Source organism: Eptesicus fuscus, chromosome 23, assembly GCF_027574615.1.
Source record: "Eptesicus fuscus isolate TK198812 chromosome 23, DD_ASM_mEF_20220401, whole genome shotgun sequence".
NCBI lineage: Eukaryota > Metazoa > Chordata > Mammalia > Chiroptera > Vespertilionidae > Eptesicus > Eptesicus fuscus.
In genome coordinates, this window is record NC_072495.1 from 10,543,247 (window position 1) to 10,613,775 (window position 70,529).

Below are 70,529 nucleotides of genomic sequence, written 5' to 3' on the forward strand. Positions count from 1 at the left end.
GAAGGGTCAAATCCTAGCTTTGTTGGATGGCAAGTTTGTTCCTGGGAGTCTTAGGCTGCTGGGCCTAAGTCCTGGTCGGACCTCCCAGGGCACAGAGCAGGACAGAGAGAGGATCCAGACATAGGGTCATGCAGGAAATATTCAACATAGAAATAAACTCCACCCGCCTCCCCACTACCCAGCAAATCTGATTCCCCACTATCTACAGACAGGAGTGTTGTCAGGAAGTGTGTGGGGGGTGAAGGTGGAAGGGGAGGCGGAGACCTTCGTTCACCCAGTGTCCATACACATCTGGGGCTGAATAAAGGATTGCAGAAAATGAATCAGTCTCTGAGTGGCTCGTGAGGCCATGGAAAGATCTAGGCCCTTTACTAAGGCACAATGGAAGCACTTGATCTCCTGACATTTGAAGGGCTACCCCTTCCCCCCAAAAGAAATAAGTCAAAAAAGTGAAAGGAACAGGGGGAATGGCAGAATTCTAGAAAAACAACAACAAAAAACCCGCCCTTCCTTTGAACACCATCATTGGTGCCAGCATGTGCGGGAGGCCAGCGGGGGGCGGGATCAGTTGCAAGGCAGGCCTATAGGACTTGATTTCCCTTGCTCATTCTCCAGCCACATCTGGGCAGCAGCCAGGGTCCGCCCCCATTCTGTCATCATTGGAGGAGCTCAAACTTAAAGGCTCCAGTTTAAATTCAGGGCATTTCAGTTTCTCTTACTGGTGGGTCTGCTGTGGTCCTTCTGGAGCCAGCCCCAAGACAAGAGTGAGCCTCTCACCATGCCAGCCTGCTGCGATGATATATTCCTGTATGAGACCAACAAAGTCATCCAGATCCAGAGCACGCGCTGTATCTTCATTAAGTGGTTCCTCTACATGATTGTCTTTTCTTATATTTGGTAAGTGGGTGTGGAGATGACCCCAGATCTCTGCAGTGGTTGCCGGCACAGGAAACCCCAAGGTGCAGCTTCTGGTGCACATCCTAAATTCCACGTGGTTTTAAGACCTGAGATGTGTGTCTCACAGCAAGCTGGCGGAGAAGTGTGCTTGTGTTGGTGGGGAGTTGGGAAGGGGGGCCGGAGGGTGGCCAGCAAGCAGCAGACAGGAGGAAGCTGTGCCAGTTTGCTACAGAAAGAAGCTTGGGAGGCAAGTGTGACACTCTGGGTTCTATCTCAGGCCTGCCAGGGTGAAATGGATAGGGCATGCCTGGGAAAGGTGGGAAGATACAGGGCAACACCCTTGATTTCCAGGGAGAAGGCCATGAATCGGCATGCAAGTATTGAAGCTGCTGGTAGCTGTCTGATTGATCATTGCTTAGGAGCAGGAATAGGACTGTTACAGAAGACCAGAGAAAAACCTAGCCACGCTTAGAGAAAGGGAGTTACATTTTAATTAGGCGCAGGCCCAGAGAAAAATGTGCCTTTTAAATTCTGGGCCCCCCAATTTGGGGGAAACCTTTTCTATTTATACTTTTTCTAGCTCTTTTGTCTCCCAAATTTGAAATGAGACTTCCGGGCCTTCTGAGAAAGAAGGCTTCATGCTGGGAAGGGGCCATGAGACCATATCTCAAGGCCTGGCCCCATAATCTATGCCCAGACAGACTGACAACTCTGTCTGGGGCATAGATTATGGCCTCTCGGAATGGGTGTAGTCTTATTTTCCTTATTATTTAAGCAAGCAAGTGTTTACAGAAGCCAAAAGAGCAAGGTTAAAATTTCAAACAGCAGTTTTTATTTTTTATTTTTTTAATTTAATAAATCTTTATTGTTCAGATTATTACAATTGTTCCTCTTTTTTCCCCCCATAGCTCCCCTCCACCCGGTTCCCACCCCACCTCTGCCCTTACCTCCCCCGCACTGTCCTCATCCATAGGTATATGATTTTTGTCCAGTCTCTTCCTGCACCCCCCATATCCCTTTTCCCCAGAGAATTGTCAGTCCACTCCCTTTCTATGCCCCTGATTCTATTATATTCACCAGATTATTCTGTTCATCAGATTTTTTATTCACTTGATTTTTAGATTCACTTTTTGATAGACATGTATTTGTTGTTCATAATTTTTATATTTAACTTTTTCTTCTTCCTCTTCTTAAAGAATACCTTTCAGCATTTCATATAATACTGGTTTGGTGGTGATGAACTCCTTTAGCTTTTTCTTATCTGTGAAGCTCTTTATCTGCCCTTCAATTCTGAATGATAGCTTTGCTGGGTAAAGTAATCTTGGTTGTAGGTTCTTGCTATTCATCACTTTGAATATTTCTTGCCATCCCATCTGGCCTGCATAATTTCTGTTGAGAAATCAGCTGACAATCGTATGGGTGCTCCCTTGTAGGTAATTAACTGTTTTTCTCTTGCTGCTTTTAATATTCTCTTTGTCTTTTGCTCTTGGCATTTTAATTATGATGTGTCTTGGTGTGGTCCTCTTTGGATTCCTTTTGTTTGGGGTTCTGTGCGCTTCCTGGACTTGTAAGTCTATTTCTTTCACCAGGTGGGGGAAGTTTTCGGTCATTATTTCTTCTAATAGGTTTTCAGTATCTTGCTCTCTCTCTTCTTCTGGCACCCCCATAATTCTGATGTTGGTTCGCTTGAAGTTGTCCCAGAGGCTCCTTACACTATCTTCAAATTTTTGGATTCTTTTTTCTTTTCCAGTTGAGTGTTTTTTGCTTCTTTGTATTTCAAATCTTTGACTTGATTCTTGTGGTCCTCTAGGCTGCTGTTAGGTCTCTGTATAATATTTTTTATTTCAGTCAGTGTATGTTTAATTTCTAGTTGGTCCTTTTTCATATCCTTGAGGGTCTCGCTAAATTTATCGGCCTTTTAAGGAAATTCTTGAAAAACCTTATTACCATGGTTTTGAACTCTATATCCAGTTGTTTGCTTTCCTCCATTTCTTTCATTTGTGATCTGTTTCTTTGTCTCTGCATTTTGGCTGCTTCCCTGAGTTGGTAGGGCAGCTTTGTGTGGTAGGTGTCTTCTAGGGCACAGTGGCTCGGCCTCCCCCAGTTACCTGAGATGGACACTCTTGGTGCACCCCTTTGTGGACTGTGTGCTCAGCCTTGTTGTAGTTAAGTCTTGATTGTTGTTGGTATCACTGGGAGGAATTGACCTCCAGGCCAATTGGCTGTGAGGATCAGCTGTGTCTACACTGGGAGAACTTCTGTGCTGGAGACACCCTTATGAGAGAAGACTTGCAAAAGCCTCTGTGTTCAGCTTGGATGGGGCGGAGTCTCAGGGCAGAGCAGAGAGCCTTGGCTTCCCGTCAGCCCTGCCCTATGAGGCCCCTGGGTCTCAGTGTCCCTTGGTAATCGCTGCAAGCACCTCTGAGAGAAAGCCACCCTCGAGTTTCGCCCACTGCCAAATAGTCCAGTTTCTCCCCGAATGAGTCTGGTTCCCCAGAAACTCACCCAGAACTGGAGTTCAGCGCAGTCGGAAGCTTCCGTGTCCCTCCCGCTTTAGAAAGCCAGCAGCGCACTCAGCCGCCCTTGCACTCAGCATTCAATCCTCTCTGCACGCCACCTCCGGACTTCTGCCTTCCGCAGCTCCCCAGAATCTCAGTGTGCTTTTTCTTTTCCTGACAGTCCAGATTCCCCCTCCCCGAATGAGTCTGGTTTCCCAGGGTCTCGCCTGGGACTGGAGTTCAGCGCCGTCGGGAGCTCCTGTCTCCCTCCCACTTTAGAAAGCCAGCCACGCACTCAACCACCCATGGAATCAGCCGCCCAACCTATTCGCGCGCGCGTGTTCTGTACCTCAGCCTTTTGCAGCACCTCTGAGTCTCAGTGTGCTTTTCTCTTTCCTTCTAGTTGTAGCATTTCCTCTCAGCCAGCTTTCCTGTGGTTCTGGATGGTGTCTGTTTGTCTTTTAGTTGTAGTTTTGATATTGTGCGAGGCAGCAGTTTAGGTGTTTACCTATGCCTCTATCTTGGTTTCTCCTTCTCTCACACACATTGAAAACAGCAGTTTTTATATAAGATGGATGCTTCAGGACCAGACTTGTAAATATCACTTTAGATCTTCTCCATGGTTAGGAAGGCTCCCCATGCTCTTTTTTCTTTTACAGCTTATTGAGATATAAGTTGTACACTATACAATTCCCCCATTTAAAGTGTACAATTTTGTAGTTTTTATCATAGTCACAGAGTTGTGAAATCATCACCACGATTTTAGGATATTTACATCACCTCAAGAGGAAATCCCATCTCCCTTCATTATGTTCCCATTCCCCCGAGCTTCAGGCACCCACTGATCTGTTCTCTGTCCCTATGGATTTGCCTATTCTGAACATTTCATATAAATGGAATCACACAGTAGGTGGTCTTTTGTGTCTGGCTTCTCTCACTCAGCATCATGTTTTCAAGGTTCGTCCACATTGGAGCACGTATCAGTACTTCCTTCTTTCCTATGGCTGCATAATATTCCACTGTAAGGATGGACCACTTTGTGGTGGACATTTGGGTTGTTTCCCAATTTGGGGCTATTACGGATCATGCTGTTGTCCAGCTGGTGTGGCTCAGTGGTTGAGTGTCAACCCATGAACCAAGAGGTCACTGGATGGATTCCCAGTCAGGGCACATGCCTGGGTTGTGGGCTTGATCCCCACTAGGGGGCGGGCAGGAGGCAGCCAATTAATGATGTTTCTCATCGATGTTTCTCTCTATCCCTCTTCCTTCCTCTCTCTCTAAAATCAATAAAAACATATTTTTTAAAAATCATGCTGTTATAAACATTTGTGTACAGGTTTTTGCAAGAACATCCTATTTAATAATAGACAAATATGCAAATTGACCATACCTCCGACACACCCACAAGCCACGCCCACCACCCAATCAGAGCGAGTATGCAAATTAACCCAAACCAAGATGGCTATAGCCACAGAGAGCAAGGTTTCCTAGGTAACAGAGGAAGCCAAGCTTTCCACCTGCCCTTGCCAGGCCTAAGCCTCCACTCAAGGTACAAAGTTTCAATTATAGAAGGTAAACAAATTCAAACAAATGGTGGCAGAATGGAGCTTGAGAGAGCAGTTCAGGGTTGCCGCCGGCAACAGGGGAAGCAAAGCTTTCCGCACACCCTGGCCTGGCCGGGCTCACCTGCTTAAGGCAACAAAGTTTCAATTATAACCCCAACAGAAATGGCTGCCGGCTTGGCTCCGCTCCAGGCTACAAAGTTCCAATTGTAGAAGGAAAATAAATTCCAGATACCAGGGCCTCTGCTTGGGTTGCCAGGGGGCGTGGCCGGCCTGCAAACCACCACAGGCCCCTTGCTCAGGCCACCCCACACCCCAAGGGAACCTGATCGGGGACGCCCTTCAGGGCAAACCAGCTGGCCCCCACCCCTGTACCAGGCCTCTATCCTATCTAATAAAAGAGTAATATGCAGATTGATCATCACTGCAACACACAATATAGCTGCCCCCATGTGGTCAAAGATCCTTCCCCCATGTGGACACAAGATGGCCACCACAGATGGCCAGCAGGAGAGGGCAGTTGGGAGGCACCCGGCCTACAAGGGAGGGCAGTTGAGAAGGATCAGGCCTGCAAGGGAGGGCAGTTGAGAGGTGATCAACCCTGAAGGAGAGGCAGTTAGGAGTGACCAGGCCGGCAGAGGAGGGAAGTTGGGGGCAAACAGGCTGCCAGCGGAATGGTTAGGGGGTGATCAGGCTGGCAGGCAGAAGCGGTTAGGGGCAATCAGGAAGGCAGGCAGGCAAGCAGTTGGGAGCCAGCAGTCCTGGATTGTGAGAGGGATGTCCGACTGCCCGTTTAGGCCCGATCCCACTGGGGTCGAGGGGTCCCAGATTGAAGAGGGTACAGGCTGGGCTGAGTGACAACCCCCTTCCGTGCACAAATTTCGTTCACCGGGCCTCTAGTATATATATATTTTTAATAATAAATCTTTATTGTTCAGATTATTACAGGTGTTCCTCTTTTTTTTCCCCCCATAGCTCCCCTCCACCCAATTCCCCACCCCACCCCATACCCTTACCCCCGCCACTGTCTTCATCCATAGGTGTAAGATTTTTGTCCAATCTCTTCCTTCACCCCTCAAACCCCTTCCCCCTGAGAATTGTCCGTACCCTCCCTTTCTATGTCCCTGATTCTATTATATTCACCAGTCCATTCTGTTCTTCAGATTTTTTATTCACTTGATTTTTTTTAATTTTTTTTAATTAACGTATTATATGTGTACATATCTTACCATTGCCCCCCCACCCCACTCCCATATATGTCCTCACCCCCCAGAGTTTTGCATCCATTGGTTATGTTTATATGCATGCATACAAGTCCTTCAGTTGATCTCTTATCTTCCCCACCTCTCCCTAACCTTCCTGCTGTAATTTGATAGACTGTTTGATGCTTTACTGCCTCTGTATCTCTCTTTTTGTTCAACAGTTTATAACGTTCTTTATTATCCATAAATGAGTGAGATCATGTGGTATTTTTCTTTCATTGACTGGCTTATTTCACTCAGCATAATGTTCTCCAATTCCATCCAGGTTGCTGCAAATGGTAAGAATTCCTTCTTTTTTATGGCAGCATAGTATTCCATTGTGTAGATGTACCATAGTTTTTTGATCCAGTCATCTGCTGATGGGCAACTAGGCTGTTTCCAGATCTTAGCTATTGTAATTTGTGCTGCTATGAACATAGGGGTGCATATATCCTTTCTTATTGGTGTTCCCAGTTTCTTAGGATATATTCCTAGGAGTGGGATTACTGGGTCAAATGGGAGTTCCATTTTCAGTTTTTTGAGGAAACTCCATACTGCTCTCCACAGTGGCTGCACCAGTCTGCATTCCCACCAGCAGTGCACGAGGGTTCCTTTTTCTCCGCATCCTCGCCAACACTTGTCATTTGTTGATTTGTTGATGATAGCCATTCTGACAGGTGTGAGATGGTACCGCATTGTTGTTTTGATTTGCATCTCTCAGATAATTAGTGATTTTGAGCATGTTTTCATGTGTCTCTTGGCCTTCCTTCTGTCTTCTTTCAAAAGATTCTATTTAGGTCTGTTGCCCATTTTTTTAATTGGATCATTATCTTCCTTTTATTAAGTTGTATAAGCTGCCTGTAGATGTTAGAGATTAAACCTTTATCAGTGATACCATTTGCAAATATGTTCTCCCATACAGTGGGCTTTCTTGTTGTTTTGTTGATAGTTTCTTTAGCTGTGAAAAAGCTTATTATTTTGATGTAGTCCCATCTGTTTATTTTCTCTTTAGCTTCCATTGCCCTAGGGGCAGTATCGATGAAGAAGTTCTTTTGGCATATGTCTGAGATTTTGCTGCCTGTGGATTCCTCTAGTATTTTTATGGTTTCCGGTCTTATGTTTAAGTCCTGTATTCATTTTGAGTTTAATTTTGTGTATGGTGTAAGTTGGTGATCTAGCTTCATTTTTTTGCATGTATCTGTCCAATTTTCCCAACAGCATTTATTGAAGAGACTGTCTTGATTCCATTGTATGTTTATGCCTCCTTTGTCAAATATTAATTGAGCATAGTGGTCTGGGTCAATATCTGGATTCTCTATTCTATTCCATTGATCTATATGTCTGTTCTTGTGCCAGTACCAGGCTGTTTTGAGAATAGTGGCTTTGTAATACAGCTTGAAATCTGGTATTGAGATCCCTCCTACTTTATTCTTCTTTCTCAGGATTGCTGTGGCTATTCGGGGTCTTTTTTTTATCCCAGATGAATTTTTGGAGAGTTCTTTCAAGGTCTGTGAAATATGCCATTGGTATTTTAATGGGGAGTGCATTGAATCTATAGATTGCCTTGGGTAGTATGGACATTTTAATGATGTTGATTCTACCAATCCATGAACATGGTATGTTCTTCCATCTGTTTATGTCTTCCTCTATCTCTTTTTTCAGTGTCCTGTAGTTTTCCGTGTATAGGTCTTTTACCTCCTTAGTTAAGTTTATTCCTAGGTATCTTAATTTTTTTGGTGCGATGGTAAATGGGATTGCCTTTTTAGTCTCTCTGTCTGTAAGTTCACTATTGGTGTATAGAAAGGCCATAGATTTCTTGGCCTTAATTTTGTATCCTGCTACATTGCCGAATTCATTTATTAAGTCTATTAGTTTTTTGACGGAGTCTTTCGGATTTTTTATGTACAATATCATGTCGTCTGCAAATAAAGACAGCTTTACTTGTTCTTTTCCAATTTGGATGCCTTTTATTTCTTCTTCTTGTCTAATTGCAATGGCTAATACTTCCAGTACTATGTCAAACAGGAGTGGTGAGAGTGGGCATCCCTGTCTTGTTCCTGTTCTTAGGGAAAATGTTTTTAGTTTTTGTCCATTGAGTATGATGTTTGCTGTGGGTTTATCATATATCGCTTTTATTATGTTGAGGTATGAGCCTTCTATTCCCACCTTGTTGAGAGTTTTTATCAAAAAAGGGTGTTGGATTTTGTCAAATGCTTTTTCTGCATCAATTGATATGACTATGTGATTTTTATCTCTCAATTTGTTTATGTGATGTATCACGTTTATTGATTTGTGGATATTGTACCATCCTTGCATTCCTGGGACAAATCCTACTTGGTCATGGTATATGATCTTTCTGATGTACTGCTGGAGCCGATTTGCTAGAATTTTGTTGAGGATTTTGGCATCTATGTTCATGAGGGATATTGGTCTGTAATTCTCTTTCATTGTGTTGTCTTTATCTGGTTTTGGTATTAGGGTGATGCTGGCTTCATAGAAGGAGCTTGGAAGTGTTTCACTTGATTTTTAGATTCACTTGTTGGTAGGTATGTATTTGATGTCTTTTTGTTGTTCATAATTTTTACCTTTACCTTTTTTTCTTCTTCCTCTTCTTAAAGAATACTCTTCAGCATTTCATGTAATCCTGGTTTGGTGGTGATGAACTCCTTTAGCTTTTTCTTGTCTGTGAAGCTCTTCGTCTGACCTCCAATTCTGAATGATAGCTTTGCTGGGTACAGTAATCTTGGTTGTAGGTTCTTGCTGTTCATCACTTTGAATATTTCTTGCCACTCCCGTCTGGCCTGCATAGTTTTTGTTGAGTAATAAGCTGACAGACGTAACTAACTGTTTTTCTCTTGCTGCTTTCAAGATTCTCTCTTTGTCTTTTGCCCTTGGCATTTTAATTATGATGTGTCTTGGTGTGGTCCTCTTTGGATTCCTCTTGCTTGGGGTTCTGTGCACTTCCTGAACTTGTAAGTCTATTTCTTTCACCAGGTGGGGGAAGTTTTCTGTCATTATTTCTTCAAGTAGGTTTTCAGTATCTTGCTCTCTCTCTTCTTCTGGCACCCTAAAAATTCGGATGTTGGTACACTTAAATTCATCCCAGAGGCTCCTTATGCTATCCTCACACTTTTGGATTCTTCTTTCCTTCTGCCTCTCTGGTTGGGTGTGTTTTGCTTCCTCATATTCCAGATCTTTGGTTTGACTCTTGGGATACGGTGATCTATAGTTGGGTTTCTGTATATTCTTTATTTCAGACAGTGTATGCTTAATTTCTGACTGGTCCTTTTCCATTTTTTTGGTATTCTCATTGAGGTTCTTGAAGGTCTCTTCAAGTTTCTCAGTGGTTTTTAGAAGATTCTTGAGTAACTTTAGAAATGTGGTTCTGAACACTGTGTCATCCAGTAGTTTACTTTCCTCCACCTCTCCTATTCGTGACATGCTTCGGTGTCTCCGCATTTTGGCTGCCTCCCTGTGTTGATGGAGTGGCTTTGTGTGGTCAGTGACCTATAGGGGCCGGTAGTTCAGCTTCCCCGATCACCCTAGGTGGTCGCTCTTGGTACACCCCTTTGTGGGCTGAGTGCAAAGTCTTGTTGTAGTTAAGCCTTGATTGCTGTTGGTACACTGGGAGGAATTGACCTCCAGGCCAACTGGCTATGAGGACCCGCTGTGTCTATAATGGAAGCACTGCTGTGCTGGAGACACGCTTATGGTACAGGGCTTGTTTCAGTGGGGCTTTGGTGCTCAATGAGTCCGCCTCCCAAATCTGTCACTTATGGATGTGAGGAGTTGAAATCTGGTGTCTCACACTGACCACTAGGTATACTGGCTTCTGGATCTCCAATGGGGTGCAGTTCAGCTGCTGTCTGAGGCCAACCTGCAGGAGCTACAGCGAGAACTGCCATCCTCTCCTCCCTGCTTGGAGCTTGGAGGCTTTGGAGCTGTCTGTACTGGGTTGCAAGTTTACTAGTTTAAACTGCACTAGAGAAGGCCATTCATATGCAAAAGCCACTGCTAGGAGCTTGGGTGTGTTTGTAGATTGTGCAGGGCAGAGTCTCAGGGCGTTACTATGCTAGGGCGTGGAAAACAGTGATGGCTGGCAGTGAGCCGCCTCCAACCACGTCCTCGCGTCTCGCGCCCGGCGCCGCCAACAATTCTACCTCCACGCAGCTCTGCTAGCAAGCCACCCTCACTCTCCTACCCAATGGCAGACAGCCCAGTCTCTCCCCAGAAACTGGATTTCAGAGAGATTGGGGGCTTGTCTCTCTTCGGAATGAAGAAAGCAACGCCCGCCTCCAGCTGGGCTCCGCCGCCAGCCCATTTGGCGCGCACCCTCCCCTGTACCTCAGTTTTTCAGCGTTTGTGCCCTGATTGCTCCCGTCTCTTTCGGTCTAGTTGTAGAAGTTCCACTCAGCCAGCTTTCCCGTGGTTCTGGGTGATAGACATTCTGTCTTTTAGTTGTAGTTTTGGAAATAGTTGTGGATGGCAGCAGCCCAGATGTTTATCTACACCGCCATCTTGGATCTCTCTTGCAAGAACATATTTTTGCATAAGCAGTTTTCTTGGGTATGTAACTATGAATGAAATTGGTGGATCACTTGGTAACTCTTTCAACCTTTTGCAGAACCACCCAACTGTTTTTCACAGCAGCTGCACCATTTCACATGCCCACCATCAATATTTGTCCCAATTTCTCCACATCCTCACCTGACACTTGTTATTATCTGTCTTTTTGGATTGCGGGCATCCTAATGCGATGTTAAGTGGTTATCTCTTTGTGGTTTTGGTTCACATTTTCCTAATAGGTAATGTCCCCTTGCTCTTTGTGATGATGAAGAAGATGATGATGATGATGACAACTCTCGTCTGTACAGGGAGACAGTGTTGTTTACCACCTAAGGGTTAGAGTCACTCAACCTCTCTGAGCCTCAGATTCTGCCTCTGTTCACAGAGTGGTTGTGATAATTAAATAGAAAAGGCATGCAAGCCCTTCTCAACGCCTGGCATAGGGTATGAGCTCCCCAAATGTCAGCTCTTTTTCAAAAGAATCTCTTTTAATCTAATGGGTACCTTCAGAATGCAGTACACCCTCTCCTCTGACTGTCAAAGTAACCATGCCCACACTTGGGGTTTGAGATCTGAAAAGGTGGATTCAAAAATCCTTTACCTCTTTGCGTTTCCTTTTCTGTAAAATGGGGATGATGGTTGTTGTGAGAATTAAATGAGTTAATAAATGCAGAGCTGCTAGAAAAATACCTGGCATATGGCAAGACCTTACTAAGTGTGATTCTTCTTATTAATAGTAACTATTAGGATCATCATTATTTAATTCATGTTTTTAATATGCAATAAACATTGAATGATAAACACATAAGCTAGAATTCTAAAATAAGACATTACTTAGATAAGATATCATAGGGCTGATGGTAAAAAAACATAGTAAACTCCTACAAATATCATATTTCACCATTCCATGTAACAGATAATGTAACTTTCTGGTATGCTTGGGCCCAGCACGCAGTTTCTTAAAAACAGATCATTGTACATATGAGAAAGATTATTATGAGAACACCTTACAATGATAACTATTTTTCTTCCACATGGTGGATTCTTATTTTACATGCATTTAATTCCCTTAATTTCAGTTACACACGTTCCACCAGAGCATGGAGGGAGGGCACAATTTAAACAGTGCAATGATTCGGTGACTGGCGCCCAGAGTAAGGGGGAGATGGATACTTGAGTTGGGGTTCCCTCAGTCAGTCTCTGCTTCCACGTGCTTCTCACAGAGGGAGCATCTTGCCGTCCTACCTGTGGATCTAAATACACCTTTTCCACTCAACATGCCCCCTGAAATAAGCCAACTCCTTCACATTCGCCTTCCTTTCACTTCCCGCAAAACTGGAAAAACAGCAACTTGTTCCAGGGCAGCAGGAGGACAGCCTGTGGCTATGCATTGTGCACCATGCATGGGCCTAGCAAAGGCACTTTAATGAGACACAATTATTACCTTAAGTACCAACTTTGGAAGATAATCCCACGTGAAATGCTTCCCCATTGTTTATATTTTAAAATATAAAATTGAAGAAAAATGCTGCCAGCTTTGCTTTTCCCCTCTGTATTAATGGAAGACTTGCATCTCTCTGAATGGTGTCCCATAGAACACAGCGTGGGCAATGCTGCCTTCAATTGTATTCTGAGGCTGCCAGTTGATGTAACTGCAAGTTGGCCATCTGTGAAATGGGTAGACTCATGGTGCCCTGGGGTTGAGGGATGTTGTACGCATCGAATAGGACTGGTGTGGACCACTGATGGAAGTCCAGACAAGCTCAGGTAAAATTTGGGATATGCAGCAGCAGGTGGTGGGTTCTGGCCATAGGGTTCTGGGTTCAGTGGTTGTACATACTAGGGCAGAAAAGGCAAAGGGCCAGGATAACAAAGTAAGACAGTGCATCAGTTATTGAAACTGGGGTACAAGACAGGGGCTACAATACTGGAAATAAGACTAGAGGCTGAGTCTGGTTGGCATAGCTCAGTGGTTGAGCATCAACCTATGAACTAGGAGGTCACAGTTAGTTTCCTGGGTCAGGGCACATGCCTGGGTTGCAGGCTCCATCCCCAATGGGAGGCAGCCGATCAATGATTCTCTCTCATCATAGATGTTTCTATCTCTCCCTCTCCCTTCCTCTCTGAAATCAATTAAAAAAAATAAAGACAAGAGGCTGAGCAGCTTCTCATAGTCCCTCACAACCAAGTTCAGGTCTAGAGTCAAAGGCAGGGCATGCAGCTGCAGGCAGGGTCACGTGGCTCCAGCTCCCAGGGTTGCAGCAGTATGTGGACAGGATGCTGAGTAGGTCTGTGCTAGTCTTATAGTTTGGATGTCTGACAGCAACCTTCCTCAAGTTAGCCAGCAAGTCACACAGGGGGATTTACTGTCATATAACTGGGCAGCGGAAGAGATGGAACTGTCCTCTGACATGGATGGTCATAAAAGTTCAAACTGTGTTATCAGGGTTGGTTCTCTATCCACATCTTGGATCTACTAGGTATTTCATTTTCTTCTTGAATAGGCTATCTATGTAGGAAGGTGGCACATCTCACATCCCCCGTTATAGCAACAAGAGGAACAAACAAGGGTTTCTTGTTTTTTTTCCCCAAAAACAAATTTATTTGCTGGACCATGAGTAAGACATATTTAGGTAAAAGCAGAAACATTTTAATAGGAAAATATGCTAGAATCAAATCTATACATATAAAAGCCTAAGCGACCAGTCGACCGGTCGCAATGATGATGCACTGACCACCAGGGGGGTGGGAACTGGGTGGAGGGGAAAAAAGAGGAACAACTGCAATAATCTGAACAATAAAGATTTATTAGAAAAAAAAAGAATTATGAATTTATTAGGTCACCTGGAAACCAGATGGCTGAGCCTCAAAATGGTGCCAGCACCCAGGCATGGGTAGTAAAAGATTTTAAAGGACTCTAGGCTTTTCAGCAGTGAATTCTTTGGTTGGGTCCGGATCCTGGGCAAGTCCAGAGGGGAAAGTTACTGGTCTCAGCAAATGGAATGTGGTCTAAGCAAAAAGGAATGTTGATTGTGAAATGATCTAAAGGTCAGTTTCCCAGGGGAGGAATATCCATTCCATTAATTGATTAGACCTAACACCTACGAGGTATGTATAACCATTCTTCCCATCTTATACATGAGGAAAATAGTCGCAGACAAGGCAAGTTGTTGGCCCAAAGTTCCCTAGCAAAGCTAGGATTGGAATGGAGGCAGCCTCCATCCAAAACCACGGCATTGGGCCTCCCTGACAAAACCACTGATGCTTTTCTGTGTCCCCCACTCAGCATTGCTCTGCTTTATGACAAGGGGTACCAGTGGAAAGAGCCTCTGACCAGCTCTGTGCACACCAAGGTGAAAGGTGTAGCGGAGATGAGAGAGGAGATTCTGGAGAACGGAAAGAAGGTGAAAAGAGTCTTGGACACAGCAGATTACACCTTCCCCCTGCAGGTGAGCACTGGTCAGCATCCTCCCAGAACGAATCCCTGCTCACTGTCACCAGGGCCTCGTGCCCTTCCCCCGGCCCCCAGCCCTGGGACCTAGAGCCTTACTCCAGAAAAAGACTGGCCCTATTTAAAAAGCTCTGTGAAAATACAACTGGAGAAAACCTAAAAATTGCAAAACTGGGTCAGATCTAACAGCTCAAAGGAGATGATTCTTAGCTTTATCAAGTCCTCCAGGGCTTCTCAAAATAGCTGTGTGTCCTGGTGCATTTAAACCACCACTGGATTCACTCACACTTTGAGTTGCACACCGCTCTTTAGGAGCAGGGCCATGGAGTCAGCAAGGTCTGCCTAGATTCAGAAGGACAAAGAACTCCCTGCCTGGAGAGGACCAGCCCTTCTGTATTGTTTGTGTGGCACTTTGTCAACAACATGTCTCCAGGAAAACACTCTTGGGGGTTCAAGGAAGGATACAAAGGACAAAGAAAGAAAGAAAGAAAGGGTGTGGACCATACAGAAGGGGCATTCGGCTGCCTAAATTTGCAAGAAAAGAAAATGAAATTAGAATTGTCAAAATGGAGAAGTCGAAGGTGACTCGAACAGATGGGGGGCTGGAGAGACTAAAGGGCCTCTGGGAGCTGGACAGCTTTGCAAAACCATAAAACCTAAGCTGCTATCTGTTTGTTGCTAACAGTGGGTCATTAAATTCTCCCGTTATTTCCCAGGTGGTGGCGTGCCCTATTGCCCTTTTATTGAAAGTCCTAGATAATCTGCACAGCATTCTGATGAAGCCAACAAACACCCCCAATTCTGCCTCCCCAGACCTCCTGAGTTTCAATTTAATGGGCTTTTCCTGGGAAGCTGGGATGGAAAAGGAATCCTCAATCAGTTTCCATGTGCCTCTGGTCTCTCTCGGCTCAGCAGGGCGGCTCATCCAGCTTTGATATTAAGCCCTCCATGTAGTCCCAAATTTGCTCTCGGCCCCTGATTTCCAGACTGAAGGTTAGCAGAGTGGAAGGTTTCTTCGCCCCCAGGCACTTAGCAAGCTGGATAATTAAGATTAAACAGTTCTGTTCTCAAAGGCTTTGCATTGAACTTCTCTTCTTTTCTCTGCAGGATAACTCCTTCTTTGTGATGACAAACTTTCTCGAGACAAAGGGCCAGGTGCAGGGCTTGTGTCCAGAGGTAAGGAAGGGACACAGAGCAGTAAGAGTTCTGGAGGAGACACAGGCAGGAGAAAGGGTGGGAGAATGTGGGAATTGAGATCTGATGTGTCTTCCAGCTCGCAAACATTCCTGAGCCTCCTTTGTTGAGTGTGGGTCTGGGCAGTGTCAGAAGACACTGCAGTTCTCTCTCTGGAGCCGCCCCATCTTGGCCTGTCCCCTGTCTCCAGCTCAGGTACTAGGCGCCTGTGCAGGCGAGAGGCCAGCTTCCTCTGTCGCTCCCTCCCCATGGCTCCTGACAACATTGACCTTTGGCATTTGTGCGGCATTTCACATTTCAGTGGAGCCTCACAAATTCAGGAGGGTAATGGCATTCCCAGCCCCATTTTACAGGTCAGACGCAAATCAGAGAGGTTAGTTGATCTCCTCTAGGTCACCCAGCTTCCTGGAGGCAGAGTCCTGCTTAGAATTCAGGCGTTCTCCTGCCATTGCCCACTCAGGTAATGCCTGTGCTTTACCAGGGACCATCCCAGCACCTAGGGGCACAGCACTGGGATGCTATCGAGCAGGTCTCCTGCCTGTGGGAGGACCAGCCTTGCCTGTGGATCTTGCTCATCAGCCCACGCAGGTGACAAGGTCTGAGTGTCTGAGAGCTCGGGGTAGATGTGCTCTCTCCTATGACGGTCTTCGCTGTCGTGTCCACCTAAACCTGGAACCAGGCTAACATTTCCGTGGATCTGTATCAATAATGCTCATCTCATCTTCACAGCAACCACTTCAGGCAGACCTGTTCACCCCCCTTTTACAGAGGAGGAAACTGAGGCTGAGAGAGGTGCAGTGACTGGACCAGTGTCATGCAGCTAGACAATGGCGCAGAGGTGCTGTTGAGTCTCTATGAAAGCCACGCACTGCACAGGAGATAATGAGCAGCGGCTATTTTCTTAGCGGCTGTGTCACCTCCTGGTCTCCCTAAGACTGGCCAGTGAACCTGCTCCCGAGGAAATGGGAAGTTGAATACAGAAGCCCAGTCATCACATTTCTCTTTTCCTTCTTCTGTCCTCCGCTATCAGTCCTGAGACCTCATTTTCTCAGGCCAGGAGACAGGGCCGGCTGGCGCCCCTTATTTCCACATTTGCTGCTGAGCCTTCATGCCATTTGCTTCATTCAGTTCTGCAGCCACAGAGCTGCTTGGACCAGGCCTCTGGCTCTGCACACTGAGGGCTGTCCCTGCCAGTGACCCCAGGCTGCCCTGACTTCCGCGTTTTAGATTTTTATTTTAGTTTTTATTGAGATATAATTCATATACCACAAAACCCACCATTTTATTTAATTTTAAACTAGAGGCCCGGTGCACGAAATTCGTGCATGGAGGGGGGTTGTCCCTCAGCCCAGCCTGTACCCTCTCCAATATAGGACCCCTCAAGGGATGTCCGACTGCCCATTTAGGCCCGATCCCAGAAACAGGCAGTCGGACATCCCTCTCACAATCCAGGACTGCTGGCTCCCAACTGCTTGCCTGCCTGCCTTCCTGATTGCCCCTATCCGCTACTGCCTGCCAGCCTGATCACCTCCTAACCACTCTGCTGGCAGCCTGTATGCCCCCAACTTCCCTCCTCTGCCGCCTGGTCACCCCTAACTGCCCTCTCCTGCAGGGTTGATCACCTCCAACTGCCCTCCCTTGCAGGCCTGGTCCTTCTCAACTGCCCTCCCTTGCAGGCCGGGTGCCTCCCAACTGCCCTCTCCTGCTGGCCATCTTGTGGTGGCCATCCTGTGTCCACATGGGGGCAGGATCTTTGACCACATGGGGGCAGCTATATTGTGTGTTGCAGTTATGATCAATCTGCATATTACTCTTTTATTAGATAGGATAGAGGCCTGGTGCACGGGTGGGGGCCAGCTGGTTTGCCCTGAAGGGTGTCCCGGATCAGGTGGGGGTTCCCTTGGGGCGTGGAGTGGCCTGAGCAAGGGGCCTGTGGTGGTTTTCAGGCCGGCCACGCCCCCTGGCAACCCAAGCGGAGGCCCTGGTATCTGGAATTTATTTTCCTTCTACAATTGGAACTTTGTAGCCTGGAGCGGAGCCAAGCCTGGGGCTCCCTCCAGGGCTGGCAGCCATTTCTGTTGGGATTATAATTGAAACTTTGTTGCCTTAAGCAGGTGAGCCCGGCCAGGCCAGGGTGTGCGGAAAGCTTTGCTTCCCCTGTTGCCGGTGGCAACCCTGAACTGCTCTCTCAACCTCCATTCTGCCGCCATTTGTTTGAATTTGTTTACCTTCTATAATTGAAACTTTGTAGCTTGAGTGGAGGCTTAGACCTGGCAAGGGCAGGCGGAAAGCTTGGCTTCCTCTGTTACCTAGGAAACCTTGCTCTCTGTGGCTGTAGCCATCTTGGTTTGGGTTAATTTGCATGCTCGCTCTGATTGGATGGTGGGTGTGGCTTGTGGGTGTGTGGGAGGTATGGTCAATTTGCATATTTGTCTATTATTAGGTAGGATATATTTTTATTGAGTTCAGAGAGGAAGGGAGAATGAGAGAGAGAAAAAAAAACATCAATTAATTGGCTGCTTCTTGCATGCCCCACACTGGGGATTGAGCCCATAACCCAGGCATGTGCCCTGACTGGGAATCCAACCATGACCTCCAGGTTCATAGATTGATGCTCAACAACTGAGCCATGCTGGCCAGGCAAAAACCTGCCATTTTAAAGTGTACAGCCCTAGCTAGTTTGGCTCAGTGGATAGAGTGTTGGCCTGTGGACTGAAGGGTCCCAGGTTCGATTCCAGCCAAGGGCACATGCCCAGGTTGCGGGCTCGATCCCCAGTAGGGGGTGTGCAGGAGGCAGCCAATCAATGATTCTCTCCTATCATTGATGTTTCTATCTCTCTCTCTCCCTCCCTCTCTGAAATCAATAAGGAAATATTTTTTTTAAAAAAGAACCACTGCTAGAAATAAAAATAAATAAAGTGTACAATTCAGTGGTTTAGTACATTCAAAACATTGTGCAACTATCACCATTTTAGAACATTTTCCTCACCATAAAAAGAAACCTCATACCCATTAGCAGTCTCTCCCCATTCCTCCTTCCCCAGCCCCTGGCAACCACTGATCTGCTTTTTGTCTCTATGGAGTTGCCTATTCTGGATATTTTACATAAATCAATCCTACAATCTGTGATCTTTTGTGTCTAACTTCTTTCACTTACTACACCGTTTTCTTTCTTTTTAAAAAAAATACATTTTATTGATTGTTTACAGAGAGGAAGGGAGAGGAATAGAGAGTTAGAAACATCAATGAGAGAGAAACATTGATCAGCTGCCTCCTGCACCGCCCCCCCCCCCCACCACACACACACACTGGGGATGTGCCTGCAACCAGGGTACATGCCCTTGACTGGAATTGAACCTGGGACCCTTCAGTCCGAAGGCCAACGCTCTATCCACCGAGCCAAACCAGCTAGGGCTACTACACCGTTTTCAAGGTTTGCCAATGTTGTAGCATGAGCCAGTAGCATTTAATTCCTTTTCATGGTTGAATAATATTCCACTGTATAAATGTACCACATTTTATCTGTCCACTCAGTAGTTGATGAATATTTGGGTTGTTTCCACTTTTTTGGCTATTATGACTTGCTGTGTCCATCTGTGTACAAGTTTTTGTGTGGACACAGGACAGCTGTTTTTCCATATTTTAGGGGCACTCAATACTTACTCCTCGCTACCCTGTCCTTCTCTTGGCAGTACCCTACCAACAAGACAAAGTGTTCCTCTGACCAGGATTGTATAAAGAGATTGTCGGAACCGCTGAGCAAAGGTACGTTCTGTCTCTTTTTGGGACCATAGGGATGAATGGTCTGGCATCCTGGTGACATTCGCAGTGTCCTAAAGTTGAGATCTTTAACTCTGGCTCTCAGCTGCTTCCACCCTCAGCAGACCATGGGTGGGTCTGTGTCTGCCCCGTGCCTTGGCTGTGCCCTCAGAGGACCAGCTGCTGATGTGAATGTGATGTTAATTCCCCAGTGAGGAGGAGAGCTCCTAAAAAACTTGCAAAATTAGCACCTTCAGGGTTCTACCTGATGGGAAAATCAAATGGCTTATAGTATCATCTGAGTGTTCTAAGCTTTCTGTCTTGAATTTCCACAAAGGTTGAGGAGCTTGAACTTGTACCCCTATGACACCTGGGGACCATACATGAGTTAACCTGCAGAATTTCCTTCTCCTGTTTTGTTTTGTTTTTAATATATTTTTAATTGATTTCAGAGAGAGAGAGAGAGAGAGAGAGAGAGAGAGAGAGAGAGAGAGAGAGAGACATCAATGATGAGAGAAATCATTGATCCACTGCCTCCTACACGCCCCACACTGGGGATCGAACCCACAACCGAAGCATGTGCCCTGACCAGGAATCCAACCCTGACCTCCTGGTTCATAGGTCAATGCTCCATAGGTCAATGCTCATCCACTGAGCTATGTAGGTCAGGCTCCATGTTTCCTGTTTTAACTGAAAGGGCACATGACAATAAAGTTACCACATAAAAGAATAAAAAGAAAAAGTATCAGTGGTCATAAAGCACACACTAAGGGCCTATGAATGTTGCATTCTTATTCCATGATACATGTGTGTCTGAGTTGGTATAGAGATCATTTTAACATTACTTGTTATTTAACTCTGTCCTTATGAATCTTTAACTGAGCCTGGTGCTCCAGGAAGCTGTGCCATGGTGTTTTGTTTTGTTTTGTTTTGTTTTTTAATCGTCACCTGAGGATATTTTTCCATTGATTTTTAGAAAGTGGAATGGAGTCAGGGAGGTACGGAGGGAGAGAGAAAGAAAAAGAAACATCAATATGAGAGAGACACATCAATCGGTTGCCCTCTGAATGCACCTGGACCAGGGCCGGGGATTGAACCTGAAACCCAGGTATGTGCCCTTGACTGGGAATCGAACCCTTCAGTGCACGGGCCGGTGCTCTAACCACTGACCAAGGCAAGATGTGCCATGTTTATTCTGCGACTTTGCACTCCTCCAGGGACTCACATGCCAAATAAGAAGCCAAGTTCTAGTTCATTTCCCAGTTGAAAGAATACATCCTGTAAGGGTTCCCTCTCAGGCATCTTTCTTTCAAAGAAGCCAAACAAGCCAACAGCATCCATGGTCTTCCTATGTTCTCTCTACCATTCGATGTGTTGCTTGGTCAGATTAATAAGCTCGCGGTTCAGTCGGGGTTTCATGGAAACTGAAAGTGCTTGAGCTGAAAATCATGGTCTCTTGCTTGGGTTGAGAGTTTCCTCCCACGGTTCTTTCACACGTCTGCTTCTGTGACCCCTTGACCCCGCAGGAATCCAGACCGGAAAGTGTATAGAGTATAATCAGAGGTACAATACCTGTGAAGTCTCTGCCTGGTGTCCCACCGAGGCAACGGAAGAGCCCCCCCGGTAAGTTGCAGGGTGGGGACTGACGCGTGGCCCTTGGCAGTGAGTAGGTGAGGCCTTGCCAGGCGCTGATCTAGCTTCTCTTCTCAGGGCAGTCCCACAACATCCTGGGTCCTACTGGCTTGGGGACTCCATGCCAGGCACACTGGTGGTCTCTGGGAGGGCCAGGCTACTTAAAATATTGAAATAATTCTGTACTGACTGGTAAATAGCTACTTCCCTGAACACCCTGGGGTGCCCCTGCCTCCTTTCTGTGCCAGCATGTTCCAGGGCACCTCCAGACCCTACTCCAGTGCTACAGCAGGGTCCATTCTGACTTGTCAGTGTCCATACTCAGGGATTAAGGATGGGGAGGTGACAGGGAGGGAAGAAAGAAAAAAAGGAAGGAAGGGGAAAGGAAGGAAAAGAAATGGAAGGGAGGCAGAGACAGAAAGTTTTCTTAAATAATCACAGTGAAAGCCTGGCCGGTGTGGCTCAGTGGTTGAGGGTCGATCTATGAACCAGGAGGTCAAGGTTCAATTCCTGGTCAGGGCACATGCCCCAGTTGTAGGCTTGATCCCCAGTAGGGGGCATGCAGGAGGCAGCTGAATAATGATTCTCTCTCATCATTGATGTTTCCCGTTCTCTCTCCCTCTCCCTCCCTATCTGAGGTCAATAAAAATGTATATATATTTAAAAAAATGATCACAGTGACAGATTTGGTGGTCCCTGTAGTGACTCTTCTCTTTAAAAAAATGTTTTAATTGATTTTTTTTTTTTTTTTAGAGAAAGGAAGGGAAAGGGAGAGATAGAAATATCCATGAGAAAGAAACATCACACTGATTGGCTGCCTCCTGCATGTCTACTACTGGGGATCAAGCCTACAACCCAGGCATGTTCTCTTACCCGTAATTGAACCGGTGACCTCTTGGTGTATGGGGTTGATGCTCAACCACTGAGCCACACTAGCTGGGCAGTGACTTCTCTTTAATATACAAGGTCAGTCCAGAGGCAGAACTCGATTTAAATCTCAGAAACCACAGCGACTGATGCATTTCAGCAGAGAATAGAGAGACCTAGATTCAAATCCTGACTCTAATACTTCTTTGCTGTGTGTCCTTGGGCAAGTTGCTTAACCTCTCTGAACTTTAATTTCCTTCTTTGTAAATTGATGATAATAATTACACCTACCTCAGTGGGCTAATGAGAGAATTAAATGAGATACTTGTATCGTGATTGCAAAGTGAGCCCAGTGCCTGGCATATAGTAAGTGCTCAATAACACACACACACACACACACACACACACACACTCACACACACACACACACACACACACACAATCTGCCCATAGAGGTTTGGTGGTACTATACTAGCAGTGTCCATGGAACTTTCCATAATGATGGAAATGTTCTCTTTCTGTGCTGTCTGATATGGTGGCCACATGTGGCTATTGAGCACTTGAAATGTGGCTACTACAACTTAGCCACTGAATTTCATTTAATTTACATGTAATTTGTCACACTTGCCTAGGGATGTTGGACTATTCTGGACAGCATAGCATTAGACAAATGTGACTCAAGGTCACACCATCAGAACCTGTGGGGAAAAGAGTTCCCCAAACTAACTTTTTAGAAGGTCCAGGAAAAGGTTCCCAATATTAGAGTAGGAAGCACTAGGCAGTGTCAGCCTGTCTTACCCTCAATCAGTTAATGGCACCACTCAGGTTCATTTCTAGGTCAAGGAAGATTCATTATCAAAGAAGGAATTGCTCAGGGACATTAACCTACACCCAGGTCATCCTGGTTCAAGGCAAGGAGCCTCTTGGTTGTCCATGGTTTTCAGTCCTGGCTCTGCCACCAACTCATTCACCAGATAAATACTGGTACTGTGCATCTCCAAGCTGCTGCTGGAATTCTACATGACCTTGGGCAAGCAAGTTCCTGAACTTGTTTCCTCATATGTCATATGAGCATAGGTTCTAGAATTACGAAAATTATTCATGTAATCATTCATTCTTTAAACACATCTATGACCATGTAGTAGGTGTTAGATATTTATTCATTGTGTAATTATATACAAGAGGCTGTGTTAAAATTTTTTTCCAAATATATTTTTATTGATTTCAGAGAGGAAAGAGAAAGGGAGAGATAGAAATATCCATGATGAGAATCATTGATCAGCTGCCTCCTGCACACCCCACACTGGGGATTGAGCCCACAATCTGGAAATCAAACCATGACTTCCTGGTTCATAGGTCGACGCTCAAGCACTGAGCCACACTGGCCGGGTGAGGCTGTGCTAAATTTTATGTAAAATACAAAATGATCCAGATAAGGCTCTTGCAATCTAATAGAAGAGATCGATATGTGTGCAGAGTTGTAATTCAAGGTAGAAAACTGTTAAGTATCATGAGAGAGGAATAAAGGGCTTTGATCCTTAAAGTTTCAGGATCCTATAGTTCTTTGATTCTAATTAGAGTGTTGCCTAGGAAGCATGGGATCTAGAATGTTCTAAAGGCAAATGGTCCAGCACGTAGCAGGCATTTGTCATAAATAAGATTTTCTTTTGTGCAAGTGACAGATACACAATTTAAACTGCCTTCAGTAAAAGAGTGTTACTTTCTGGCTGTATTTTTGACTCCTGACAATGAGAAGTCCAGAAGTATGGCTTCAAGTAAAACTTGTTACACGCTTCAAATGATGTCGTTAAGATTCTCTCTCTTCCTCCCCTGAAGTTATTCTTTCTTCCATTTTAGCTCTCTTCACGCTGTGGTGTGGGGGAACTCCAGGTTTTTACTGTCCTTACTACTAGCAGTTCAAAAGAAAATTACTCCCTCCCCGACTCCCCACTCCCCACTCATGGTTCCTACAAAAGCCCTGGAATGTTCTCATTGGCCCAAGTCACATGACAATCTGAACCTATCACTGTGGCCAAGGAGATTGGATTACACTGTCTGGCAGCTCTGGGTCACTTGCACACTCCAGGAGCTGTAGGGATGAGCAGGACATGGACTCATCCCCACCCAGCCCTCTGAGCTGAGAGTGGAAGAGACCTGGCTTCCCTAAAGGGAGAGAACTGAAGGGCTACTGACAGAAGGGGAATGAGTGCTGAACAGGCAAAAATTAGACTGTTCCAAATAAAGCCAGAGTTGGGCTCTGCAAATCCTGGAATAAAAAGCAGATCGTTCTTGGTGCCCTCTTCCAAATCTCTCCACCCTGTACTTAATCTTTTTTTGTTAATCCTCACCCGAGAATATTTTTCCATTGATTTTTAAAGAGAGTGGAAGAGAGAGGGAAAGACAGAGAGAAATATCGATGTGAGAGAAACACATTGATTGGTTGCCTCCCACACACACCCTGACCAGGGCCTGGGCAGGGGATGAGCTTCCAACCAAGGTATGATGCCCTTGACCGAAATCGAACTCGGGACCCTTTGGTCTGCAGGCCGATGCTCTATCCACTGAGCCATACCCACTAGGGCCCAGCTGTACCTTTTTAATCCACAGCCAGTTCCCTCCATCTTTAACAGACTGTTAACTGCATAAGTACAAAAACCTTAACTATCTTATTCATCACTACATCCCCAACACCCAGTCTCATGCTCAGTCCAATAATTATTTGTCAAACAAATAGATGGAAGGATGGTGTGTAGACCTTCCTGCAGTCTAGAATTTGGGCTCCTCTAACTCATGCAGAATTCCATGCTACACAAGGCCTCTAGGAGAATGACTGACAGAATCAACTACGTGTGTGGTGCTGTGCTGAAGGCTGGGGAAGTCAAGATAAGAAAATTATGGTCCCAGCATTCCAGGAACACCAGCCTTTTGGGAAAGATATCAGAGGGGTATGATGGAGTTGACTTGTACCGCCTCTGAGCCAATTATGTGCATCCCTTCCCAACTCCAAGTTCAATGATGTCCCATTGGTAGCCTGAAATCAGACATGGTGGGAGTATTATACCACAATAATCAGTAAATGCTACACATCAGAGCTTTTCGTTGTTGTTTTTTCCTGAAGAGCGGGTTGCTTTATCAGCACACCACAGCACATACCTAAACATATAATAATATCAGACTGTGAGAACTGCCATGGGGTCTCTTCTCCCAACAAGAAGGAAGAAATTCTTACTGGAGACGAAGAGACTTTTAGAACGTTTTGCCAACTAGATTGCATTTCTCTTCATTCACTGCAATGATCCAAAGCAAGAGACCGGAAGCTGCTGGTCCCACTGGCCCGCTGCTTCCCTTTTTCCCTATAGTCATTGATCTCCATTGTGGCATGTCTCTCACTCAGGCCTGCGCTCTTGAACATTGCTGAAAACTTCACTGTGCTCATCAAGAATAATATCGACTTCCCCGACTACAATTACTCTGCGTAAGTGCCCAGAGTGTCTGGCCATATTGTTGTCTACTGCTGTGTAACAAATTATTGAAAGAGTTAGAAGCTTAAAACAACAAACATCTATTACCTTACAGTTTCTGTGGACCGGGAATCTGGGAAAGACTTGCCTGGGTGGTTTTGGCTCGGGGCCTCTCAGGTTGCAGCTGAGCTGTCAATGAGGCCGGAGTCACTCCAGGCTTGACTGGGACTGGAGAATCCAAGCTCACTCGTGTGGTTGTTGGCAGGAGGGCTCAGTTCCTCAGCATGTGGGCCTCTCCCTGGCACTGCCTGAGAGTTCTTAGGACACAGCCGCTGGCCTCCCCCAGAGCAAATGATCCAAGAGAGACAGAGGGCAAGCAAGCAGGACAGTAACCAAGATAGAAGTCGCAGTCTTTTATAACCTAACCTTGGAAGTGACTCACCATCACTTCTGCCATATGCTACTGGTCACAAACCAATCCTGCTACTATGTGGGAGGGGACTACAAAGGGGTATAAATAAAGGGGACTACACAGAGGTGGGGACCACTGGGGGCCCTCATGGAGCCCAGTCACCACACTGGCTCATTCCTATGCAAGCTTTCAATGGAGGTGTTTGTTTGCTTTTCATTATGTGCAGGATAAACATCTTGCCAGACTTAAACATCCCTTGCACCTTTCACAAGACTCAGAATCCACAGTGTCCTATTTTCCGACTAGGAGATATCTTCCGAGAAACAGGAGATGACTTTTCAGAAGTGGCAATTAAGGTTGGTGGTGCCTTCGTACCATGAGGTTTGTGGGGGAAGTTGTGTCAGGGGAATGGAAGATGTCAAATGGCCAAGGGGCTGAGCCACTGGGTCTTAATAACATTGTTCCCTTTATTGAGCATTTAGTAAATCCATCCATGATGCCAACTACTTTCACAACAATCTTAGGAGATACTTGGTACATTAATTTCCTGAGGCTGGTATAATAAGTGACTACAACTTGGTGGCTTAAAATTTTTTAACTTATTTATTTATTTATTTATTTATTTATTTATTTATTGGGGGGAGAGAGAGAGATTTGCTGCTCCACTTATTTATGCATTCACTGGTTGATTCTTGTACGTGCCCTTGCCATCTTTTTTTTTTTTTAAATATATTTTATTGATTTTTTACAGAGAGGAATAGAGTTAGAAACATCCATGAGAGAGAAACATCAACCAGCTGCCTCCTGCACATCTCCCACTGGGGATGTGCCTGCAACCAAGGTACACACCCCTGACCGGAATCAAACCTGAGACCCTTCAGTCCACAGGCTGACGCTCCCTCCACCGAGCCAAACCGGCTAGGGCCCTTGCCATCTTTTTAATTGTCTGTTTTGATTATAGCTATGCCAGTGGGGTGAAGTATCTCATTGTGATTTTGATTTGCATTTCCCTAGTGACTAGAGATATTGAACACCTTTCATATCCTTATTGAGCATTTGTGTACCTTCTTTGTAGAAATGTCTACTCAAATTTTGGTGTACTGAGACAACACTCTAACCAACTGAGCCACCAGGCTGGGCAACACACATTCTTTTACACTCTGGAGATCAGAAGTCCAAAGTCAGTTTTACTGGGAAAAATCAGGTTAGCAACAGGGTGAGGCTCCCACCAAAGGCTCCAGGGGAGAATCCATTTCCTCGCCTTTCCACCTCCAGAGCTACATTCCTTGCACTTCCTGGCTCTTTGGGTGATGAGTGACAAAAGCATTAGATAGTCACTATAATATGTAGAGTGCTTGGTTTAGTGCCTGGCAATAAATAACAATTGTGATTATTCTGTATTATTCCTCCTTTCTCCAAGTCAGAGGCTGCCAATTCCACATCGCTGTATCCCTAGCTTCTAGCATATTGTCTCAAAATTCCATATTTCATGATTCAAAGACATTTTTTTTTCACATTTTAATAGTTCTGAAATCAGGAAGTGCTTTCAATTGATGGAGTCCCACATTTTAATTGACAGCATTTTCTTCTTAGAGGAACATAAAAAAACTAGAGACCTGGTGCACGAAATTTGTGCATTGGCGGGGGAGGGGTGTCTCTCAGCCCAGGCTGCACCCTCTCCAATCTGGATCCCACCGGCCTACACGGGCAATTGGACATCCCTCTCACAATCCAGGACTGCTGGCTCCAAACCGCTCACCTGCCTGCCTGCCCGATTGCCCCTAACCACCTCTGCCTGCCAGCCTGATCACGCCCTAACCACTTCCCTGCCAACCTGATTGATGCCTAAGTGCTCCCCTGCCAGCCCGACTGCCCCTAACTGCCCTCCCCTGCTGGACTGGTTGCCCCCAACTGCCCTCCCCTGCTAGCCCGGTCACCCCTAACTTCCCTCCCCTGCTGGCCGGATAGTCCCTAACTGCCCTCCCCTGCTGGCCTGGTCACCCCCTAACTGCCCTCCCCTGCTGGCCTGGTCACCCCTAACTGAACTCCCCTGTAGGCCTGGTCATCCCCAACTGAACTCCCTTGCTGGCCCAGTCACCCCCAACTGCCCTCCCCTGCAGGCCTGTTCATCCCAACTGTTCTCCCCTGCAGGCCTGGTCGTCCCCAACTGCCCTCCCCTGCTGGCCCGGTCACCCCTAACTGCCCTCCCCTGATGACCTGGTTGTCCCTAACTGCTCTCTCCTGCCAGCCTGGTCACCCCCAACTGCCCTCCCCTGCAGACCTGGTGCCCTCCAACTGCCCTCCCCTGCAGGCCTTGTCCTTCCCAATTTCCCTCCCCTGCAGGCCTGGTTCCCCTCAACTGCCCTCTCCTGCAGGCCTGGTCCCCGCAATTGCCCTCCCAGCCGGCCATCTTGTGTCTACGTGGGGGCGGACATCTTTGACCACATGGGGTGGCCATCTTGTGTGTTGGAGTGATGGTCAATTTGCATATTACCTCTTTATTATATAGGATTATGTCTTACAGGCAATAGTGACTTAGATTCAGTGAAGTAAGATTAAATGAAATATGATAGTGCTCAAAATATGTTTATAGAAAAGAAGAAGTACAAGAGATTCCTTAGATCAGCAGTTCTCAACCTGTGGGTTGCAACCGCTTTGGGGATCGAACGACCCTTTCAGAGGGGTTGCCTAAGACATCCTGCATATCAGATATTTATATTACGATTCATAACAGAGAAATTACAGTTATGAAGTAGCAACAAAAATAATTTTATGGTTGGGGTCACCACAACATGAGGAACTGTATTAAAGGGTCGTGGCATTAGGAAGGTTAAGAACCACTGCCTTGGATGTTCAGAGGAGAAAAAGATCACCTTGAATTGAGGTTGGGGTGGCTTAAGAAGCATGTAAGTCCTTTCCTTCAGTGATCATCGCTATGCAGGGAGATGTCTGGTGGCTGCACACCACAATCAGCAGGACATAGAGATAGCTTCTTGTTGTCTTCCTCAGGGGGGAGTCATGGGCATTGAGATCGAATGGGACTGCAACCTGGACAGTTGGTTCCATCACTGCCGTCCAAAATACAGTTTCCGGCGCCTTGACAAGATATCCAGTTATTCCTTGTATCCTGGCTTCGACTTCAGGTAACAGTGCTTGAGGTCAGACTGGCCACCCTTGGTTCCCCAGAGGCGTGCCAGATACAGATCTGGTCCTGGTACCTCTAGAGATCTCATGGATTCAGTCCCAACTTACCTTTAGCACCTAGAAAATGCCATTCTTTGTTTTGAGCTCAGCAATATATTTATATGATTTTAAAATGACTTTATCTTGCATTTCTTTGTGTTTGGGATGAGGGGGGTGGGCTTCTGATACTAGCTCATGCTCCTTCGTGAAGTCCTTCTAAGAACATATTTTTTTAATGTTTTTCTTGATTTTTTAATTAATTAATTTTTTTTTTACTGAGGAATGGAAAAGAGAGAGATAGAAATATCAATGATGAGAGAGAATCATTGATTGGCTGCCCCTTGCATGCCCTCAGTGGGGATTGAGCCCATAACCCGGTCATGTGCCCTGTCCAGGAATCAAACCAGGAACCTCTTGGTTCATGGGTCGATGCTCAACCACTGAGCCACACCAAGCTCTAAGAACATCTTAAGGACTCCTGATACTCTGAGCCACATTGCTTCCTCACTGCCTTACTGTCTTACCTCAAAGGTTCTTTGCAGGGCATCATGTATGCTTCTGGCTTCTGGATGTCAACCCTGTGAACTCACTAGAATCCTGGTTCATTTGGACTTTTCAGCGGGCAGGTGCTGATCTGTTCTTGCTTTGACAGTTCACTCCTCTGCTCCTGACTTTTGCCCAGTAGTGATCCTGTGCCATCCTGACATGGTGTCCACGTTTCCTCCTATGTCTGGATAACTTTCTCAGCCTGTTCCTACAACTCTGTCCCAGCACTAATGGTGGCCCTTCAGTGTGAGGTTTACAACACAGTCTCCAAGACTTATCATTGCTTGTGGGAGCCAGGCAGGTGTCTGGGACTGTGGTTATGGATCGTCATTTTGTGCCCAGTTCCAGGAACAAAGTAGACTTATGCTGTGCCCTTTTCAGAAAAAGTGTCCAAGTATATCCCTAGAATAATGGTTATACAATTTGCCTATGAAGCTGGTAGAAAATTGATGCTGGGCCCAGCTGGTGTGGTGCAATGATTGAGTATCGACCCATGAACCAAGAGGTTGCTGGTTGGATTCCTGGTCATGGCACATGCCCATATTGTGGGCTCGGTGCCAAGTGGGGGGCATGCAGGGGACAGCTGACAGATGATACTCTCTCATCATTTCTTTTTTTTTTAAAATATATTTTATTGATTTTTCACAGAGAGAAAGGGAGAGGGATAGAGAGCTAGAAACATCGATGAGAGAGATACATCGACCAGCTGCCTCCTGCACACCCCCCACCAGGGATGTGCCCGCAACCAATGTACATGCCCCTGACCAGAATCGAACCTGGGACCTTTCAGTCTGCAGACCGACGCTCTATCCACTGAGCCAAACCGGCCTCGGCTCTCTCATCATTTCTATCTCTCTCTTCCTTTTTCCCTGTCCCTTCCTCTCTCTCTAAAAATCAATAAAAATATATTTTTTTAAATTTAAATAGAAAATTAATATTGGTATTTCTCATATTTTTCATTAATTAAATATATGTTGAAAAAATATAGGTTGCTCTAATGGACATATATTTGCAAACAAAAAAAAGTTACTTTCATAAGCTTATATTCTAATAGGATATTAATATAAGAATTATTATAAGTATAATATATAAATATGACAAAAGTACAAGTCAATAAAAACCTCCAACAAGCCAACATCAGTAAACATCAGAGAAATGCAAATTCAAACCATAATGAGCTACAACTATACACCTACCAGAATGGCAAAAATTTTAAAAGACCTGCAATTCCAACTGAGTTTCATCCAGGGCTCTGAAACCGGTTCCTTGCTTAGGTAACGTTTTGGCCATCCCTGCTGCTCTACTGAATAGGCTAGTGGCCATTAGCAAGAAGAGAGGATGGGCTCCGTGGTCCCCCCACTGCCCTCACAGGTTGTTTCCTTAGCAATCGGCAGAAGCATGCAGGGCAATGTACCGACCAGATGTTAGCAAATGTCCTTCAAGTCACTGAGCTAAGCCTAAGAACATTAGCTCCTGGAGAGATCTGGGCTTTCTGAAGAACTGAGACTGTTATAATATTGATATTATTTTAGAACACAGTGTTAGAGCATTTGTTGTCTGGAATGAGCACCAGAAGAAATCTCTGGCCAGAAATAATTGTCCAGATCTGATGGGTAATGGATAAGTTCTTTTCAAACAGCCACACAAAAGAGAAGGCAATTCCAGGTTAGTGGTATAGGAGGTAGATGAAAAAACATGTAACTTTCTAAAACACAGTAATTTGAAGAGGTTGACCACATTTCAGAATTTTTGTCTTTTACCAAAAGATGTCCATGGCAAAAGTCCTAGGTGAGCTGATGTTCAGGACGTGTAGCTAGGGCAGACCCACACAGAACGCCAGATACACTTCTCTCATTGAGAATGGGGGGGTGTGTGTTTTAGTTTCCTGTGCCTGCTGTAACACATGACAACAAACGTGGGGGCTTTAACAATGGAAATGTATTCTCTTCCAGTTCTGGAGGCCAGAAGCCCCAAATCAAGGTGTTAGGAGAGACAAACTCACTCAGAAGTCCCCAGGGGAGGGTCCTTCCCTGCCTCTTCCAGCTTCTGCTGGCTCTAGGCATTCCTTGACCTATGGCTGCATCACTGCAATACCTGCCTCCGTGGTATTGGCCTTCTCCTCTGTGTTTGTTTCAACTCTCCCTCTCCTTTCTCTCGTCATTGGACCTAGGGCCACCCTAAATCCAGGCTGATCTCATGTTGAGGTCCTTAATTACATCTGCAGATTCCACTTCAGAGGTACAGGGGTTAGGTACTTGGATGTATCTTTCTGGGGGACTGTTCAACCCATTACAGTGTGCAAAAACATCCTTGTGCCTGTCCAGTGTGGCTCAGTGATTGAGGGTCAACCCATGAACCAAGAGGTCACCAGTTCAATTGCCAGTAGGGGGCCTGTAGGAAGCAGCCGATTGATGTTTCTCTCTCATTGATGTTTCTATCTCTCTTTATTCTTCTCCCTTCCTTTCTCTCTAAAATCAATAAAAGTATATATATATATTTTTTTTAATATATTTTATTGATTTTTTACAGAGAGGAAGGGAGAGGGATAGAGAGTTAGAAACATCGATGAGAGAGAAACGAGAGAATCATCGATCAGCTGCCTCCTGAACACCCCTCACTTGGGATGTGCCCGAAACCAAGGTACATGCCCTTGACCGGAATCGAACCTGGGACCCTTCAGTCCACAGGCCAACGCTCTATCCACTGAGCCAAACCGGTTTCGTCAATAAAAGTATATTTAAAAAAGACATCCTTGGCCAGGGCCTACTATTTCCCAGAACCTCCTGAAAACAGAGATTCCTAGAAACATCTCAGACCTTCTGAAACCATCCTTTGGGCATGAGGCCCAGGAATCACACTTCCCAAGTGATTTTTACCCTCAGTTTGAGAATCATTCTCTCAAGACCTTGAAAGCAGAAATTCAAGTATTTATATTGTAGGATGTTAACCTTCCCAGTCAAACCAACAGGGCACAGAGTGGTGATGCATGCTTGCTTTGTGTACTAGAACACAAGCCACTCGATAGAGCAGGAGAAGAAAACCGCCACGGAATGAGAACCAGATGTAGAGATAATGAAACCCCTCTGGCTGGAAACACATTTAAGTGCCGAAAATTACCTAACCCAGTGGTCGGCAAGTTCATTAGTGAACAGAGCCAAATATCAACAGTACAACGATTGAAATTTCTTTTGAGAGCCAAATTTTTAAAACTTAAACTATATAGGTAGGTACATTGTTGTTAACTTAATTAGGGTACTCCTAAGCTGACCTTTGCTAAAAACTCAAGGGGCCAAAGAGCCACAGTTTGCCGACCACTGACCTAACCAATCTCAATGTCATATTTTGAGGGTTTTTAAAAAAACAAACCCACAGTTTCAGATGTTCTATACTGTATTCTGGCAGCGCACCTGTCTTCTGTTGTCTTTTCTCCCCACGCCTGTAAATAGATTGTGAATGAATAACTCAGAAAGAAAACATATACTGTTTCCTAAAACAACCACTGAAAGGCAGACAGGGGGAGGGACAGATTGAAAAGTTTCTTGAGGCCTGGGGTTTACGCTTCCCTAATTGTTCATGAAAAATAAAACACACCCTTTTTCCTGACTATGGCACTGGTGATGGATGCATATTTGGGGTGACTGTGATTTGCGCCTGGGTCTTAATTTGCAAGACGTGATGACAAGGAAAGGTGAATGCCATTGAAAGAATTTTATTAGTACACTAGTGGCCCAGTGCACGAAATTCATGCACACAGGAGGGGGTGTCCCTCAGCCTGGCCTGCACCCTCTCCAATCTGGGACCCATCAGGGTATGTTTGTCGGACATCCCTCTCATAATCTGGGACCGCTAGCTCCTAACTGCTCACCTGCCTGCCTGCCTAATCACCCCTAAACACTCTGCCTGCCGGCCTGATCAACCCTAACTGCCCCCCCCCCTTCCGGCCTGAGCACCCCTAACTGTCTGCCCCTGCCGAACTGATTGCCCCCAACTGCCCCCCTGAAGGCTAGCTCCCCCGCAATGCCCCTGCTGCCGGCCTGCTCACCCCCAAATGCGCCCCCCCCCCCGCCAGCTTGCTTGCCCCCAGCTGCCCTCCCCTGACGGCCTGATCGCCCCTAACTGCCTCTGCCTTGGCCCCGCCACCATGGCTTTGTCTGGAAGGACTTCTGGAAGGTCTCTGGAAGGTCTCCTGGTCTAATTAGCTATTACTCTTTTATTAGTGTAGATTTCCAAAAAGGAGGGGGCATGCTATGCCACAGATGGCCACAAGGGGGAGCACCAAGTTAGGTCAAGAGGGAACAGGGAGGGGAAAGTACTGCCCAGGGCCTTTATTATGTTTGTCCTGGGAAAGGCAAGGCAGGGCTGGGAAACAGCTTAGAATTGACTAGTCTGAGAAATGTGGGCTCTAGGGCCCAGGGGTGGTCTCTGGTTGTCTGGTACTTGGCCCTGGGTGATGGAAGGCAGCAAAAATACTGGGTGAATGTGTGAGAATTAGGTCAAAAAAGGTAGTGGGGGATATGAAGTCGGGATTGGTTGAAGAGTTTCCAACATGGTTTTCATGCACTTGTAAAAGCTGGACTGCAGGGGAGATGTAAACAACTTCAGCTGTTAGTTTGGCCCTGTGATAACGCTGCCAAATAGACACCTACAGAATCTCAGACAAGAGGGTTAGAACAGATTGCTGAGGTACCTGTCCCCAACCCAGTGATCAGTATCTAAGATTCACCTCCAACACTTTGTTCTAGAAAACCTATTTTTCCCTCTTAAGGAATAATCAGATAGCTTTAAGGTTTGTGTGTTTTTGTTTTAATATCTCTGCTTTTTGCTTATCCTATGTTGTTGGTTAAAAGTTGTTCCTTTTCATCTTAAACAAAATTAGCAGACTTGTCACCACTCTGTGATACCAGGGGTAGTGGAAGCAGAGGAGGTGACGTGGGGAAGCGGCGCTTCAGTTCCAGGTGGTCAGAGAGAGTGATTCGTGGGTTTGGATTGTGTTCCCTTTGCCAACCACCACGAAGCTAGAAGATGGATAGGGAAGACTAGACCAGCTATTGTTTTGGTTTTTGTTTTCATAGAATACCAGCACTTTCAGATAGATCTTTATAAGTGGGATCCTTTTCCTCCTACAGATACGCCAAGTACTATCAGGAAAACAATGTTGAAAAACGAACTCTGATAAAAGTCTTTGGGATCCGTTTTGACATCCTGGTTTTTGGCCACGTAAGTATCTGCCCCAGCCACTGGCACTTGTATTCCAATGACCATGTTCTAATGATCGCTGCAGTGCCCCAAGAGATGAATGTTTTGATGGTAGTCATTAGCTGGCACAGTGCATCTCACATGTGGGATAAGAGAGGGGGAAGAAATGTCTTTGGGGTCCTATCCATGAATAGTCATCTGTTGAGTACAAGAGGGAGATAGGGAGAAAAATACATAAAATATGTAATATTCAACTTTAAAAGTTTTCTGATGCTTAAAAAAAGAGGAGAAAGAGATCCTTCTGCAAAGTACAGTAGATAGTATAGAATCTAACAACTTAAATTGGCTTAGAAAAAAAAAGGCTTCTTTAAAAAAGTTTGTTTGGGTTTGTTTGTTTTTTTGTGTTTGTTTGTTGTTGTTTTTTTAGTTCACATAAAATAAAGGTCCAGGAGCCATTACAGGCTTTAGGCATGGCTGCATCCAGATGCTCAAACATCATCATCAAGAATCTGTCTCCCGCCAAAACCGGTTTGGCTCAGTGGGTAGAGCGTCGGCCTGCGGACTCGAGGGTCCCAGGTTCGATTCCGGTCAAGGGCATGTACCTTGGTTGCGGGCACATCCCCAGTAGGGGTGTGCAAGAGGCAGCTGATCGATGTTTCTCTCTCATCGATGTTTCTAACTCTCTATCCCTCTCTCTTCCTCTCTGTCAAAAATCAATAAAAATTTTTTAAAAAAAGAATCTGCCTCCCTCCATCGCTTACATCTGTCCCCCTCTGTTTTAGCATCACACCTTGCTGTCACCTCTGTGTGGTGCTGTCAAGCAGCTCCTTATACCTCACCAGTTTAGCCACCTCAACTAATCACTCTGACTAGAGTCACGCCATATTCTCAATGGCTGGTGTTGGACCAGCTCTGAGCCAGCCCCTTCCCCAAGGCTACATGGAGCAAGTGTTAGTACACAGACCAGGGAAAGGCCCTGAGAGGTAGAGTAATGGGCAGTCCACTCCTGTCTGGTAAAAGAGTTTATTAAGGGAAACTTACATATAAAGACTATCTTGGTCAGCTGCAAAATAAAATGGCCCTCATAGCCACTTAGCTATAGAGGGCAAAAAGGAACAGTCACTGGTACTAATACATGAATGCTGCCAGCTACCAGGGAAATTACTTTACATGCTTGATGAGGTCAGGATGCCAGCCCGTTCCAGGAACCAGCAGGTAGCAGGAGGCACGGAGGGGTGCTGATTTACGGCAGAATGAACGTACACTGTGGTCAGTCTCTAAAGGAGGGGGTCTGGGGTAAGCAATCTGTTCTAGCCAGTGTCCAGCTCGCAGATCAGACAGCAAGCACATCATGGAATTGTCCCTCCTCTACACCGAGAATGGACAGAGATAGTTCTCCACAGGAAAACTGGGGTGCTGTCTCCAGAAGAAGAAAGGTAGGGATGCTGGGCATGTAAAACTCAACAGATGCCCACAATACTTTGTCCGATAGCATACTGTTTATGCAGCATGGTGCTAAGAAGCACGAGAATCAATCAGATGTAGCTGAGAGAGGAGAAGGCCATGGAAAATAAGAACCACCAGGACACCTAAGGGAGGACCTTGTGCGGACATTCCTTCCCTTTGATTCCAAAGCAAATTCAAACCTCTTTGAGGTAAAGCTTTTCTGAAACCCTCACCTTGTATGAAAACACAACCTTCACTGGTTCTCCTCTCAGTGTGTGGGTTCCAGCGCTTCTTTGTTTAAAACATTCATGTTTTCAAGCACATCTTGGAAGACAGAAACAGGATGAATGAGAGTCTGTTCTCAGTCTCTGAGTCCCTGTCGCCGTGAACACCTTGGATGCGTTTATCAGAACCACAGAGGCAGACACCCCCCACTCCCCTCTGCTGGAACGAACACTGACATGTTAGAGAAAAGAGCACTGCACTGAATTTCAGCCACGTAACCTTTCCCGCTCTGCTTGCAGGGAGGAAAATTTGACTTTATCACAGTGATGGTGCACATCGGCTCAAACCTCTCCTACTTTGGTTTGGTAAGGCTTTCTCTTTCCCATGCTGCATGAAAATGCTTTGGCAAAAAGAAGTTACACTAACACGGCATTTGTTGGTGTTCTTCTCAGGTCACTCTGATCATTGACCTTCTCATCAACACTTACTCGAGTACATGGTGTCAATCCCATGTTTATCCCTATTGCAAATGCTGTGAATGCTGCGCCGTCAATGAGTATTACTACAAGAAGAAGTGCGAGACTGTTGTGGAGCCAAAGTCGGTAAGTCTCACTGTGTCTACAGACGCCAAAACGCTGGGGTGTCCGTTAGCTCACTGAGAAATGTGCAAAACTAAGGCCAGATCCACAGGTGTGATCCTAGGGTGGACAAGCCTCTGGACGCCACCCCACTCCACCATTTCTCGGATGAAGCCTTTTGTCTTAGGGAAGGATAGAAACAAAGAGAGGCAAGACGGAGGGAGAATAAATTTTACATTCTGGGACTTGTCCATTTTATCAGACTTATTAAATGGGTACAGCCAAAAACAATCGTGTAATGACTTCGGGGAACAATCTGGCAGTGTATAACAACATTCAAATGGGACATACTGCACAGCCTGGCATTTCCACTTCTCCACACTTGCCCTAAACACATTTACATGAGCACCCAGGGAGCATAGTGTAAGGTGTCCGCTGCAGCATGAGTCACTGAAGAAAGAGCTTCTATCCAAATGTACAATCTGTGAACAGTGCATGAAACTAGGTTAAATCCATAACAAGGAATGCCGGGCACCCGTTTAAAAGAATGAGGTAGATAAAAATAACAGCCACACTTATATAGCACTTTATATATATTAACTCACTGAGTCTGCACAACAACCTTATAGATAGATGACACTATTATCCCATTCTACAGATGAGGAAATTGAGGCACAGGAGGGTTACATAATTTGCCCAGACATACAGTTAGTAGGAGGTAGAGCTGAAATTCCAAGTTAGGCAAGCTAGTTACAGAACCACTATGTTTTAGGTACTTTCAAATATCCAAGACATTTTGTTGAGAGGTAAAAAGCAAACTACAGAACAATACATATGGTATGATATAGGTTAAAAAACTACATACATAAACTATTCTATGTATTTTAGACATGTACAGATATGCACAAACACATATATTCTATATATTTTGTATATTTTATATAGTTCTACATGTATTATACACACACACCTCTATATATGGGGGGTTATATATAAAAATACAAAAAGGCATTGGACATACAAAAAGGGATAACCATTCCTTTTGGAAAGAAGCCTGGGATGGGGGACTAGTCAAAGGGAACTTTAGCTCATCTGTATTGTTTTGGTTGTTTAATTTGGACTTTACTCTACACTTTGTTTGTATGATTTCCTCCCAACCAATAAGAAATTTCTGGAAATTTAAAACATCAGAGGGTTTCTTTGTCTTTCCCTCATCCAACGACACCCCAGTACTATTCCGGCAGCTGAATGCTCAATTCACTGTCCATTGTACATGCATATACAATTTGAAATAAAAATTCATCATTATAATTAAAAGTAATCACTATTGCCCAGCTGGCGTGACTCTGTGGTTGAGCATTGACCTATGAACCAGGAGGTGATGGTTCGATTCCTGGTCAGGGCACATGCCCAAGTTGCAAGCTCGATCCCCAGTGTGGGGCATACAGGAGGCAGCCGATCGATGATTCTCTTTCATCATTGATGTTTCTATCTCTCTCTCCTTCTCTCTTCCTCTCTGAAATCAATTTTATAAATATACTAGAGGCCCGGGGCACAAAATTCGTGCATGGGTAGGGTCCCTAGGTCTGGCCAGGAATCATGGCTATCTCTGGGGCGACTGTCAGGGTGATCGGGGGGCCCCTGCTGGCACCTGCCTTGGCCAGCCTGGCACTGCCCACTTGCCACCCCCCCACACACCAGTCACCTCCCTCTATGGGGTGGCAGGTGGGGCAATCAGGGGGGGCCCCCACTGGACAGGGGAAGCTCCTGCATTGAGTGTCTGCCCCCTGGCGGTCAGTGCGTATCATAGTGACGGCTGATTTGCCGTTTGGTTGATTTGCATATTAGGCTTTTATTACATAGGATAGGATATAGATATAATCACTAATGGCCCAAGATGGAATGAAACTTAATGGAAATATAAATAATATAAATTGCAACAGTATAATTTTCTGAAGATAGTCAATCTAGAGTAGCCTAAATTGAGGAAACATAACAAAGAAATTTTACATCGTGCTTGGGGGCCTATAAACATTAGGCAGTAAGTTGTGGACACTCTAAGTCCACAAATTAAGGTGTATGGGGTTCCAGTTTGGATTCACCTTTAGACTCAGAAATCATTCATTCTTGGTTAGCAAAAGGTTTTGGTTAACTTGTTTAAGAGTTTGTCTTTTGCTAAATGGGAATAATATTTGCTTTAGATATGTCCAGGTTTGCAGTTCTTAATAACTCTATACGAAAAAAGAAGTAAATTTTTTAACCTTCTTTCCCTAGACATTAAAATATGTGTCCTTTGTGGATGAATTCCATATTAGGATGGTGGACAAGCAGCTACTTGGGAGAAGTCTGCAAGATGTCAAAGGCAAAGAAATCCCAGTAAGTTAAAACATTTAGTCTTCTCTCTCTTTTTTTTCTTTTAAAGAAAACTTACTATCCTCTCTAATAAAACAGTAATAGACAAATTAACCATCACTCCGCTACATAAGCCACGCCCACCAGCCAAGCCACGCCCACCAGCCAAGCCACGCCCACCAGCCAATCAGGGCGAGTATGCAAATTAACACCAACCACGATGGCTACCAGAAGGGAGGCTTGGGTTTCCCCGGCAACAGAGGAAACCAAGCTTTCCACACACTCTGGTGGGTCCAGGCCTCCACTCAAAGATACAAAGTTTCAATTATAGAAGGTAAACAAATCCAAACAGAAATGGTGGCAGCCACATATCGAGCAGGAGGCTTGGCTCCTCTCCAGGCTACAAAGTTCCAATTGTAGCAGGTAAATAAATTCCAGATACCAGGGCCTCCGCTTGGGTCGCCAGGGGCATGGCTGGCCTGCAAACCACCACAGGCCCCTCGCCCAGGCCTCTTCATGCCCCAAGGGAACCCTACCCTGATCCAGGACACCCTTCAGGGCAAACCAGCTGGTCCCCACCCATGCACCAGGCCTCTATCTTATCTAATAAAAGAGTAATATGCAGACTGACCATCACTCCAACACACAAGATCAAGATAGCTGCCCCTATGTGGTCAAAGATCCTGCCCCCATGTGGACACAAGATGGCCACCACAAGATGGCCAGCAGGGGAGGGCAGTTAAGAGGGACCAGGTCTGCAAGGGAAGGCAGTTGAGAGGGACCAGGCCTGCAAGGGAGGGAAGTTGGAGGCGATCAACCCTGCAGAGGAGGGCAGTTAGGGGTGACCAGGCTGGCAGGGGAGCAGGCTGGCAGAGGAGGGAAGTTGGGGGCAAACAGGCTGGCAGGGGAGCAGTTAGACATCAATCAGGCTGGCATGGGAGTGGTAGGGGGTGATCAGGCTGGCAGGCAGAAGCGGTTAGGGGAAATCAGGAAGGCAGGCAGGCGAGCAGTTGGGAGCCAGCAGTCCTGGATTGTGAGAGGGATGTCCGGTGGGACTGGGCCTAAACGGGCAGTCGGATATCCCTCGAGGGGTCCCAGATTGGAGAGGGTGCAAGCTGGGCTGAGGGACACCCCCCCGCCCCCGTGCACGAATTTCATGCACCGGGCCTCTAGTTAAATATAAACACATCTAGAAATTTGTACAGATCATACTTGATGAATTTTAACAAAGTAAACACATGCAACCAGCACCCAGATGAAAAAAGTGAATATCACTCGCAGAAGTCCTGTTGATGTCTCTACTCTATCACTACCCTCCTCCAAAGCCATCGTCTTATTCCAACGGTTAGTTTTACCTCTTCTAGAATTAAAAAATATTGTTTTTATTTTTCAATTACAGTTGAAATTCAATATTATATTAGTTTCAGGTGGTTACCTCCTCCAGAATTTTATAAAATTTGAATCCTATAGCATATATTCTATTGAGCACCTGGCTTCTTTTACTCAACATTATTTTTATGAGAGTCACCCATGACGTTGCATATAGCAATAGTTCATTCTCATTGTTGTATAATTTCTATTTTATAAACATCCAGTTTATTTACCCTCTCATGTTGACGGATAAATTTGAGAGTTTTCCTTTTGGGTTCTTGCCAATGATGCTGCCATGGTAAACATATGGCACCTAAACATAGGGCATACATTCAGCTTTAGGAGTTACTACCAAACACTTCTCTAAGTGGGTGTTCTAATTCACACTCTCCTCGGCAGTTCAGGCTGTTGGACATCTTCACTAATGTATTAGTTTTCTATGACTGCTGTAATAAATTACCACAAACTAAGTAGCTTAAAAAACAACAGAAATGGCCTGTCTTGAATTTCTGGAGGCTAAAATGTCTGCAACCAGGGTGTGCTGCTGTGAACATTCATATACGAGAACTTATTCACTTTTAAGGTACTTGACTCAGACTTTCTTTGTCTGGTGAATGAAGGTATATGTCACAAAGAGTAGACATTTATAAATGATGGCAATTATGACAATTTCTCTTAGAGCACAACGAAGGGATTCGCCAGTAGAGGGAGCCTGGTAGGAAAGGAGAGGAGCTCAGTCAACAAATACTTACTGACTACTGTGTGCTGGGTACTGGCCTAGGCATTGGGGATATGACAATAAACAAAACAGACAGGGACCCCGCTTTCATGCAGAAGAATCATGAAGTAAACATATCAATTAAAAAGACCCTTTCAGATGGCAACAAGTACTAGGAAGGATGGAGAATCTCATGGTGCAATAAGAGAATGAGCTGGGAGAGGCATTACCTAGATTAGGTGGTGAGCTCTTTTGGAGAGGTGATATCTGCACTGAGGCCTGGCTATTCTGAATTTCACTTTCTAAATCTGTGCAGTGGATATAAGGACACATAACTCATGGGATTCTTCGAAGGCTTAAATGAGGCCGTGCTCGTAAAAGACTATCACAGTCCTGACACATACGTTTAACACACGGTATTGATGTAATATTAAATGTGATTTTGTGAGTTAATAAAAAAGTTAAAGAACCTAGAACTGTAGGGGTTGTCATTGCTGATAGGTTTGGAAACTTGACTTTTCCAGAGACCCTTAATGGACTTCACGGACTTGTCCAGGCTGCCCCTGTCTCTCCAAGACCCACCCCCCATTCCTGGGCAATCAGAGGAGATCCAGCTGCTTAGTAAAGAGGCAACACCCAGATCCAGCAGCAGCCCGAGCTGGTGCCAGTGCGGAAATTGCCTCCCATCCCAACTCCCCGAGAGTCACCAATGCCTGGAGGAGCTGTGCTGTCGGAAAAAGCCAGGTGCCTGCATCACGACCTCAGAGCCATTCAGGAGGCTCATCCTGTCCAGACGTGCCCTGCAGTTCCTCCTGCTCTACCAGGAGCCCTTGCTGGAGCTGGATGCGGATGCCACCAACAACCAGCTGCGGCACTGCGCCTACAGGTGCTATGCCACCTGGCGCTTCGGCTCCAAGGACCTGGCTGACTTTGCCATCCTGCCCAGCTGTTGCCGCTGGAGAATCCGGAAAGAGTTTCCCAAGAGTGAAGGCCAGTACAGTGGCTTCAAGAGTCCTTACTGATGGAACAGAGCAGTCATAGGCACATTACTTCTGCTTGCATCCCGAGCTTCAGCAGCCAAGATCTGTGGCCAGATTTCCTCCGCTGCCACTCTGCATGTGTCAGAGAGCAGAGAGACCTGGGTAAACAAACAAACCAGCCAGAATCCCTCAACATGAACTGAGAGTCGAGAGATTCAGACGTCTGTCTCAATTCTGCCCCTGGGAATCTGTGTGATCTAAGGCCTTTAACCTCTGTACCTCAGTTGCCTTATGATTCAACCTACAGAGATATTGGGAGGAAAAATTGAGACAATGTATAAAAACATTCTTGTTAATGCACAGAGAGCTATATGAATACAAAGCAACTCATTATGAGGTCAGACTAGGATAATGTCCAACTATAAAAAAACTCTTTGAGTCTTGAGTCCTGATTGGAAAATGTGAAGGATCAAAGTGGCTACAAATTCCTTGGCCTTTGTCTCCCAGGACCTGAAGGTTAGGTCTCTTCCCCTTGTGTCTGTGCAGCTCTTATTGCTTATCCAATAGTGGAAGTGATGCTGGGTTAGTTTCAAGGTCTTGGTCTTAAGAGGCTGGCAACTTCCACTCCCTGTCCCTCGACACTTGCTGTGCAGAAAGCCAGTCCTCAGGTAAAAGTCTGACTCTCCTGAGACAGCCCTGCTGTAATGAAGCCCAAGCAACCATGTGGAGAGGAGAAATGACCGACCAGTCCCAGCTTTCAAATCATACAAGCCCATCACTAGGCATCGGAGAGAAGACTTTAGACCCTTCCAGAGCCTGCTAACCCATGTCTGCAACTGCATGAGACACTCCAAGTGAGAGCTGACCCATGAACGCACAGAACAAAATTGTTTTAAGCTGCTAAGTTTTGGGTCCTTTGTTCTATAGCAACAGATAACTGGGACAAGAGAGCAAGCCGGACTCTTGGGGACAGAGACTCAGCCCATACCTTCCCTGGTCCTAAAGGTCTTAGGGAGCCTGGACCACCCCTGGAGCCCCTTAGGGGCCTAGGTTCCCATTCAGCAGTTCTAGGAGGGCTGCAGATGGAATTAGGTAACTCACCAGCCCAGCCCTGGAATCCGTCCAATCTAACTGCCAAGCTGCCCAATACATTCCAATTGCATCACATTTCTACGACTGGATATAACCACTGATGTTAAAAACTGGAAAAGGCCGCCTTTAAGCTTTTAACGTCCTGCGCTTTGCAGCTAATTAAATTAGATGCAGTCTGGATGCTACTCAAAAAGCAACCTATACCCAAATCCTTACCATCCCCATACATTAGCCTCTAAAAATATGCAAATGGATAGTCCCAGGTTCTAGGATCCTCCTGCAGGGTTTCCTTTTCATGGTTTTGGCCACAGAATCGACTATTTCTAAACAACTATTTTGAAGAATGGTAGAGACTACTATTCCACACTGTGACTAATGAAGGATCTGTCAGTTTTTTTTATATATACTCTAAGATTTACCATTTTTGATACTTCTTAAAAAACAGCAGCTTTCTTTTGTGATACAGGATTTTATCTGGCTTTCAACTCAGGAATCAAGTTCATTAGGTCAGACTACACTGTCATTTTTGCAACCTTTCCAGTATATTTTTAAAAAGTGGAATATATATATGACTTCTTCAAAATGGCGATTCTTACTCCAGAATTCTGATGGCCTCCGAGTCTTTATACCTTTATTTTTTGGTGCCTGATTCCTGATGAGTTTCTGTTACCTTGTAGAGGCCCCAGATAGAGGCAGAATTTGGGGTGACAGATAATCACTGGATCCACCTACTGTTCTCCTTCCCTTTCCCCACATATGCTTTAAGTGAGAGGGTGATGTGTGACGTCAACAGTGTGTAAAATGTCTGACACTTCCTACAAAGACATGCATCATGTTTGAATTTTTATTTTTAGTCTCTAAAATAAAATAATGTCATAGCCAAAGGCACACCAAGGAGAATCACATTTTGTTGGACCTGTCTTCTTGTACTTCCATCCATTCTTCTGTTATGGTAACTGCACAATACTCACTGATTCATCTCTATATCAGAGATGTGCTTTCTTGTAACACTGGTTTCATGCAGAATAAGTAATGGACTTGCATTTCTCTCCTTAGAGGAAACAATTTTTTAAACACTTCCTAATTCTAGCTTGGCAATGTAGCTGTCTTAACCTGACTGTTTTGATAATAAAAAATAATGTATAATTCATGATTATTGAAATATTTCTTTTCCTTCCTTTTCTCAGAATATCACCAATCACAGTTAGCTTGTTCACTGACACATTCATTTGATACATATATAATACTAGTAGCCCTGTGCACGAATCCGTGCACCAGTAGCTCTCTGTGGGGCCTGACCACTCGGCGCCCGCTGCCCAGAGGTTCTCCGCAGCCCAGAGCCCATTTGCACCCCAGCCTGGCCAGAGGCCCATCCGCAGCCGGGCGCAGAACCATTTGCCTTGTCACTGGGGCAACGACACAAGTGTCCCCCCCACCCCAGCCACTCTGTGCCTGCTGCCCAGAGGCCCTCCGTAGCCGGGGTGGAATGTGTGCCTTGTTGCTGCGGCATCAAAGCAAGCATTCCGCCAGGCCTCTCACACTGCCCGCTCTCAGCAGCCACCCCCCTGGGACTGGGGGACTTCAGCGGGGCTGAGAGGACTGGGCACCGCCATCTTGTGGCTATGGGCGCCACCATCTTTGTGATGGAGTGATGGTTAATTTGCATATTACCCTTTTATTAGATAGGATATATGTATGAGTATACATATATTCATTAAGGCACTGTGACATAAGATATATTTTTGGTCTTTGCCCCCACTTCCTGACACAGAATTTCCATAGGATCCAGCTATTCCACTTCTAGGTATATACCCAAAAGAACTGAAAGCAGAGATTCAAATGGCTATCCATACACAAATGTTCATAGCAGCATTACTGACAATAGCCAAAAGATGGAAACAACCCAAGTGTTCATCAACAGATGAATGGATAAACAAAATGAAGAATATCCACAGAGTGGAATAATTATTTGGCCATAAAAAGGAATGATGCACTGAAACATGCTACACTGTAAATGATCATTGAAAACATTATGCTAAATGAAAGCAGCCAGGCACAAAAGATCAAATGTACGATTCCATTTATACCGAGTATCTAGCCTAGGTGAATCCATAGAAATAGAGAACAGATTGGTGGTTGCCAAAGGCTTGGGGAGGAGCGGAAATGAGGAGTGACTACATAAGGATATGGGGTTTCCTTCTGGGGTAATGAAAGTGTTTTGGAACCTGACAGATATTTTTTGGCTGCTCAGAACAGGATACTGTTGATAGTGATGCTGTCAGCCATTCCTTACATTTCCATTCCTCTTAAATACATGACCCTGGTAAAGAGTTGGGATCTTTTCAACTTCTGTACTTGAAAACTAGGTTGATAGTGATGATGTATTTTCACTCAAACAATCCCACAAACCCAAGCTTTGCGCACTGCTTGAACCTATATTCTGAGTATTTTCAAGAGACAAGTTAAAGATGATTTCTCCACTCATATTTTAAATTTCTAATACCTTTATTATTATTTAAATTATCTAGCCAACAAAAATCTCTCCTAATAGTCTGCCCACTGATTTTTCTATTAAGTCATTTGAAAGTTCTTAGTGATTATTCTTGAAAGTAAGCATCCAACTAATTATTATTTTACTAGAGGTGCAGTGCATGAAAATTCACGCACTAGAGGGGGTCCTTCAGTCCGGCCTGCCCCCTCTCACAGTCTGGGAGCCCTCAGGGGCAGGAGGAGATTAGGGGAAGGCGACACCCCCATCACACCTCTGCTGCTGGCCCTGGTTACCTGAGCCTCGGTGGCCCTGGGCGGCTGGCTGGGCAGCTGCCATTGGCGGCTTGCCTGTGCCTCAGGCCGACCCTGGGTGGCTGGGCAGACACCATCCGAGGCTTGCCTGCACCTTAGGCCGGACCTGGGTGCCTGGAGGACTTAAAGGACTGGGGATCTCTGGAGGCAGGCACGTGGCGCAGTCAGACCCGCATGCCTGCTGCCCCAGTGGGGCTGAGGGGACTGGGCGCCACCATCTTGTGGCTGTGGGCACCAACATCTTTGAGGGCATGACAGTCAATTAGCATATTCCCTCTTTATTAGATAGGATTTTAGCAATAATAAATCTAAATGTATATTTACACTACTGATAGAATTCCAACATATAAAGGATTTAATGAGGGTTTTCCCCCTCCAACTACAACTAGAATGTTCACCTACATTCAAAAGTGAATATCCACATACTAACAACAAATCCCAATGACAGGCCTAATTCATATTACTGACATTGATACTCTGATTAGAAACGATGGTTACTTATGTGATACCACAGTCACTGATCACATTCAAGTTCAAAGCATGTTGAAGTAGGCCTTTTGAAGGTTGAGACCAAAACCAAAGCCAAATGTCAGATTTGGGCCAAACAGAAGGATGAGGCTGATGATGCCCCAAACCTAGTTAAAAGTCCTACAGCAGAGAGAGGGAAGAGATGAGCATTCTGGGTAATTCTCAGGACAGGAAAGAGGCACCCTTTACTCTCAACTGACCCAAAGAAAAACTACCATTTGTCACCCCACTTCCCATGGAATTTCTTACTGACAGAGAAATGGGAAAAAAAAAAAAAACACAGAAAAAGGGAAGCAACTGAAAAAGTGACAGGATGCTACCCTCCATAAACACTTCCTGTTGGTTGTGCTAACTTACAACTTCAAGCCACCCATCTCATGCCTATCTGCAGAACTTGAGTCACACATGCCTAACACTCGAGAGTTGAGAAACTACTCCAATGCACAGTGTTCGACGATTTTTCAGGGGCTACACTTAAGGACAGAAAAGAATTGGGAAAAATCCCAAGACAGTGCTTTGTGATTTGCTTGCATGAACTTAGAGGGTCTGTGAATCTGCACCCAAACAATGGAAATTTAAAATACTATCATCAACTTGGTGGTTTTGGAGACTGAGTCCATCCCTCTGGAGCATTGTAAGGCTACATAATGAAATAGTTAAAAGCAAAGATTCTGAAATCAGATAGACATGGACTCAGATCCTGATGCAACCATTTGCATTATTTAAATCTCAGTTTTACTTCTCAGTGCCCACCTCATGGTTCATGTGAGACTGAAGAAAATGAAGCCTATAAAGCACTTAGAGGGTCTCAGCTGTTATTCTCATAAAGAATAGAGGCCCGGTGCATGGATTCAGGTACCAGTGGGTCCCTCAGTCTGTTCTGCGCCCTCAGGGGATGTCAGACTGCCAGTTTTGGCCCCAGGGATCAGGCTGATACCGACAGTCCAACATCCCCCAAGGGCTCTAGTAGTGTGCGAAGCAGCAGGTGGCTGGCGAGAAGCCCAGGCCAGGCGCCACTCCGGTTCTCCTACCCTGCTATGCCTCGCCAGCCGTGAGCCCAGCATCTGGTGCCCGTTGGTCAGCTGAGCGGCACTCCCACTATGGGAGCACACTGACCACCAGGGGGCAGCTCCTGCATTGAGCGTCTGCCCCCTGGTGGTCAGCGCGCATCATAGCAACTGGCCAACCAGTCATTGGGTCGTTCAGTAGCTTAGGCTTTTATATATATAGAAGATGATGTCACACTAGACATTCACAACAACACCTATCCCCATTCTTTAGATAAAAAGACATGCTCCCAAAAAGCAAATAGCTTATCTAAGGATGCACAACTGGTAAATAATCTTATATATCCACACACATCCTGGCACACACAGTATCCACTCCTGAATACTTGGTTTTCAGTAACATCAGACACACAATCTTCAAAAGTCGACCTCATAACTCCTCCATCATCTCTTGTATTCCTGGCTTTTCCCTCCTACCCATCTTCTATTCTCTGTTGCCTATCAAAGGATGTGGTCTTCAAGGTCTTTTTACATCCTAGAGATCAAATGGCAAATGTGCTGGGATTTCAAGACACAATTACAAAAATAGGTCTAGTTCATCTGCAAGAATATCATACTCCACTTTCTCTACTTCTATAACCTGTAATTCACCCCACCCACTGAATGGGAGATAATATTTGAAGATCATATATCATATAAATAAATGTATCTAAAACATATAAAGAATCTTTACAACTTAGAGACAACCTAATTAAAAATGTGCAAAGGAGCTGAACAGAAATTTCTATAAAGATATATACAATGGCCAATATGCACATGAAAAGCCCAATATCAATAATCATCATGAACATGCAAAACAAACACATATATAAATTTACATATATGCATATTTAATTGAGTGCAGGTAGATTATATTCCATGTTAATTTCTTTCAGGGCTACTAAAGGGATATTAGAAAATATTTTCTTTAAAAGGGACATTGGGTCTGATGGGTTTGAGACCCACTGATACAGAAGATAGCACAGAGGATTATCTGTGATCAGCATATGGCCTTTTAGATAAGAGTCAGGGTGTGTTTTTTTTCTGTTCTATAACAGCTTCAGCCTGAAGGATTCCACGGGGAAAGCAACAACAAAATTAGAAAACAGCCGAAACCGGTTTGGCTCAGTGGATAGAGCGTTGGCCTGCGGACTGGGGCGTCCCAGATTCGATTCCGGTCAAGGGCATGTACCTTGGTTGCGGGCACATCTCCCGTAGGGGGTGTGCAGGAGGCAGTTGATCGATGTTTCTCTCTCATCGATGTTTCTAACTCTCTATCCCTCTCCCTTCCTATCTCTGTAAAAAAATCAATAAAATATATTTTTTTTAAAAATTAGAAAACAATTTATCATTATTCACTTTTGCTACCAACTTGTTCTTCATTTAGAAGATGAGCTGTTTCTGGAGGTATATGTAATTATACATTTGGACCACATGTACTAGTATCTGATAGTTATACAATGACGTATTTCACAAGATCTGTGCCAGATAAGTGAATCTTGCATCTCTCAATGCCTGAACATTTAATGTAAACAATTTTTTCATTGAAGACAACTCCGAACAAAGGATATTGCTTCATCTGACTGGCCTTTTGTGGCTCAAGGCCATTGTGACAAACATCATTCTTACCACGCTCTAACCAAAAGACACGCTAAGGCACACCGATGTTGGCCACTGCTAGCCTCTCAACTAAATGGTCCCAGACTGACGAGCTTTTTGGAGTTCTCGGCTCTGCTTTTTATAGGAACTTATTTCTCTTTATGGGCTATTAATTGCTGTTCTTAATACTGGTGTCCTCAGGCAGTGCCTCCCACCTCTTTCTAATTTGCTGCCTTCATACAAACAGTTAACACCCACATTACTGGTGACAGTCTATCTTCATCTCTTGGAACCTAGCACCATAACCAAAGTATTTTCATTTCCAACTTTCAGAAGCGTACAGCTCAAGGGGGGAAAATAGTACATTTATTACAAGGTCATGGGGGTATCTTAAGGGCAAATGTGAACCAAGGGGGCAGAACCAGGAAGTAGAAACTCAGCAAAAACCAAAGAGGCCATTTTCTTACTCTCACCTCTCTGTTCCTTGGCCCATCTGTGTCATTCTTTGATCCAGCAGGCTCCCCTCCTTGGCTTCTCCACCAAGATGACTCTGCCATGGCCTTGGCCAGGTAGCTCAGTTGGTCGGAGCATCATCCTGATACACCAAGGTTCTGGGTTCAGTCCCTGGTCAGGGCACCTGCAAGAATCAACCAATGAATACATAAATAAGTGAAATAACCAATTGATGTGTCTCTCTCCCTCCTCTCTCTTTAAAATCAACATATTTTTAAAAAATCGATGACTCTGCCACAACTCCTGAGGTTACATAATTCAGTTTTAGTCACTTGCAGAGAACAAAGCGCTGCCTCTCTCCCAGTGCAACCTTTCCAAAGGAGACCATCAGATTGACCCTGTTTGGGTCAGGTTACTCCTGTGGTTCAACTGATAAGGTCACAGCATAAAAATGGGTGCTGGGGCCTTCTCTGTGAGGAAGGGCAGTTTTTAGAGAATATTGTCGTGAGTGAACTGGCTTCACATGCAACCAAGGACACCAGATAAGCCAGACTTAGGACTTTATCTAAGATAAAAATACGCTCTGTGTGAGGGCCTTAGGTTTTCCCCTAGGAAGAAAGAACATGAGATTTGACCCATTATTTTGTGGTATATACTTTTTTCCCCCCTGAGAACCTGGTTGTCTACTCTGTTTCTTTTTAAAATTTGATATATAACTCACATACCATAAAATCTGTCCTTTTAAAGTGTACAATTCAGTGGCTTTTAGTATATTCACAAGAGTTCTGCATCTAAATTTTCCAGAACATTTTCATCACCCCAAATGGACACCTCATACTCATTAGCAATCAGTCCCAATACCTCCTTTCCTGGAAACCACTAATCTGCTTTCTGTCTCTGTGATTTGCTTATTTTGAATATTTCAAATAAACAGAATTTATACAATACTAGAGGCCCGATGAACGAATTCGTGCACCAGTGGGGTCCCTCGGCCTGGCCTGCGGGATCAGGCCAAAACCGGCTCTCGACATCCCCTGAGGGGTCCCGGATTGTGAGAGGGTGCAGGCCAGACCAAGGGACCCACTGGTGCACAATTGGGGCCAGGGAGGGATGCGGGAGGTTGGCCAGCTGGGGAGGGACTGCAGGAGTGCTCCAGGGTGAGTCCAGCCCGTCACACTCAGTCCTGATTGGCAGGACCCCAGCAGCAAGCTAACCTACCAGTTGGAGCATCTGCCCCCTGGTGGTCAGTGCATGTCATAGCGAGCAGTTGAGCGGCCTTAGAATATCATTAGCATGTTACACTTTGATTGGTTGAACAATGACCAGACAACTGGACACTTAGTATATTAGGCTTTTATTATTATTTTCTTTTTTACTGTATATATTATTTATGTATTTATTTGTTTGTTTGTTTGTCTATTTTATTGTTTAAAGTATTACATGTAGTAGTACATATATCTCCTTTTTTCCCCCCATTGACCTTCCCCAAGCCTCCCCTACCCCCTGCCGCATGCCCCTCATCCCACACCCCCAGTGTCTTCTGTCCATTTATTGTGCTTATATGCATGCATACAAGTCCTTTGGTTGATCTCTTTCCCCCCACCCCCATTACTCCCCTGCTTTCCTGCTATAATTTGACAGTTTGTTTGGTGCTTTACTGCCTCTGTATCTATCTTTTTGTTCATCAGGTTATAATGTTATTTATTTTCCATAAATGAGTGAGATCATGTGGTATTGTTCTTTCATTGCCTGGCTTATTTCACTTAACACAATGCTCTCCACATCCATCCATGCTGCTGCAAATGGTAAGAATTCCTTCTTTTTTTATGTCAGACTGGAGTGGGTGGAGGAACTGAGGAAGACTCGGAAATGGATGGGGTGACTCATTCTTTCAAGGGACTTGGCTACAAAGGAGAAGAGAGGCATCAAGTGGTGGTAGGAGAATATGGGGTCAAGGGAGGATTCATTTTCAAGATGGGAGATGATGTTGAAATGCAGATGGAGAGGAGATGGGAGAGAGGGAGATGATGAGATAAGTGAAAATTGTCATGGTCATCAGCGACACCAACTAGCGACCCTAAGGAAAGCTTGCTGTGTTCTGGGGCTGTTCTAATTGTTAGACATTTCTTCTTCACTTCGAGTCCAAATCCATCTCCTTGTCATTTCCCCCTTTGGTTAGAGTTCTGCCCTGTGGCCCTTCTACTCGACACTCTACAAATGGGTGCACCCTGCTATCATATTTCTCCTTTTCTTCAAAATAGCAGACGGACCCCTCCAGCCCTGTGTCCCCCAACACGGAGCCCAGACCTTTACTGTCTCAGCCAAGGCCACACACTCACACTCTTGTTTGTGAAGCCCTCTTCAAAGGTGGTGCAGGCACTTTTGCTTTGCTAGCGGAAGCATGCACTGACCCAGCCTGTTGTGGTTTGAGATATAAAATGATAACATCTGCAAATTTATCTTAACGTGTGTGAAATGTGGCTTAGGTGATAAAAGACTCTTGTGCAAGTATGTGCCTGGCAATATGAGGAAGGAGGGTGGAGGGGCAAAGAAGCACAGTGCTCATGAGCATAAACAGCCTCGGTGGTGAGACTGAATGCTTCCCCCTGAAGATCAGAAACAGGATGTGGTCCTTTATACGGTAAAAGGGACTTTGCAGATGTCATGAAGTTCAAGGTCTTGAGATGGGGAGGTTATCCTTGGTTATCTGAGTGGCCCCAGTGTAATCACAGGAGTTCTTAAAAGAGAGAGGCAGGAAGGTAAGCGTTAGAGAAAGGAGAGGTGACAATGGGAGTAGGGGCTGGTCTGGCAGGCTGGGAGCCCAGGAGTGCCCACATCCTCTACAAGCTGGAAGAGGTGAGGAACAGATTTTCTCATGGAGCCTCCAGAAGGAACCAGCCCTGCTGTCACCTTGATGTGAGCAACAGGACCCCTAGAACTGTAGGGGAATAAATATGTGTTGTTTTAACCCACTAGGTTCGTGGTAATTTGCTACAGCAGCAAAGAGTAATCAATACAATCAGTATTTAACTGGCTTTGGGGGTGCAAGCTCTCCACCACTATCTTCTCAGTGCATCTCTTGCTGCCCTTTGGCTGTTTGCCAAGGTGAGTGGACCAGGAATGAACACAGTCAGATTCTTCTCTGGGGATTTTATGCACAAGAAGCAGAGGCTGCAGGCCCAGCATTCCCATGAGGCACAGAAGGCACACAGCTGGTTCCGGGGTAGGCGTGAGTTAACCAGCTGGAAAACGGTTCACTTTCAGGTCAGTTTAGAGTAATCTTTGCTCAGCGAGCAAGAGCCGGCTTGGCTGAGAGGCACTTCTTCCCCCACCATGTTCTGAGGTCTCTCTCCATGCCCCCACGGTGCCAATTCCCCCAGATATGCTGAGGAGGCAAAAAGGGCTAATTCCAATGTAGCCCTGATATTTGGGGCTAGTGATCTGAATCCAGGCTAGTAAGACATTCCTGATAGCCTATAATTAAGTCACTGCCTCTCTCCCAGACACTGGTCTTGCAGAACCGTTTACAAAGGCCATTGGAATGTGGACAGTGTACTGGCCAGAGGGAAGGCTCCTAACTCTGATGCCAGGCCAGACCACCAGATATGGCCTGGAGAGCCCCAACACCTGGGGGCCTTCTTGAAAGGCCCGCGAAAAGGACCGGAAGCATGATCCATGCTTGTGGGACAAAGAGCACAGGGAGGGAGATATAAGGGAGGGCCCCATGCGTGTTCCTTCACTCAGATTTGGAAGACTGTTCCCTGAGTCCGCTGGCGTTATTAAACAGTGTCCCTCCAACTTCCTCAGAAGCGTCCTTGGTCTTCTTGGTCTTCTGCAACAATGCCAGTCAGTGCAAGTTGCCAAAGTCATTCATATTCAGAGCCTATGGATCGGTATTCTGAAGAACCTCATTATAATGGGGATCCTAGTCTACATGTGGTGAGTCAGGTGCAGAGTGCAAGCCTGAGGGCTTCTGGGGCTGACCTCATTCTCCATCCCCCCATCACTTTCACCCCTGTTTCCCCTGTCCTTTCAGCCAGGCTTCTCTCATGTCAGCCCTCTCCACCTTCCAGACTCTCCGTTTTCTTCTCCCCCATTATCTCTATCTACCCAACAGACATGACCTAGCTAAGACCCAGCCCCTTCCTGCCCCTTTTGCTTCAGGGACTTGTGGTTTGCAGGCTTCACAGGTTCAGCCTAAAGCACAGGAAGCAGAAAGCCAGGCAGTTAGCTCCTCATTCAGGGGCTAAACCCACAGTCCCTGAAAGGTGCATGGCTTGTCTGAGTCACCAAGTGAGTTGGGAGAGAGCTGCTGGGACAGTCGTTAGTATGTTCTTCCCATCGGGCAGGGCACTTTTAACCCCTGTGATGTGGCTCTGAAGCATTTGAATTCTTAAAATGATACATTTGTTATTATACAGAGATAAGTCTTCTGATGTACAGGGGCCTGGATTCCACTGAGGCTGCTGTAGAACACACTGTCCATTCTAGAACGGACGTGAGAGGCCAGAACTGAGCTTCCCAAATGGTGGGCCAGACTGACCCAGGGTTATTCTGGGAAAATGGTGCAATAGCCAATGGGGAAAAGCAGCACAGACCACGTTCATGTTGTGAAGAGAGGCAGCAATGTACTGTTGAACAGTGTTATCTATAGTGTTATCTATTTGTCCGTGGAATTACATTGACTAGTTCCGTCTCATGGACACCAGTTGGGTCTCAATTCTGGATCTCTTGCCACCACTCTTTCTTTTTTTTTTTTTTCCTTCCATTTTTTTATTAAGGTATTACATGTGTACATATCTTCCCATTGCCCCCCCCCCCGCCCCACTCCCATACATGCCCTCACCCCCCAGTGTTTTGAGTCCATTGGTTATGCTTATATGCATGCATACAAGTCCTTTGGTTGATCTCTTATCTTCCCCACCGCTCCCAAACCTTCCTGCTGTAATTTGACAGTCTGTTTGATGCTTTACTGCCTCTGTATCTATCTTTTTCTTCATCAGTTTATAATGTTCTTTATTATCCACAAATGAGTGAGATAATGTGGTATTTTTCTTTCATTGACTGGCTTATTTCACTTAGTATAATGCTCTCCAGTTCCATCCAAGTTGCTGCAAATGGTAAGAATTCCTTCTTTTTTATGGCAGCGTAGTATTCCATTGTGTAGATGTACCATAGTTTTCTGATCCACTCATCTGCTGATGGGCACTTGGGCTGTTTCCAAATCTTAGCTATGGTGAATTGTGCTGCTATGAACATAGGGGTGCATATATCCTTTCTGATTGGTGTTTCTAGTTTCTTGGGATATATTCCTAGGAGTGGGATCACTGAGTCAAATGGGAGTTCCATTTTTAGTTTTTTGAGGAAATTCGATACTGTTCTCCACAGTGGCTGCACCAGTCTGCATTCCTACCAGCAGTGCAAAAGAGTTCCTTTTTCTCCGCATCCTCTCCAGCACTTGTCGTTTGTTGATTTGTTGATGATAGCCATTCTGACAGGTGTGAGATGGTATCACATTGTCGTTTTGATTTGCATCTCTCAGATAATTAGTGACTTTGAGCATGTTTTCATGTGTCTGTTGGCCTTCCTTCTGTCTTCTTTCCAAAAGATTCTATTTAGGTCGGTTGCCCATTTTTTTATTGGGTCATTTATCTTCCTTTTATTAAGTTGTATAAGTTGCCTGTAAATGTTGGAGATTAAACCTTTATCAGTGATAACATTTGCAAATATGTTCTCCCATACAGTGGGCTTTCCTGTTGTTTTGTTGATGGTTTCTTTTGCTGTGCAAAAGCTTTCTTATTTTGATGTAGTCCCTTTTGTTTATTTTCTCTTTAGCTTCCATTGCCCTAGGAGCAGTATCAGTGAAGAAGTTCTTTCGGCATATGTCTGAGATTTTGCTGCCTGTGGATTCCTCTAGTATTTTTATGGTTTCCGGTCTTATGTTTGAGTTTATTTTTGTGTATGGTATAAGTTGGTGGTCTAGTTTCATTTTTTTGCATGTATCTGTCCAATTTTTCCAACACCATTTATTGAAGAGACTGTCTTGACTCCACTGTATGTTCATGCCTCCTTTGTCAAATACTAATTGACCCTGGAGAAGAAACCTGGGTTCCACAAGATATGTGATCAGTGCTGGGGCCCTGCCAGCAGGCGAGGGGATCCCAAGGCAGGTGCTGGGCGTGGAGGCCACGGGGGCGTAGGCGACCAAGGAGACAGAACTAAACCTCACATCACCCTGCTTGGCCTTGGAGGATGGCTGGTTAGCCAGAGATGGGTAAGATTCCTCAGGGAAGGAACAACCTAAGACAGGCACAGTCGCATAGGGGCCATCAGGAGAGAACTTGGGGGTCAACAGAGGTGGGGCACAGACCTTCACTCCCCCAAGTTTGCAGGGGCCTGAAGCCTCACCCCTGCTGAGGGAGGTCTCCTGCCCCCGTGGCTGCTTAGCTTCCCATGCCTAGCTCAAACCGGGACCCAGGTAACAGACAGAGACTTGGCCCACAGGAGATGCCTTCTCACTGCAACAAAACTTGATGGATATGTCTTGTACCCATGATGCGGGGAACTGGGGTTTTTGATATCTAAACCCAGCCTAGCACCAGGAATGCTCAGGGCCTACTCAAGAAGGCAAATAATCCTTTCCACTAATATTTACAGGGTAAAATAAGATGGTTGTTAGAGTATTAAATTTGACAGTAAAATAGTAGTCAAGTTTTCAGGCTAATTTAAATTGGCTAATTGAAATAAGTGAATATTCTAGAAAAATCAATTGTACTGGACAAAAAAGCTGTTCCTAAAGTGTTAACTAAAATTTTTATTGGTAGTTCATCTCATGATAAAATTGTGTAACATGTAATGAACCTAAAGCAGTCACAATTTAGTGCAAAAATTTAAAATTTAAAAGCTATCAAGATTACAGCATAAAATTTCCAAAAGCCTCCTAATATTTAAGTCAAAAAAGGGGAGATAGTAGAAGAATATCATGTAATGAAAAATATCCTGTAAGTAAATTACATCTAGAAAATCTTTACTTTAGAAAATTAACTTTCATTTGTAATGCTAACAGCAAGACACCCATGTAAAACATACACGGTGTCAAAACAAGCCAAAGGAAAATCATTTGGGCAAGAAATGAAAAAGGATCGCAAGTCAAATTTATAGAAAAGATTCCTTAATTAACTTTTGGTCCAGAATATGTTTGTATATTTTCAGAAAACAACTCTGAGACCATGTTGATTCCTGCAACAGAGAGGAATTGACAGGAGTTCTCCAGCCATGAAGACAGAAGAGAAACAGTCCAGAGATGGAAGACGCTGACGATGCCTTGCCATACTAGCAATCAGCAGCTGTGCGTCACTGCAGGTTGCCCAGGACCAAACCAGAGAGGGTCGGACCTGCATTACCACAATTTGTCCACCATCCAGAACTGAAATATCATTGCTGTTATGTACACATAAGGAACTGTTTGACATAGAAATTGGGACTCAAAAGAACTGTTGGCCCAGAAAGAAACTCACTATAGACTGATTCATTTGCCTCTCAGCATAACCATTATTGCTGGTCTCATTTTCAGTTCTTATAAGTGTATTTCTAGTATCACATCAGCTCACTCATCTAGGGGAAATGATGAACAACATAGACTGATGAACAAGAACAGCATTGATCAGACTATCAGACCTCAGAGGGAAGGTAGGGGAGGGTGGGGATAAGGGAGATACATCAACCAAAGGACTTGTGTGCTTGCATATGAGCCTAACCAGTGATCACGGACAACAGGGGGGGGCATGGGTGGGGAGGGGTTTGGGATGGGAATGGGGGGGATGAGGACAAATATGTGATACCTTAATCAATAAAGTAATAAAAAATATATTAATTGAGCATAGTGGTTTGGGTCAATATCTGGATTCTTTATTCTAGTCCATTGGTCTAGATGTCCGTTCTTGTGCCAGTACCAGGCTGTTTTGAGAACAGTGGCTTTGCAATACAGCTTGAAATCTGGTATTGAGATCCCTCCTACTTTATTCTTCTTTCTCAGGATTGCTGCAGCTAATCGGGTCTTTTTTTATTCCAGATGAATTTTTGGAGAGTTCTTTCTAGGTCTGTGAAATATGCCATTGGTATTTTAATGGGGTGTGCATTGAATCTATAGATTGCTTTGGGTAGTATGGACATTTTAATGATGTTGATTCTACCAATCCATGAACATGGTATGTTCTTCCATCTGTTTACGTCTTCCTCTATCTCTTTTTTCAGTGTCCTGTAGTTTTCCACAAATAGGTCTTTTACCTCCTTAGTTAAGTTTATTCCTAGGTATCTAAATGTTTTTGGTGCAATGGTAAATAGGATTGCTTTTTTAGTCTCTCCTTCTGTGAGTTCACTATTAGAGAATAGAAATGCCATAGAGAGGAGAAACCAATATGGTGGCACAGGTAAACACCTAAACTGTGGCCTTGCACAACAATATCAAAACTACAACTAAATGACAAAACAGACACCATCCAGAACCAGAGGAAAGCTGGCCGAGTGTAAATTCTAACTCACACGCAGAGAGGACGGGGGGGGGGGGGGGGGGAGGGGGGGGCGGGTGCTGTGTGCACGGGCGGCTGGCTTTCTAAAGCGGGAGGGAGAAGGAAGCTCCCAACTGCACTGAACTTCAGTCCTGGGCGAGACGCTGGGAAACCAGACTCATTCGGGGGGAATCTGGACTGTTAGAGAAAGAGAAAGCACACTGAGACTCGGAAGCTGAGGAAGGCAGAGTTCTGGAGGCGCACACACACACAGAGAGGACTGACTGATGAATACACGGGAGACTGAGTGCGCAGCTGGCTTTCTAAAGCGGGAGAGAAGGAAACCCCCAACTGTGCTGAATTCCAGTTCCGGGCAAGTTTCTGGGAACCCTGACTCATTTGGGGAGAAATTGGACTGTCTGGCAGCAGGTGAAACTCGAGGGCACTTTCTCCCAGAGGTGCTTGCAGCAATTACCAAAGGACAATGAGATACAGGAGCCTCATAGGGCAGGGCTGACAGGAAACCAAAGCTGTCTGCTCCACCCTGAAACCCCGCCCCATCCAAGCTGAACACAGAGGCTTTTATAATTTTTCAAGTCTTGTCTCATAAGAGTATCTCCAGCACAAAAGTTCTCCCAGCGTAATACACAGCTGATCCTCAAGCCAGTTGGCCTGGAGGTCAATTCCTCCCAGTGATACCAACAACAATCAAGACTTAACTACAACAAGGCTGAGTACACAGTCCACAAAGTGGTGTACCAAGAGTGTCCACTTCAGGTAACTGGTGAGGCTGAGCCACTGTGCCCTAGAGGACACCTAGCACACAAAGCTACTCTACCAACTCAGGGAAGCAACGAAAATGTGGAGACAAAGAAACAGATCACAAATGAAAGAAATGGAGGAAAAGAAATGACTGGATATAGAGTTCAAAACCATGGTTATAAGATTTTTCAAGAATTTCCTAGAAAAAGCCGATAAATTTAGCGAGACCTTTGAGGATGTGAAAAAGGACCAACTAGAAATTAAGCATACATTGACTGAAATAAAAAATATTATACATAGACCTAACAGCAGACTAGAGGATCTCAAGAATCAAGTCAAAGATTTGAAATACAGAGAAGCAAAAAACACCCAACCAGTAAAGAAAAAAGAAAAAAGAATCCAAATATTTGAAGATAGTGTAAGGAGCCTCTGGGACAACCTCAAGCATACCAACATCCAAATTATGGGGGTGCCAGAAGAAGAGAGAGAGCAAGATACTGAAAACCTATTTGAAGAAATAATGACCAAAAACTTCCCCCACCTGGTGAAAGAAATAGACTCTCAAGTCCAGGAAGCACACAGAAGCCCAAACACTTTGAAAAATTGTCAAACTATTTTCCAAAGTGGCTGACCCATTTTACTTTCCCACCAGCAACGTGAGGCTTCCGATTTCTCTACAATCTTTCCATCTTTCTTAAAATATATATTTTTATTGTTTTCAGAGAGGAAGGGAGAGATAGAAACATCAATGATGAAAGAATTATTGATCGGCTGCCTCCTGCAAGCCCTACACTGGGGATTGAGCCTGCAACTTGGGTATGTGTCCTGACCTCTTGGTTGATAGGTTGAGGCTCAACCACTGAGCCCGGTGACCGTTGCCATATTTTTTAATTGCCTGTTTTGATTTATAGCTAAGCCAGTGGCGTGAAGTATGTCATTGTGATTTTGATTTGCCTTTCCCGAGTGACTAGAGATATTGAATATGTTACATATACTTATTAAGCATTTGTGTACCTTTTCTGTAGAAGTGACTACTCAAATCATTTGACCATTTTTCTCACCTGGCTCAGGCTGCTTCCTCCCCTGTCCTGCAACTAAGGAAGCATCTGAACTGGCTCAGGATGTGGCCTGGCTTCAATTCCAAGAGGGACACTTTACTGGGTGCAAGGCTCCAGGTAAGGGCTCCTAGGGCACCTGGCCTGGCGTTTAGGTCACCCCTGCCTCGCCCCCAGAGGTTGAGAAGGCAGAACTGCCCCCACCTCCCCATTACAGCCTTTGGTGGAAACAACCTGAGTGTCCATTGACCAATGAACAGCTATATAAAATGTGATATATCCACACAACGTATTATCCAGCCATAAAAAAAGAATAAAATACTGACATATACTAAAACGTGATGAGCCTTGAAAACATTATACAAATTGAAAGAAGCCTGTCATAAAAAACAACATAGTATGATTCCATTTATGTGAAATGCCCAGAATAATTAAATCCACAAAGACAGGGAAAAGAATGGTGGTTACTAGGGGCTGGTGAATCCATAGAGACAGAAAGCAGATTGATGGTTGCCAGGGGCTGCAGGGAAGGAGGGAGTGACTGCTAATGGGCACAGGGTGTCCTTTTAAGGTGATGAAATGTTTTGGAACTAGAAAGAGGTGGTGGTTGCATGGCATTGTGAATGTACTAAATGCCACTGAATTCTAAATCTTACAATGGTTAATTTTATGTTATGTGAATTTCACCTCAATTTAACCACTAAGTTCAACCCCAAACACATCTGATCTTCCTTCCTTGCTTGGTTTGTCCCTATAGGGGGCACGGCCCTCTCACATTCTATATATCTGACTTGTCTATTATTCGTCCTGTTTCTTTAGAATATGAGCTCCAAGAAGGAAAGAATTTTGGTCTCTTTTGTAATCTCACATATCCCCAGAGTCCCTGGCACTCAGTAAATAGTTGTTAAATAAACGAATTAGACCTGACTGGCATGGCTCAGCAGTTGAGTGTTGACCTATGAATCATGACTTGATTCCCGGTCAGGGCACATACTGGATTTGCAGGCTCAATCCCCAATGAGGGGCATACAGGAAGCAGCTAATCAATGATTTTCTCTCATCATTGATGTTTCTATCTCTCTCTCCCTCTCCCTTCCTCTTTGAAAACAATAAAAATTATATTTAAAAAATAAACGAATTAAGAAGATTATGCTAATAAAGCAGATTCCTGCCCCAGGAAAGGGTACCCTAAAATGCAAAATGGGTGCCATGGGAACAGAACGATGACTTGAATGTCCCTTTTTGTGTAGCTGGTTCTGCCCAAATTTGATGATTCTATTGCATTTCAGTTACACATCTTTTTCTTTTTTTTTTAAATGGAGGGGGGCAGGCAGAGAGAGAAAGAAACATCAATGTAAGCAAGACACATCTATTGGTTGCCTCCCACATGCACCCCAACTGGGGTTGGGGATCAAGCCTGCAACTGAGGTACGTGCCCTTGGCCAGAATCAAACCCAGGACCCTACAGTCCGTGGGCCAATGCTCTATCCACTGAGTCAATCCATCTAGGGCGTTACACATCTTTTTAAACATGAAAAGTTAGAATACCACACCCTCTCCCTCCACTGACCTCCTCTAAATGGCTAGCCCTTTTGAGTAATTCCTTTCTCCCCTGATTTTAAATGTTTTTATCACATGCTAAGTTCCCATTTGTCTTTGTGTTTAATGCTCAACTCTATCCTATTCCGCTCATTTATAGTCCGCTCACTAGCGGCCTTTAATCACACAGCTTTATAATCGCTCTTAATATCTCCTTGGCCTCTGGCTTATTTGTGAATCATTGGCTTTTGTCCTGGTTTCCTCTCCTTCCCAGATGCCTCTGCGTAGTCTCCGTGGTGTTGGTGTCCTTCAGGGATCTGCCCTCAGCCTTGCTCCATGCCACTATACCTTCTCCCTGGGCAGACCTCCCACCTCCACTCTTGCCCCTCCTATCCATTTTCCAAGGTGCAACTGGAGTGACTTTACTAAAGTGAAAATGAAATCATGCTGTGCCTCTGCTTATAAACCTGCCTATTGCTCTTGGGACAAAGTCCAGACTCATAACCACAGCACAGGGGGCTGAAATATACTGGGTTTCCTCAAAGCACACACTGAGACAAGAATGCTGGCGAGTAGTTCAGTTGGGAGGTTGAGGGCCAGGAAGGGGATTCGTGAAGTGGGACAGGGAAGGCAGTCAATACAGGAAGCATTCAAGAGCAGGTCTGTAACAAGAAACACACACACACCTTCACCCAAGCTCTCACATCCCCCTATTCCATTCAGGACCTCACTTCCTACTTCACAAAAACACAGAGTACACCAATCTTGATGTTACTCTTTGAACATCTTTGTGGATTTTGTTGTTTTGTTTGTTAAACCTCACCCGAGGATATTTTAATTGATTTTTAGAGAGAGTGGAAGGGAGGGGGAGAAACAGAGAGAAACATCAATGTGAGAGAGACACATCGGTAGGTTGCCTCCCACATGCGCCTTGATCAGAATCAAACCTGTAACCCTTCATTCCACAGGCCGACACCTAACCACTGAGAAAACTGGCTAGGGCTCTTTGAACATCTTTGAATGGCTTAAATGTTTCCATCTTAACTACCTCCCCTCAATCTTTCCTTGACTCTATGTCCACCATCAAAAACCACCGAGCCCTAGCTGTTTTTGCTCAGGGGATAGAGCATCGGCCTACAGACTGAAGGGTCCCGAGTTTGATTCCAGTTAAGGCCACATGCTGGGGTTGTGGGCTCAATCCTCAGGAGTGGGTGCACTGGAGTCAGCTGGTCAATGATTCTCTCTCATCATTGATGTTTCTATTTCTCCCTCTCCCTCTCTCTTCCTCTCTGAAATCAATATCCTACCTAATAAAAGAGTAATATGCAAATTGACTATACCTTTGCTATACCATAAGCCACGCCCACCAGCCAAATCAGGAGCAAATATGCAAATAAACCCAACCAAGATGGCTTCAGCCACAGAGAGCAGGAGGGAGGCTTGGGTTTCCCCGGCAACAGAGGAAGACAAGCTTTCTGCCTGCCCTTGCCAGCCTAGGCCTCCACTCAAGGCTACAAAGTTTCAATTATAGAAGGTAAACAAATCTGAACAGAAATGGCGGCAGCTACTGAGCGGGAGGCAAGGGTTGCCCCGGCAATGGAGGAAGCTAAGCTTCTGCAGCCCTGGCCAGCCCAGGCCTCCACTTAAGGCTATAAAGTTTCAATTATATTAGATACATAAGTCCCAACAGAAATGGCTGCATCCACGGAGCTAGCAGAAGGCTTGGCTCCACTACAGGCTACAAAGTTTCAGTTGTAGAAGGTAAATAAACTCCAGATACCAGGGCCTCCGCTTGGGTCACCAGGGGCGTGGCCGGCCTGAAAACCACCACAGGCCCGTCACCCAGGCTGCCCCACGCCCCAAGGGAGCCCCCACACTGATCCGGGACATCCTTCAGGGCACACCAGCCGGCCCCCACCCATGCATCAGGCCTCTATCCTATCTAATAAAAAAGTAATATGCAGATTGACCATCACTCCAACACACAATATGGCTGCCCCCATGTGGTCAAAGATCCTGCCCCCATGTGGACACAAGATGGCCACCACAAGATGGCCAGCAGGGCAGGGCAGTTGGGGGTGACCCAGGCCTGCAGGGGAGGGCAGTTGTGGGGGATCAGGCCTGCAGGGGAGGGAAGTTGCGGGGGACCAAGCCTGCAGGGGATGGCAGTTATGGGAGACCAGGCCTGCAGGGGAGAGCAGTTAGGGGTAAACAGGCTGGCAGGGGAGCAGTTAGGCATCAATCAGGCTGGCAGGGGAGTGGTTAGGAGCAATCAGGAAGGCAGGTAGGCGAGCAGTTGGGAGCCAGCAGTCCTGGATTGTGAGAGCGATGTCTGACTGCCCGTCTAAATGGACAGTCAGACATCCCTCGAGGGGTCCCAGATTGGAGAGTGTGCAGGCTGGGCTGAGGGACACCCCACCCCCGTGCACGAATTTTGTGCACCTGGCCTCTGAAATGTATTCTGTAAAAAGAGAAAAAATAAGAAAAATATAAAGATAAAAATTAGCCGAAACTGGTTTGGCTCAGTGGATAGAGCGTCGGCCTGCGGACTGAAAGGTCCCAGGTTCGATTCCTGTCAAGGGCATGTACCTTGGTTGCGGGCACATCCCCAGTAGGGGGTGTGCAGGAGGCAGCTGATTGATGTTTCTCTCTCATCAATGTTTCTAACTCTCTATCCCTCTCTCTTCCTCTCTGTAAAAAATCAATAAAATATTTTAAAAAAAGATAAAAATTATATGAAATGCTGAAAGGTATTCTGTAAAAAGAGAAAAAAGAAGAAAAAAGTAAAGATAAAAATTATGAACAACAAATATATATATCTACCAACAAGTGAGTCTAAAAGTCAAGTGAATAGCCGAAACCGGTTTGGCTCAGTGAATAGAGCGTCAGCCTGCAGACTGAAAGGTCCCAGGTTCGATTCTGGTCAAGGGCATGTACCTTGGTTGCGGTCACATCCCCAGTAGGGGGTGTGCAGGAGGCAGCTGATCGATGTCTCTCTCTCTCTCATCAATATTTCTAACTCTCTATTCCTCTCTGTAAAAAATCAATAAAATATATTTTAAAAATAAAAAATAAAATAAATAAAAGTCAAGTGAATAAAAAATCTGAGGAACAGAATAAACTGGTGAACACAATAGAATCACAGGCATAGAATCCTATCTAATAAAGGAGATCTCCTATCTAATAAAAGAGAAACATGCAAATTAACCATCACTCCATTACGCCCATCAGCCAATCAGAGTGAGTATGCAAATTAACCCAACAAAGATGGTGGTTAATTTGCATACACAGGCGCTGAGTGGCCTGGGTCCCAGGAACATCCTCCAGACCCAAACTGATCCTAGCTTGTAGGCCGGAGCTTAGACCCTGAGTGGCAGGGGTCCCAGAACTCCCCCTGGCCACTCAGAGCCTATGGGTGCAGGTGCCAAGTGGCTGGGGGCGGGGCAGGAACATCCCCGTGTCGCCATAGTAATGCCATAGCAACGTGAGGATGTTCCTGCCCCGCCCCCAGTCACTTGCGAATGCTCCTGCATCAAGCAGCAGTTTGGGTCCACGGCCCCAGCCCGGCACCCACAGCGGGGGCGGGGGTCTGGCTGCTGGCCTCTGGGGTGTGTGGAGACCCCAGCGGCCACTGCTGCGTGCGGCCCAGGGGTCCCTGCATGCCCCCCAGCCTGGCGCCAATGGTGGGGATGGCTGCTGGCCTCGGGGACGTTCGGAGATGGGGATGTTCCCGCCCCGCCCCCAGCCGCTTGCAAATGCTCCAGCACCAAGTGGCAGTTTGGGTCCACGCCCCCAGCCCTGCGCCCTCGACAGGGGGGTGGGGGGATGGCTGCCAGCCTCTTAGGTGTGCGGAGTCCCCCAGAAGCCACCACTGGGTGGCAGGGACACACCCCTAGCCCAGTGGACACAACTCAGGGGCTACATGAGCTGCAGAGGAAACAACTTTTTTATTTTATTTTATTTTTTTATTTTTTAAAATAAATCTTTATTGTTCAGATTATTACAATTGTTTCTCCTTTTTTTCCCCCCATATCTCCCCTCCACCCGGTTCCCACCCCCCCTTCTGCCCTTACCTGCCCCCTGCTGCCCTTATCCATAGGTGTATGATTTTTGTCCAGTCTTTTCCTGTACCCCTACACCCTGAGAATTATCAATCCACTCCGATTCTATGCCCATGATTCTATTATGTTCACCAGTTTATTCTGTTCCTCAGATTTTTTATTCACTTGACTTTTAGATTCACTTGTTGATAGATATGTATTTGTTGTTCATAATTTTTATCTTTACGTTTTTCTTCTTTTTTCTCTTTTTACAGAATACCTTTCAGCATTTCATATAATACTGGTTTGGGAGTGATGAACTCCTTTAGCTTTTTCTTATCTGTGAAGCTCTTTAGCTGCCCTTCAATTCTGAATGATAACTTTGCTGGGTAGAGTAGTCTTGGTTATAGTTTCTTGCTATTCATCACTTTGAATATTTCTTGCCACTCCTGTCTGGCCTGCATAATTTCTGTTGAGAAATCAGCTGATAATCGTATGGGTGCTCCCTTGTAGGTAACTAACTGCTTTTCTCTTGCTGCTTGTAAGATTCTCTCTTTGTCTTTTGCTCTTGGCATTTTAATTATGATGTGTCTTGGTGTGGTCCTCTTTGGATTCCTTTTGTTTTGGGTTCTGTGCGCTTCCTGGACTTGTAAGTCTATTTCTTTCACCAGATAGGGGAAGTTTTCAGTCATTATTTCTTCTAATAGGTTTTCAGCGTCCTGCTCTCTCTCTTCTTCTGGCACCCCCATAATTCTGATGTTGGTAAGCTTGAAGTTGTCCCAGAGGCTTCTTACACTATCTTCAACTTTCTGAATTCTCTTCTCTTCTTGCTTCTCTGGAGGAGTGTCCTTTGCCTCTTTGTATTCCAAATCTTTGACTTGATTCTTGCATTCCTCTAGTCTGCTGTTGGTTCTCTATATAATATTTTTTATTTCAGCCAGTGTATGTTTAATTTCTAGTTGGTCCTTTTTCATATGCTCGAGGTTCTCATTAAATTTATTGGCCTTTTCAATGAAATTCTTGAAAAACCTTATAACCATGGTTTTGAACTCTATGTCCAGTCATTTGTTCTCCTTCATTTCTTTCGTTTGTGATCTGTTTCCTTGCCTCCTCATTTTCGCTGCTTCTCTGAGTTGGTAGGGTAGCTTTGTGTACTAGGTGTCCTATTGGTTCAACGGGTCAGCTTCCCAGTTACCTGAGGTGGACACCCTTGGTTCACCCCTTTGTGGACTGTGTGTACAGCCTTGTTGTAGTTAAGTCTTGATTGTTGTTGGTGTCACTGGGAGGAATTGACCTCCAGGCCAATTGGCTGTGAGGACCCACTGTGTCTTTAGCGGAAGAATTGCTGTGCTGGAGACACGTTTATGGGGCAGGACTTGTTCCAGTAGAGCTTTGGTGCTCACTGAGTCTGCCTCTTGAATGTGTCCCTTATGAGAGTGGTTGAAATCTGGTGTCGTCTCACACTGACCACTAGATACACTAGTTTCTGGATCTCCAATGGGGTGCAGGTCAGCTACTGTCTGAGGCCACCCAGCAGGAGCTACAGCAAGAACTACAGTTCTCGCCTTGCTTGGGCTTTGGTGGTTTTGGAGCAGTTTGAGTGGAGTTGCAGTTTATTTGGTTAAGCTTCCACAGAACAGGCCATTTATATGCAAAAGCCGCAGTGTGGAGCCTGGGCGGTTTGTAGAATGTGCGGGGCAGGGTCTCAGGGCGGAGCAGGGTCTCAGGGTGTCACTAGGCTAGGGCATGGCAAACAGCAATGGCTGCCGTCAGCAGTCTCTGCCTTTCCACATTTCCAAGTCCCTGCGTCCTGTGCTCCAGCACAGTAAACAATGATTGCTGGGCACACCTCTGCAAAAAAGTCACTCTCACTTTCCAACCCGATGGCCGAGATCCAGCTTCTCCCCGTAGGCGTCTGGATCCCCCGCATGTCCCCAAAAACTGGATTTCAGAGTGATTGGGAGCTTGTCTCTGTTCAGGTTGAAAAAAAGCCGCGCGCCCAGTTGCCCGCCACCAGCCCGATTCGCACACCTCCGTACCTCAGCTTTTCAGCATTTGTGCTCCTTTCTCTTTCCTTCTTAGTTGTAAATCATTCACTCAGCCAGCTTTCCTGTGGTTCTGGGTGGTAGACGTTTTGTCTTTTAGTTGTAGTTTTGAAATTGTTGTAGTTTAGTTGTAGTTTTGAAATTGTTGTGCGAGGCAGCAGTTTAGTTGTTTACCTTTGCCGCCATCTTGGTTCCTCTGGAAACACCTTTTTAAAAATATATATTTTATTGATTTTTTTTTTACAGAGAAGAGGGGAGAGGGATAGACAGTCGGAAATATCAATGAGAGAGAAACATCGATTAGCTGCCTCCTGCACACTCCCCACTAGGGATGTGCCTCCAACCAAGGTACATGCCCTTAACAGGAATCAAACCTGGGACCCTTCAGTCTGCAGGCCCACGGTCTAGCCACTGAGCCAAACCAATTTGAGAGTAAATACCTTTTCTGACAGCTCATTGGCTAAGCTCCCTGTAGGCTGCCACTTGCAGTGTTCTTGGTAACTTGGGTTATAAGAATCCAAGAAGGTGATCTAGGGTTTTTCCACCACACTCCTGGAGGAAAAAACGAAGGTCCGCTGCTGGAGGGGCTAAGAAATGTCATATCCTGCCCTAGCTGGTTTGGCTCAGTGGATAGAGCCTTGGCCTGCTGACCACAGGGTCCGGGTTCAGTTCTGATCAAGGGCATGTACCTAGGTTACAGGCTCCTCCCTGGCGAGGGCCCAGGTCAGGGCTCATGCAGGAGGCAGCCAATCAAAGTGTTCCTCTCACATTGATGTTTCTCTCTGTCTCTCCCTCTCTCTTCCACGCTCTCTAAAAATCAATGGAAATATATCCTCAGATGAGGATAAAAAAAAGAGAAAGAAATGTCATATCCTATGAAAGATACATCTTGAAAATTCCTAAAGAAAGTGGTCATTTTTTCACAGTGAAGGGACTAGAGTCCGTGTTGATGAAAACACTTTGGTGGCTGTAGTGCCTGGCAGTGGCTGCAGTAGCAGGGTAATGGGGCTGGTGCCTTCCCTTGATCAGGCCGGTCACCTGACATCCCTCCAGGGGTCCCAGATTGGAGAGGGTGCCGGCTGGGCTGAGGGACATCACCCCCACCCCCATGCACGAATTTCGTGCACTGGGCCTCTAGTGTGTGTGTGTGTGTGTGTGTGTGTGTGTGTGTGTGTGTAGATAGATAGATAGATAGATAGATAGATAGATAGATAGATAGATAGATAGATTTTTTAAAACAAACACTGACCTCCCTCCCCTCATGGCTAAGCTGGCAGGAAAAGCAGTCCTCATCTGCTCCTCCAAGGCCCTCTCATCAGTCCTTCCCTGCACGATTGCTTTGTGGGAAAGTGTTCCATTGCAAAGATGTGATTTGAAGTATCTTTGGGTATTTAGGTCTAGCGATTCTGCACAGGTGAGGATCTCAGAAAGGCTTGGTCTGGATATAGAGATGTTTAAAGATCTATCAGTAATTTTTAAAAAGTAGTGCCTGTTAAGTGTGATCAAATAATTGAATCGCTATCTCTTCCCCTGGGAATTGACCTTTAGGCCACTTCACAATGGACATTCCACTGGCTTAGACCACATTCCACCTGCTAAGACCATTATCTCTCCCCTCTGGAGTTTCCCAGAATCCCGACCTGCACAGAGAATTCTCCGCCCAGAAAAAGCCCACTTAGAGTTCTTTAAAAACCTCTGACTCCCAGTCTTTGGGTGCTGGCACCATTTGGGGCTCAGCCCATCTGGGTTTCCAGATGACCTTTACCCCTTTGGCCTCGTGCATTCCTCCTTCAGCGACCCTAACAGTGCCTGCATATGTAAGAGAAAACTTCATAGAAGTGGCCTTAGTGTGTACTCAGCTCAGAGCTTCAGATTAAGGATTCTTGGACCATTCGAAATCTTTTCTTTAAAATATATTTTATTGATTTTTTTACAGAGAGCAAGGGAGAGGGTTAGAGAGTTAGAAACATCGATGAGAGAGAAACATCGATAAGCTGCCTCCTGCACACTCCCCATTGGGGATGTGCCCGAAACCAAGGTACATGCCCTTGACCAGAATCAAACCTGGGACCCTTCAGTCCGCAGGCCGACGCTCTATCCACTGAGCCAAACCGGTTAGGGCCCATTTGAAATCTAAACATTATTGCTTCTCAGGAAACAGGGCCCTGGGTCCACTTTAAAACCCAGATTTGAAGTTGACTGTTTTATACAAAACCTGCTTTGCTTTGAGCCTGCCAAAATTTGCTTTCATTGAAATGTAAGCTAAACTCCACCAGAATCCTACAAAAATGGTCCCTTTGCTTGGGGACAACTCACGGCTCCTCTGGTATGTGTTCGCCCTCATTGAAGGGTCAAATCCTACTTTTGTTGGATGGCAAGTTTGTTCTTAGGAGTCTTAGGCTGCTGGGCCTAAGTCCTGAACGGACCTCCCAGGGCACAGAGGAGGATAAAGAGAGGATCCAGACAGAGGGTCATGCAGGAAATATTCAGCATAGAAATAAAGTCCACTCCCCTCCCCACTATCCAGCAAATCTGATTCCCCACTATCTACAGACAGGAGTATTGTGAAGAAGTGTGTGTGGGGTGAGGGTGGAAGGGGAGGCGGAGACCTTCATTCACCCAGTGTCCATACACATCTGGGGTTGAATAAAGGGTTGCAGAAAATGAATCAGTCTCTGAGTGGCTCTTGAGGCCATGGAAAGATCTAGGCCCTTTACTAAGGCACAATGGAAGCACTGGGTCTCCTGACATTTGAAGGGCTGTCCCTTTCCCCCAAATGAAATGAGTCAAAAAAGTGAAAGGAACAGGGGGAAGGACAAAATTCTAAAAGCAAAAAACACACACACACTCACAAAAAACAAAACAAAAAACCTCCTTTCCTTTGAACATTATCATTGTGCCAGCATGTGCGGGAGGCCAGCGGGGG

The 70,529-nt window shown here is 45.4% G+C and overlaps 1 protein-coding gene across 1 annotated transcript; it reads left to right on the plus strand.

The window, feature by feature from the left end:
* The first annotated feature begins 778 nt into the window (after positions 1-778).
* Positions 779-42,177, plus strand: LOC129148056 (P2X purinoceptor 7-like). The gene is made up of 13 exons (XM_054712350.1): positions 779-897; positions 14,051-14,213; positions 15,323-15,391; positions 19,102-19,174; positions 20,695-20,791; positions 25,062-25,142; positions 25,767-25,896; positions 28,550-28,683; positions 34,396-34,486; positions 36,436-36,501; positions 36,589-36,738; positions 38,989-39,090; positions 41,680-42,177. Exons 1-13 carry the CDS (start codon positions 779-781, stop codon positions 42,175-42,177), a joined length of 1,773 nt encoding a protein of 590 aa, XP_054568325.1.
* The last annotated feature ends 28,352 nt before the right edge of the window (positions 42,178-70,529 follow it).

Bases quoted from the DNA above. Each gene is read 5' to 3' on its own strand.
- LOC129148056 (XM_054712350.1), top strand. From the start codon at position 779: ATGCCAGCCTGCTGCGATGATATATTCCTGTATGAGACCAACAAAGTC. The intron at 898-14,050 runs GTAAGTGGGTGT...TCCCCCACTCAG, and splicing joins ATTGTCTTTTCTTATATTTG to CATTGCTCTGCTTTATGACA. The intron at 34,487-36,435 runs GTAAGTATCTGC...CTCTGCTTGCAG, and splicing joins ACATCCTGGTTTTTGGCCAC to GGAGGAAAATTTGACTTTAT.